This window comes from Synchiropus splendidus, chromosome 19, assembly GCF_027744825.2.
Source record: "Synchiropus splendidus isolate RoL2022-P1 chromosome 19, RoL_Sspl_1.0, whole genome shotgun sequence".
In the NCBI taxonomy this organism is placed as follows: domain Eukaryota; kingdom Metazoa; phylum Chordata; class Actinopteri; order Syngnathiformes; family Callionymidae; genus Synchiropus; species Synchiropus splendidus.
The window spans coordinates 1,476,825-1,548,913 of record NC_071352.1 but is presented as its reverse complement, the minus strand read 5'-3'; positions in this window follow the sequence as shown (position 1 = coordinate 1,548,913).

The window sequence follows — 72,089 nt, the reverse complement described above, 5'->3', positions numbered from 1 at the left end:
CTACTAGAAAGACCTTTTCTGCTATAGCGGCAGGTGAAAATTTCATGTTCTGAAGCTTCCCTGGAAAGTTATGGCACAAGGCAGAAAACACGCTTTCAGCCTGAGATAAGGTGGGGCCCGGAACGCCAAACAAAAAAATGTTGATAACTTTCAAAAAACACTTCAGACAGCTTAGATTTGATGTGCAACTACTAGAAAGACCATTTCTGCTATAGTGGGAGGTGTAAATTTCATGTTCTGAAACTTCCCTGTAAAGTTATGGCACAATGCAGAAAACGCGTTTTCAGCATGAGACAAGGTCAATTCCGGAACGCCAAACATAAAAATATGATAACTTTGGAAAAACACTTCAGACAGCTTAGATTTGATGTGCAACTGCTAGAAAGACCCTTTCTGCTGTCGTGGGAGGTTAAATTTTCGTGTTCTGAAGCTTCCCTGCAAAGTTATGGCACAATGCGTAAAACGCGTTTTCAGCCAGAGATAAGGTCGATTCCGGAACGCCAAACATAAAAATGTTGATAACTTTGGAAAAACACTTCAGACAGCTTAGATTTGATGTGCAACTACAAGAAAGACCCCTTCTGCTATAGTGGGATGTGAAAATTTCATGTTCTGAAGCTTCCCTGCAAAGTTATGGCACAATGCAGAAAACGCGTTTTCAGACTGAGATAAGGTGGGTTCCAGAACGCCAAACATAAAAAAGTAGATAACTTTGGAAAAACACTTCAGACAGCTTAGATTTGATGTGCAACTACTAGAAAGACCCTTTCTGCTCCAGTGGGAGGTGAAAATTTCATGTTCTGAAGCTTCCCTGCAAAGTTATGGCTCAATGCAGAAAAGGCGTTTTCAGCCTGAGATAAGGTTGATTCCGGAACGCCAAACATAAAAATGTTGATAACTTTGGAAAAACACTTCAAACAGCTGAGATTTGATGTGCAACTACTAGAAAGACCCTTTCTGCTATAGTGGGAGGTGAAAATTTCATGTTCTGAAGCTTCCCTGCAAAGTGATGGCACAATTCAGAAAACGCGTTTTCAGCCTGAGATAAGGTGGTTTCCGAAACGCCAAACATAAAAATGTTGATAACTTTGGAAAAACACTTCAGACAGCTTAGATTTGATGTCCAATTATTAGAAAGACCCTTTCTGCTATAGTGGGATGTGAAAATTTCATGTTCTGAAGCTTCCCTGCAAAGTTATGGTACAATGCGTAAAACGCATTTTCAGCCTGAGATAAGGTCGATTCCGGAACGCCAAACATAAAAATGTTGATAACTTTGGAAAAACACTTCAGACAGCTTTGATTAGATCTGCAACGACTAGAAAGACCCTTTCTGCTATAGTGGGAGGTGAACATTTCATGTTCTGAAGACTCCCTGCAAAGTTATGGCACAATGCAGAAAACGCGTTTTCAGCTTAAGATAAGGTGGGTTCCGGAACGCCAAACATAAAAATGTTGATAACTTTCGAAAAACACTTCAGACAGCTTAGATTTGATGTGCTAATACTAGAAAGACCCTTTCTGCTATAGTGGGACGTGAAAATTTCATGTTCTGAATCTTCTCTGCAAAGTTATGGGACAATGCAGAAAACGATTTTTCATCCTGAGTTAAGGTCGATTCCGGAACGCCAAACGTAAAAATGTTGATAACTTTGGAAAAACACTTCACACAGCTTAGATTTGATGTGCAACTACTAGAAAGACCCTTTCTGCTATAGTTGGAGGTGAAAATTTCATGTTCTGAAGTTTCCCTGCAAAGTTATGGCACAATGCAGAAAACACGTTTTCAGTCTGAGATAAGGATGATTCCGGAACGCCAAACAAAAGAATGTTGATAACTTTGGAAAAACACTTCAGACAGCTTAGATGTGCAACTACTGGAAAGACCCTTTCTGCTATAGTGGGAGGTAAAAATTTCATCTTCTGAAGCTTTCCTGCAAAGTTAGGGCAAATTGCGGAAAACGCGTTTTCAGCCTGAGATCAGGTGGGTTCCAGAACGCCAAACATAAAAATGTTGATAACTTTCGAAAAACATTTCAGACAGCTTAGATTTGTTGTGCAACTACTAGAAAGACCCTTTCTGCTATAGTGGGAGTTGAAAATTTCATGTTCTGAAGTTTCCCTGCAAAGTTATGGCACAATGCAGAAAACGGGTTTTCAGCCAGAGATAAGATCGATTCTGGAATGCCAAACATAAGAATGTTGATAACTTTGGAAAAACACTTCAGACAGCTTAGATTTGATGTGCAACTACTAGAAAGACCCTTTCTGCTATAGCGGGAGGTGAAAATTTCATGTTCTGAAGCTTGATGCAAAGTTATGCCACAATGAGTAAAACGCGTTTTCAACCTGAGATTAGGTCGATTCCGGAACGCCAAACATAAAAATGTTGATAATTTTCGAAAAGCACTTCAGACAGCTTAGATTTGATATGCAACGACTAGAAAGACCCTTTCTGCTATAGTGAGAGGTGAAAATTTCATATTCTGCAGCTTTCCTGCAAAGTGATGGCACAATGCAGAAAACGCGTTTTCAGCCTGAGATAAGGTTGATTCCGGAACGCCAAACATAAAAATGTTGATAACTTCGGAAAAACACATCAGACAGCTTAGATTTGACGTGCAACTACGAGAAAGACCCTTTCTGCTATAGTGGGAGGTGAAAACTTCATGTTCTGAAGCTTCCCTGCAAAGTTATGGCACAATTCCGAAAACGCGTTTTCAGCCTGATATTAGGTCGATTCCGAAACGCCAAACAGAAAAATGTTGATAACTTTGAAAAAACACTTCAGACAGCTTAGATTTGACGTGCAACTACGAGAAAGACCCTTTCTGCTATAGTGGGAGGAGAAAATTTCATGTTCTGAAGTCTCCCTGCAAAGTTATGGCACTATCCAGAAAACGCGTTTTCAGCCGGAGATAAGGTGGGTTCCAGAACGCCAAACATAAAAATGTTGAGAACTTTGGAAAAACACTTAAGACAGCTTAGATTTGATGTGCAACTACTAGAAAGACCCTTTCTGCTATAGTGGGAGCTGAAAATTTCATGTTCTGAAGTTTCCCTGCAAAGTTATGGCACAATGCAGAAAACGCGTTTTCAGCCTGAGATAAAGTGGGTTCCGGAACGCCAAACATGAAAATGTTGATATCTTTGGAAAAACACTTCAGACAGCTTAGATTTAATATGCAACTACTAGAAACACCGTTTCTGCTATAGTGGGAGGTGAACATTCCATGTTCTCAAGCTTCTCTGCAAAGTTATTGTACAATGCAGAAAAAGCGTTTTCAGCCTGAGATAAGGTCGATTCCGGAACGCCAAACATAAAAAAGTTGATAACTTTGGAAAAACTCTTCAGACAGCTTAGATTTCATGTGCAACTACGAGAAAGACCCTTTCTGCTGTAGTGGGAGGTGAAAATTTCATGTTCTGAGGCTTTCCTGCAAAGTTATGGCAAATTGCGTAAAACCCGTTTTCAGTTTGAGATAAGGTTGATTCCGGAACGCCAAACATAAGAATGTTGATAAATTTGGAAAAACACTTCAGACAACTTAGATTTTATGTGCAACTACTAGAAAGACCCTTTCTGCTATAGTGGAAGTTTAAAATTTCATGTTCTGAAGCTTCCTTGCAAAGTTATGGCACAATGCAGAAAACGCGTTTTCAGCCTGAGATAAGGTCGATTACTGTACGCCAAACATAAAAAGGTTGATAACTTTGGAAAAACACTTCAGACTGCTTAGATTTGATGTGCAACTACTAGAAAGACCCTTTCTGCTATAGTGGGATGTGAAAATTTCATGTTCTAAAGCTTCCCTGCAAAGTTATTGCACAATGCAGAAAACGCGTTTTCAGACTGAGATAAGGTGGGTTCCAGAACGGGAAACAGAAAAAAGTAGATAACTTTTGAAAAACATATCAGACAGCTTAGATTTGATGTGCAAGTACTAGAAAGACCCTTTCTGCTATAGTGGGAGGTTAAAATATCATATTCTGAAGCTTCCCTGCAAAGTGATGGCACAATGCAGAAAACGCGTTTTCAACCTGAGATAAGGTTGATTCTGGAACGCCAAACATAAAAATGTTGATAACTTTGGAAAAACACTTCAGACAGCTTAGATTTGATGTGTAACTACTAGAAAGACCCTTTCTGCCATAGTGGGATGTTTAAATGTCATGTTCTGAAGCTTCGCTGCAAAGTTATGGCACAATGCAGAAAAGGCGTTTTCAATAATGTGCGATCCGGAACGCCAAACATAAAAATGTTGATAACTTCGGAAAAACACTTCAGACAGCTTAGATTTGATCTGCAACTACTAGAAAGACCCTTTCTGATATAGTGGGAGGAGAAAATTTCATGTTCTGAAGTCTCCCTGCAAAGTTATGGCACAATGCAGAAAACGCGTTTTCAGCCCGAGATAAGGTGGGTTCCAGAACGCCAAACATAAAAATGTTGATAACTCAGGAAAAACTCTACAGACAGCTTAGATTTGATGTGCAACTACTAGAAATACCCTTTCTGCTATAGTGGGACGTGAAAATTTCATATTCTGAATCTTCCATGCAAAGTTATGGCACAATGCAGAAAACGCGTTTTCAGCCTCACATAAGGTCGATTCCGGAACGCCAAACATAAAAATGTTGATAACTTCCGAAAAACACTTCAGACAGCTTAGATTTGATGTGCAACTACTAGAAAGACCCTTTCTGCTATAGTGGGAGGTGGAAATTTCATGTTCTGAAGCTTCCCTGCCAAGTTATGGCACAATGGAGAAAACGCGTTTTCAGCCTGAGATAAGGTGGGTTCCGGAACGCCAAACATAAAAATGTTGATAACTTTGGAAAAACACTTCAGACAGCTTAGATTTGATGTGCAACTACAAGACAGACCCTTTCTGCAATAGTGGGAGGTTAAAATATCATATTCTGAAGCTTCCCTGCAAAGTTATGGCATAATGCAGAAAACGCGTTTTCAGCCTGAGATAAGGTGGGTTCCGGAACGCCAAACATAAAAATGTTGATAACTTTCGAAAAACACTTCAGAGAGCTTAGATTTGAAGTGCAACTACTAGAACGATCTTTTCTACTACAGCGGCAGGTGAAAATTTCATGTTCTGTGGCATCCCTGCAAAGTTATGGCACAATGCAAAAAACACGTTTTCAGACTGAGATAAGGTGGGTTCCAGAACGCCAAACATAAAAATGTTGATAACTTTGGAAAAAACATTTCAGACAGCTTAGATTTGATCTGCAACTACTTGAAAGACCCTTTCTGCTATAGTGGGAGGTGAAAATTTCATGTTCTGAAGCTTTATGCAAAGTTATGGCACAATGCGTAAAACGCGTTTTCAGCCTGAGATAAGGTCGATTCCGGAACGCCAAACATAAAAATGTTGATAACTTTGGAAAAACACTTCAGACAGCTTAGATTTGATGTGTAAGTACTAGAAAGACCCTTTCAGCTATAGTGGGAGGTGAACATTTCATGTTCTGAGGCTTCCCTGCAAAGTTATGGCACAATGCAGAAAACGCGTTTTCAGCCTGAGATAAGGTCGATTCCGGAACGCCAAACATAAAAATGTTGATAACTTTGGAAAAACACTTCAGACAGCTTAGATTTGATGTGCAACTACAAGTCAGACCCTTTCTGCAATAGTGGGAGGTTAAAATATCATATTCTGAAGCTTCCCTGCAAAGTTATGGCATAATGCAGAAAACGCGTTCTCAGCCTGAGATAAGGTGGGTTCCGGAACGCCAAACGTAAAAATGTTGATAACTTTGGAACAACACTTCAGACAGCTTAGATTTGATGTGTAACTACTAGAAAGAGCCTTTCTGCTACAGTGGGTGGGTAAAATTTCTTGTTCTGAAGATTCCCAGCAAAGTTATGGCATAAAGCAGAAAACGCGTTTCTAGCCAGAGATAAGGTGGTTTCCGGAACGCCAAACATAAAAATGTTGATAACTTTGGAAAAAACATTTCAGACAGCTTAGATTTGATGTGCAACTACTAGAAAGACCCTTTCTGCTATAGTGGGAAGTGAAAATTTCATGTTCTGAAGCTTCCCTGCAAAGTTATGGGACAATGCAGAAAACGCGTTTTCAGCCTGAGATAAGGTGGGTTCCGGAACGCCAAACATAAAAATGTTGATAACTTTGGAAAAAACATATCAGACAGCTTAGATTTGATGTGCAACTACTAGAAAGACCCTTTCTGCTATAGTGGGAGCTGAAAATTTCATGTTCTGAAGTTTCCCTGCAAAGTTATGGCACAATGCAGAAAACGCGTTTTCAGCCTGAGATAAGGTGGGTTCCGGAACGCCAAACATAAAAATGTTGATAACTTTGGAAAAACACTTCAGACAGCTTAGATTTGATGTGCAACTACAAGACAGACCCTTTCTGCAATAGTGGGAGGTTAAAATATCATATTCTGAAGCTTCCCTGCAAAGTTATGGCATAATGCAGAAAACGCGTTTTCAGCCTGAGATAAGGTGGGTTCCGGAACGCCAAACATAAAAATGTTGATAACTTTCGAAAAACACTTCAGAGAGCTTAGATTTGAAGTGCAACTACTAGAACGATCTTTTCTACTACAGCGGCAGGTGAAAATTTCATGTTCTGTGGCATCCCTGCAAAGTTATGGCACAATGCAAAAAACACGTTTTCAGACTGAGATAAGGTGGGTTCCAGAACGCCAAACATAAAAATGTTGATAACTTTGGAAAAAACATTTCAGACAGCTTAGATTTGATCTGCAACTACTTGAAAGACCCTTTCTGCTATAGTGGGAGGTGAAAATTTCATGTTCTGAAGCTTTATGCAAAGTTATGGCACAATGCGTAAAACGCGTTTTCAGCCTGAGATAAGGTCGATTCCGGAACGCCAAACATAAAAATGTTGATAACTTTGGAAAAACACTTCAGACAGCTTAGATTTGATGTGTAAGTACTAGAAAGACCCTTTCAGCTATAGTGGGAGGTGAACATTTCATGTTCTGAGGCTTCCCTGCAAAGTTATGGCACAATGCAGAAAACGCGTTTTCAGCCTGAGATAAGGTCGATTCCGGAACGCCAAACATAAAAATGTTGATAACTTTGGAAAAACACTTCAGACAGCTTAGATTTGATGTGCAACTACAAGTCAGACCCTTTCTGCAATAGTGGGAGGTTAAAATATCATATTCTGAAGCTTCCCTGCAAAGTTATGGCATAATGCAGAAAACGCGTTCTCAGCCTGAGATAAGGTGGGTTCCGGAACGCCAAACGTAAAAATGTTGATAACTTTGGAACAACACTTCAGACAGCTTAGATTTGATGTGTAACTACTAGAAAGAGCCTTTCTGCTACAGTGGGTGGGTAAAATTTCTTGTTCTGAAGATTCCCAGCAAAGTTATGGCATAAAGCAGAAAACGCGTTTCTAGCCAGAGATAAGGTGGTTTCCGGAACGCCAAACATAAAAATGTTGATAACTTTGGAAAAAACATTTCAGACAGCTTAGATTTGATGTGCAACTACTAGAAAGACCCTTTCTGCTATAGTGGGAAGTGAAAATTTCATGTTCTGAAGCTTCCCTGCAAAGTTATGGGACAATGCAGAAAACGCGTTTTCAGCCTGAGATAAGGTGGGTTCCGGAACGCCAAACATAAAAATGTTGATAACTTTGGAAAAAACATATCAGACAGCTTAGATTTGATGTGCAACTACTAGAAAGACCCTTTCTGCTATAGTGGGAGCTGAAAATTTCATGTTCTGAAGTTTCCCTGCAAAGTTATGGCACAATGCAGAAAACGCGTTTTCAGCCTGAGATAAGGTGGGATCCGGAACGCCAAACATGAAAATGTTGATAACTTTGGAAAAACACTTCAGACAGCTTCGATTTGATGAGCAACTACATGACAGACCCTTTCTGCAACAGTGCGAGGTTAAAATTTATTATTCTGAAGTTTCCTGCAAAGTTATGGCACAATGCGGAAAAAAAGGTTTTCAGCCTGAGATAAAGTCGATTCCGGAACGCCAAACATAAAAATGTTTATAACTTTGGAAAAACACTTCAGACAGCTTAGATTTCACGTGAAACTACTAGAAAGACGCTTTCTGCCATTGTGGGAGGTGAAAATTTCATGTTCTGAAGCTTCACGGCAAAGTTATGGAACAATGGGTGAAACACGTTTTCAGCCTGTGATCAGGTCGATTCAGGAACGTCAAACATAAAAAAGTTGATATCTTTTGAAATACACTTCAGACCGCTTACAATTGATGTGCAACTACAAGAAACACCCTTTCTGCTATAGTGGGAGGTGAACATTTCATGTTTTGAAGCTTCCCTGCAAAGTTATGGCACAATGCGTGAAACGCGTTTTCAGCCTGAGATAAGGTCGATTCCGGAACGCCAAACATGAAAATGTTGATAACTTTGGAAAAACACTTCAGACAGCTTAGATTTCACGTGAAACTACTAGAAAGACCCTTTCTGCTATAGTGGGAGGTGAAAATTTCATGTTCTGAAGCTTTCCTGCAAAGTTATGGCACAATGCGTAAAACGCGTTTTCAGTCTGAGATAAGGTCGATTCCGGAACGCCAAACATAAAAATGTTGATAACTTTCGAAAAACACTTCAGACAGCTTAGATTTGATGTGCAACTTGTATAAAAGGCTCCCACCATGAGTCTGTCACTTTAAGAGCCTTTTGCTCATTTGCATTTTACGTCAAGTTCCTTTTTCCCATCGTTCCTTTTCCCATCGTTCCTTTTCCCTATGTGTGGAGCTAGTGTTCGGTCGTGGTCGCTTCGGGTCCTGGCTCAGCAGCACTCAAGCGTTTGAGTGACTGAGCAGAAAAACTAATATTGATGCTGTACTGAGTGCTGCAAATAAACACCTCTGAATCAGGACCATCCTCCTCCTCTCTTCGACCTCCTCCGGTATTCTAATCGATACCCCATCTTGAACTGCTGTAGCACCTAATTGAACCCGTGCAATCACTCCTGTTTATTTGGTCCTTCGAGCCGGATACAGCGTCCAAGATAGACTCAGATGGAGAGATCCACCCTGTCGTCAGACCTCTGAAAGTCCACTGTGAGGCACAGTGGAACAACATTTCTGACAGCTTAGATTTGATGTAGAACTACTGGAAAGACCCTTTGTGCTATAGTGGGACGTGAAAATTTCATGTTCTAAAGGTTCCCTGCAAAGTTATGGCACAATGCGTAAAACGCGTTTTCAGCCTGAGATAAGGTCGATTCCTGAACGCCATACATAAAAATGTTGATAACTTTGGAAAAACATTTCAGACAGCTTAGATTTGATGTGCAACTACTAGAAAGACACTTTCTGCTGCAGTGGGAGGTGAAAATTTCATGTTCTGAAGATTCCTTGCAAAGTTATGGCACAATGCAGGAAACGCGTTTTCAGCCTGAGATAAGGTCGATTCAGGAACACCAAACATAAAAATGTTGATAGCTTTCGAGAAACACTTCAGACAGCTTAGATTATGATGTGCAACTACTAGAAAGACCCTTTCTGCTATAGTGGGAGGTGAACATTTCATGTTCTGAAGATTCCCTGCAAAGTTATGGCACAATGCGTTAAACGCGTTTTCAGCCTGAGATGAGGTTGATTTCAGAACGCCAAACATAAAAATGTTGAGAACTTTGGAAAAACACTTCAGACAGTTAAGATTTGATGTGAAACTACTAGAAAGACCCATTCTGCTATAGTGGGAGGAGAAAATTTCATGTTCTGAAGTCTCCCTGCAAAGTTATGGCACAATGCAGAAAACGCGTTTTCAGCCTGAGATAAGGTGGGTTCCAGAACGCCAAACATAAAAATGTTGATAACTTTGGAATAACACTTCAGACAGCTTAGATTTGATGTGCAACTTCTAGAAAGACCTTTTCTGCTATAGTGGGAGGTGAACATTTCATGTTCTGAAGCTTCCCTGCAAAGTTATGGCACAATGCAGAAAATACGTTTTCAGCCAGAGATAAGGTTTGTTCCGGAACGCCAAACATAAAAATGTTGATAACTTTGGAACAACACTTCAGACAGCTTAGATTTGATGTGCAACTACTAGAAAGACCCTTTCTGCTTTAGAGGGAGGTGAAAATTTCATGTTCTGAACCCTCCCTGCAAAGTTATGGCACGATGCAGAAAACGCGTTTTCAGACCGAGATAATGTCGTTTCCGGAACGCCAAACATAAAAATGTTAATAGCTTTCGAAAAACACTTCAGACAACTTAGATTTGATGGGCAACTACGAGAAAGACCCTTTCTGTTATAGTGGGAGGTGAAAATTTCATGTTCTGAAGCTTCCCTGCAAAGTTATGGCACAATGCAGAAAATGCGTTTTCAGCCCGAGATAAGGTCGTTTCCGGAACGCCAAACATAAAAATGTTAATAGCTTTCGAAAAACACTTCAGACAACTTAGATTTGATGGGCAACTACGAGAAAGACCCTTTCTGTTATAGTGGGAGTTGAAAATTTCATGTTCTGAAGCTTCTCTGCAAAGTTATGGCACAATGCAGAAAACGCGTTTTCAGCCTGAGATAAGGTGGGTCCCGGAACGCCAAACACAAAAATGTTGACAACTTTGGAAAAACACTTCAGACAGCTTAGATTTGATGTGCAACTACTAGAAAGACTCTTTCTGCTTTAGAGGGAGGTGAAAATTTCATCTTCTGAAGCTTCCCTGCAAAGTTAAGGAACAATGCAGAAACCGCGTTTTCAGCCTGAGATAAGGTGGGTTCCAGAACGCCAAACATCAAAATGTTTATAACTTTGGAAAAACGCTTCAGACAGCTTAGATTTGATGTGCAACTACTAGAAAGACCCTTTCTGCTATAGTGGGAGGTGAAAATTTCATGTTCTGAAGCTTTCCTTCAAAGTTATGGCACAATGCAAAAAACGCGTTTTCAGCCAGAGATAAGGTCGATTCCGGAACGCCAAACATAAAAATGTTGATAACTTTCGAAAAACACTTCAGACAGCTTAGATTTGATGTGCAACTATTAAAACGACCCTTTCTGCTTTAGTGGGAGGTGAACATTTCATGTTCTGAAGCTTCCCTGTAAAGTTATGCACTATGCGTAAAACGCGTTTTCAGCCAGAGATAAGGTCGATTCCGGAACGCCAAACATAAAAATGTTGATAACTTTCGAAAAACACTTCAGACAGCTCATATTTGATGTGCAACTACTAGAAACACCCTTTCTGTTGTCGTGGGAGGTGAAAATTTCATGTTCTGAAGCTTCTCTGCAAAGTTATGGCACAATGCAGAAAACGCGTTTTGAGCCTGAGATAAGGTCGATTCCGGAACGCCAAACATAAAAAAGTTGATAACTTTGGAAAAACACTTCAGATAGCTTCGATTTGATGTGCAACTACTAGAAAGACCCTTTCTGCTTTAGTGGCAGGTGAAAATTTCATGTTCTGAAGCTTCCCTGCAGAGTTATGGCACAATGCGTAAAACGCGTTTTGAGCCTGAGATAAGGTCGATTCTGGAACGCCAAACATAAAAATGTTGATAACTTTTGAAAAACACTTCAGACAGCTTAGATTTGATGTGCAACTGCTACAAACACCCTTTTTGTTGTAGTGGGAGGTGAAAATTTCATGTTCTGAAGCTTCTCTGCAAAGTTATGGCACAATGCAGAAAACACGTTTTCAGCCTGAGATGAGGTCGATTCCGGAACACCAAACATAAAAATGTTGATAACTTTTGAAAAACACTTCAGACAGCTTAGATTTGATGTGCAACTATTAGAAAGACCCTTTGTGCTATAGTGGGAGGTTAAAATTTAATGTTCAGAAGCTTCTCTGCAAACTTATGGCACAATGCAGAAAACGCATTTTGAGCATGAGATAAGGTCGATTCCGGAACGCCAAACATAAATGTGTTGATAACTTTGGAAAAACACTTCAGACAGCTTAGATTTGATGTGCAACTATTAGAAAGACCCTTTCTGATTAGTGGGAGGTTAAAATGTCATATTCTGAAGCTTACCTACAAAGTTATGGCACAATGCAGAAAACGCGTTTACAGCCTGATACAAGGTGGGTTCCGGAACGCCAAACATAAAAATGTTGATAACTTTCGAAAAACACTTCAGACAGCTTAGATTTGATGTGCAACTACTAAAAAGACCCTTTCTGCTATAGTGGGAGGTGAACATTTCATGTTCTGAAGCTTCCCTGTAAAGTTATGCACTATGCGTAAAACGCGTTTTCAGCCAGAGATAAGGTCGACACACTTCAGACAGCTTAGATATGATGTGCAACTACTAGAAAGACCCTTTTGGCTATTGTGGGAGGTGAAAATTTCATGTTCTGAAGCTTCCCTGCAAAGTTATGGCACAATGCGTAAAACGCGTTTTCAGCCTGAGATAAGGTCGATTCAGGAACACCAAACATAAAAATGTTGAAACCTTTCGAAAAACACTTCAGACAGCTTAGATTTGATGTGCAACTACTAGAAAGACCCTTTCTGCTACAGTGGGAGGTGAAAATTTCATGTTCTGAAGCTTTCCTCCCAAGTTATGGCACAATGCAGAAAACGCGCTCACAGCCTGTAATAAGGTGGGTTGCGGAACGCCAAACGTAAAAATGTTGATAACTTTGGAAAAACACTTCAGACAGCTAAGATTTGATGTGTAACTACTAGAAAGACCCTTTCTGCTATAGTGGGAGGTGAAAACTTCATGTTCTGAAGCTTCCCTGCAAAGCTATGTCACAATTCCGAAAACGCGTTTTCAGCCTGAGATAAGGTCGATTCCGGAACGCCAAACATAAAAATGTTGAAAACTTCGGAAAAACACTTCAGACAGCTTAGATTTCATTTGCAACTACGAGAAAGACCCTTTCTGCTATAGCGGTTTGTGAAAATTCGATGTTCGGAAGCTTCCCTGCAAAGTTCTGGAACAGTGCGTTAAACGCGTTTTCAGCCTGAGATAAGGTCGATTCCGGAACGCCAAACTTAAAAATGTTTTTAACTTTTGAAAAACACTTCAGACACCTTAGATTTGATGTGCAACTACTAGAAAGACCCTTTCTGCTATAGTGGCAGGTGAAAATTTCATGTTCTGAAGCTTCACTGCAAATTTATGGCACAATGCGTAAAATACGTCTTCAGCCTGAGATGAGGTTGATTTCAGAACGGCAAACATAAAAATGTTGATAACTTTGGAAAAACACTTCAGACAGCTTAGATTTGATGTGCAACTACTAGAAAGACCCTTTATGCTATTTTGGGAGATGAAAATTTCATGTTCTGAAGCTTCCCTGTAAATTTATGGCAAAATGCGTGAAACGCGTTTTCAGCCTGAGATAAGGACGATTCCGCAACGCCAACCATAAAAATGTTGATATCTTTTGAAAAACACTTCAGACAGCTGAGGTTTGATGTGCAACTACTAGAAAGACCCTTTCTGCTACAATGGCAGGTGAAAATTTCATGTTCTGAAGCTTCCCTGCAAATTTATGGCAGACTCCGAAAAAGGCTTTTTCAGCCTGAGATAAGGTCGATTCTGGAACGCCAAACATAAAAATGTTGATAACATTTGAAAAACACTTCAGACAGCTTAGATTTGATGTGCAACTACTAGAAAGACCCTTTCTGCTACAGTGGGATGTGAAAATTTCATGTACTTAAGGTTCCCTGCAAAGTTATGGCACAATGCTTAAAACGCGTTTTCAGCCTGAGATAAGGTCGATTCCGGAACGCCAAACATAAAAATGTTGATAACTTTTGAAAAACACTTCAGACAGCTTAGATTTGATGTGCAACTACTAGAAAGACCGTTTCTGCTATAGTGGGTAGTGGAAATTCCATGTTCTGAAGCTTCCCTGCAAAGTTATGGCACAATGCGTAAAACGCATTTTCAGCCTGTGATCAGGTCGATTCCGCAACGCCAAACATAAAAATGTTGATAACTTTGGAAAAACACTTCAGACAGCTTATATTTGATGTGCAACTACTAGAAAGACCCTTTCTGCTACAGTGGGATGTGAAAATTTCATGTTCTGAAACTTCCCTGCAAAGTTATGGCACAATGCGTAAAACGCGTTTTCAGCCTGAGATAAGGTCGGTTCTGGAACGCCAAACATAAAAAAGTTGATAACTTTGGAAAAACACTGCAGACAGCTTAGATTTGATGTGCAACTACTAGAAAGACCATTTCTGCTTTAGTGGGAGGTGAAAATTTCATGTTCAGAAGCTTTCCTGCAAAGTTAAGACACAATGCGTAAAACACGTTTTCAGCCTGAGATGAGGTCGATTCCGGAACGCCAAACATAAAAATGTTGATAACTTTGGAAAAACACTTCAGACAGCTTAGATTTGATGTGCAACTATTAGAAAGACCCTTTCTGATTAGTGGGAGGTTAAAATGTCATATTCTGAAGCTTACCTACAAAGTTATGGCACAATGCAGAAAAAGCGTTTACAGCCTGATACAAGGTGGGTTCCGGAACGCCAAACATAAAAATGTTGATAACTTTGGAAAAACACTTCAGACAGCTTAGATTTGATGTGCAACTACTAGAAACACCCTTTCTGATATAGTGGGAATTGAAAATTTCATGTACTGAAACTTCCCCGCAAAGTTATGGCACAATGCAGAAAACGCATTTTCAGCCTGACATAAGGCGGGTTATGGAACGCCAAACATAAAAAAGTTGATAACTTCAGAAAAACACTTCAGACAGCTTAGATTTGATGTGCAACTACTAGAAAGACCAGTTCTGCTATAGTGGGTAGTGAAAATTTCATGTTCTGAAGCTTCCCTGTAAATTTATGCCAAAATGCGTGAAACGCGTTTTCAGCCTGAGATAAGGTCGATTCCGCAACGCCAAACATAAAAATGTTAATATCTTTTGAAAAACACTTCAGACAGCTTAGGTTTGATGTGCAACTACTAGAAAGACCCTTTCTGCTACAATCGCAGGTGAAAATTTCATGTTCTGAAGCTTCCCTGCAAATTTATGGCAGACTCCGAAAAAGGCTTTTTCAGCCTGAGATAAGGTCGATTCTGGAACGCCAAACATAAAAATGTTGATAACATTTGAAAAACACTTCAGACAGCTTAGACTTGATGTGCAACTACTAGAAAGACCGTTTCTGCTACAGTGGGATGTGAAAATTTCATGTACTGAAGCTTCCCTGCAAAGTTATGGCACAATGCTTAAAACGCGTTTTCAGCCTGAGACAAGGTCGATTCCGGCACGCCAACCATAAAAATGTTGATAACTTTAGAAAAACACTTCAGACAGCTTAGATTTGATGTGCAACTACTAGAAAGACCCTTTCTGCTACAGTGGGATGTGAAAATTTCGTGTTCTGAAGTTTTCCTGCAAAGTTATGGCACAATGATTAAAACGCGTTTTCAGCCTGAGATAAGGTCGATTCCGGAACGCCAAACATAAAAATGTTGATAACATTTGAAAAACACTTCAGACAGCTTAGATTTGATGTGCAACTACTAGAAACACCCTTTCTGATATAGTGGGAATTGAAAATTTCATGTACTGAAACTTCCCCGCAAAGTTATGGCACAATGCTTAAAACGCGTTTTCAGCCTGAGATAAGGTCGATTCCGGCACGCCAACCATAAAAATGTTGATAACATTTGAAAAACACTTCAGACAGCTTAGACTTGATGTGCAACTACTAGAAAGACCCTTTCTGCTATAGTGGGAAGTGAAAATTTGATGTTCTGAAGCTTCCCTGCAAAGTTATGGCACAATGCAGAAAACTCGTTTTCAGGCTGAGATAAGGTCGATTCCGGAACGCCAAAAATAAAAACGTTGATAACTTTAGAAAAACACTTCAGACAGCTTAGATTTGATGTGCAACTACTAGAAAGACCTATTCAGCCATTGTGGGAGGTGAAAATTCGATGTTCTGAAGCTTCCCTGCAAAGTTATGCCACAATGGAGAAAACGCGTTTTGTGCCTGAGATAAGGTGGGTTCCGGAACGCCAAACATAAAAATGTTGATAACTTTGGAAAAGCACTTCAGACAGCTTAGATTTGATGTGCAACTACTAGAAAGACCTTTTCTGCTATAGTGGAACTTTAAAATGTCATGTTCTGATGCATCCCTGCAAAGATATGGCACAATGCAGAAAACGGGTTTTCAGCCTGAGATAAGGTGGGTTTCGGAACGCCAAGCATAAAAATGTTGATAACTTTGGAAAAAGACTTCAAACAGCTTAGATTTGATGTGCAACTACTAGAAAGACCCTTTCTGCTATAGAGGGAGGTGAAAATTTCATGTTCGGAAGCTTCCTTACAAAGTTATGGCACAATGCAGAAAATGCGGTTTCAGCCTGAGATAAGGTGGGTTCCGGAACGCCAAACATAAAAATGTTGATAACTTTGGAAAAACACTTCAGACAGCGTCGATTTTTCTGTGCAACTACTAGAAAGACCCTTTCTGCTATAGTGGGTGGTGAACATTTCATGTTCTGTAGCTTCCCTGAGAAGTTATGGCACAATGCAGAAAACGCGTTTTCAGCCTGAGATTAGGTGGGTTCCGAAACACAAAACGTAAAAATATTGATCACTTTGGAATAACACTTGAGACAGCTTAGATTTGATGTGCAACTACTAGAAAGACCCTTTCTGCTATAGTGGGAGGTGAAAATTTGATGTTCTAAAGGTTCCCTGCAAAGTTAGGGCACAATGCGTTAAACGCGTTTTCAGCCTGAGATAAGGTCGATTCTGGAACGCCAAACATAAAAATGTTGATAACTTTGGAAAAACACTTCAGACAGCTTAGATTTGATGTGCAACTACTAGAAAGACCCTTTCTGCTATAGTGGGAGGTGAACATTTCATGTTCTGAAGCTTCCCTGAGAAGTTATGGCAGAATGCGTAAATCGCGTTTTCAGCCTGAGATAAGGTCGATTCTGGAACGCCAAACATAAAAATGTTGATAACTTTCGAAAAACATTTCAGACAGCTTGGATTTGATGTGCAACTACTAGAAAGACCCTTTCTGCTTTAGTGGGAGCTTAAAATTTCATGTTCGGAAGCTTCCATGCCAAGTTATGGCACAATGCAGACATCGCATTTTCAGCCTCAGATAAGATCGATTCTGGAACGCCAAACATAGAAATGTTGATAACTTTCGAAAAACACTTCAGACATCTTAGATTTGATGTGGAACTACTAGAAAGACCCTTTCTGCTATAGTGGGAGGTGAAAATTTCATGTTCTGAAGCTTCCTTGCAAAGTTATGGCACAATGCAGAAAATGCGTTTTCAGCCTGAGATAAGGTCGATTCCGGAACGCCAAACATTAAAATGTTGATAACTTTGGAACAACACTTCAGACAGCTTAGATTTGATGTGCAACTACTAGAAAGACCCTTTCTGCTACAGTGGGAGGTTAAAATTCCATGTTCTGAAGCTTCCCTGCCAAGTTATGGCACAATGCAGAAAACGCGTTTTCAGCCTCAGATAAGGTGGGTTCCGGAACGCCAAACATAAAAATGTTGATAACTTTGGAAAAACACTTCAGACAGCTTATATTTGAAGTGAAACTACTAAAAAGACGCTTTCTGCTATAGTGGGAGCTGAAAATTTCATGTTCTGAAGCTTCCCTGCAAAGTTATGGCACAAAGCAGAAAACGCGTTTTCAGCCTGAGATGAGGCTGATTTCAGAACACCAAACATAAAAATGTTGATAACTTTGGAACAACACTTCAGACAGCTTAGATTTGATGTGCAACTACTACAAAGACTGTTTCTGTTTTAGAGGAAGGTCAAAATTTCATGTTCTGAAGCTTCCCTGCAAAGTTATGGCACAATGCAAAAAACGCGTTTTCAGCCTGAGATAAGGTGGGTTCCAGAACGCCAAACATAAAAATGTTGATAACTTTCGAAAAACACTTCAGACTGCTTAGATTTGATGTGCAACTACTAGAAAAACCCTTTCTGCTATAGTGGGAGGTGAAATTTTCATTTTCTGGAACTTCCCTGCAAAGTTATGGCACAATGCGTAAAACGCGTTTTCAGCCTGAGATAAGGTCGATTCCGAAATGCCAAACGTAAAAATGTTGATAACTTTCGAAAAACACTTCATACAGCTTAGATTTGATGTGCAACTACTAGAAATACCCTTTCTGCTATAGTGTTAGATCAAAATTTCATGTTCTGAAGCTTCCCTGGAAAGTTATGGGACAATGCAGAAAACAATTTTTCATCCTGAGATACGGTCGATTCTGTAACGCCAAACATTAAAATGTTGATAACTTTGGAAAAACTCTTCAGACAGCTTAGATTTGATGTGCAACAACTAGAAAGACCCTTTCTGCTATAGTGGGAGGTCGAAATTTCATGTTCTGAAGCTTCCCTGCAAAGTTATGGGACAATGCAGAAAATTATTTTTCAGCCTGAGACAAGGTTGATTCCGGAACGCCAAACATAAAAATGTTGATAACTTTGGAAAAACACTTCAAACAGCTTAGATTTGATGTGCAACGACTAGAAAGACACTTTCTGCAATAGGGGGAGGTTAAAATTTCATGTTCTGAAGCTTCCCTGCAAAGTTATGGCACAATGCAGAAAACGCGTTTTCAGCCTGAGATAAGGTCGATTCCAGAACGCCAAACATAAAAATGTTGATAACTTTGGAAAAACACTTCAGACATCTTAGATTTGACGTGCAACGACTAGAAAGACACTTTCTGCAATAGGGGGAGGTTAAAATTTCATGTTCTGAAGCTTCCCTGCAAAGTTAAGGAACAATGCAGAAAACGCGTTTTCAGCCTGAGACAATGTGGGTTCCGGAACGCCAAACTTAAAAATGTTGATAACTTTGGAAAAACACTTCAGACAGCTTAGATTTAATGTGCAACGACTAGAAAGACCCTTTCTGCTACAGTGGGAGGTTAAAATTTCATGTTCTGAAGCTTCCCTGCAAAGTTATGGCACAATGCAGAAAACGCGTTTTCAGCCCGAGATAAAGTCGTTTCCGGAACGCTAACCTAAAAAATGTTGATAGCTTTTGAAAAATACTTCAGACAACTTAGATTTGATGTGCAACTACTAGAAAGACCCTGTCTGTTATAGTGGGAGTTGAAAATTTCATGTTCTATAGCTTCCCTGCAAAGTTAAGGAACAATGCAGAAAACGCGTTTTCAGCCTGAGATAAGGTGGGTTCCGGAACGCCAAACATAAAAATGTTTATAACTTTGGAAAAACACTTCAGACAGCTTAGATTTGATGTGCAACGACTTGAAAGACCCTTTCTGCTATAGTGGGAGGTTAAAATTTCATGTTCTGAAGCTTCACTGCAAAGTTACGGCACAATGCAGAAAACGCGTTTTCAGCCTGAAAAAAGGTGGGTTCCGGAACGCCAAACATAAAAATGTTGATAACTTTAGAAAAACACTTCAGACAGCTTAGATTTGATGTGCAACTACAAGAAAGACCCTTTATGCTATTGTGGGAGGTTAAAATTTCATGTTCAAAAGATTCCCAGCAAAGTTAAGGCACAATGCAGAAAACACGTTTTCAGCCTGAGATGAGGTGGGTTCCGGAACGCCAAACATAAAAATGTTGAAAACTTTGGAAAAACACTTCAGACAGCTTAGATTTGACGTGCAACTACTAGAAAGACCATTTCTGCTATAGTGGGAGGTGAAAATTTCATGTTCTGAGGGTTTCCTGCAAAGTTATGGCAAATTGCGTAAAACGCGTTTTCAGCTTGAGATAAGGTTGATTCCGGAACGCCAAACATAAGAATGTTAATAACTTTGGAAAAACACTTCAGACAGCTTAGATTTGATGTGCAACTACTAGAAAGACCCTTTCTGCTACAGTGGGAGGTGAAAATTTCATGTTCTGAAGCATCCCTGCAAAGTTAAGCCACAATGCAGGAAACGCATTTTCAGCTTGAGATAAGGTCGATTCCAGAACGGCAAACATAAAAATGTTGATAACTTTGGAAAAACATTTCAGACAGCTTAGATTTGATCTGCAACTACTAGAAAGACCCTTTCTGCTATAGTGGGAGCTTAAAATTTCATGTTCGGAAGCTTCCATGCCAAGTTATGGCACAATGCAGACATCGCATTTTCAGCCTCAGATAAGATCGATTCTGGAACGCCAAACATAGAAATGTTGATAACTTTCGAAAAACACTTCAGACATCTTAGATTTGATGTGGAACTACTAGAAAGACCCTTTCTGCTATAGTGGGAGGTGAAAATTTCATGTTCTGAAGCTTCCTTGCAAAGTTATGGCACAATGCAGAAAATGCGTTTTCAGCCTGAGATAAGGTCGATTCCGGAACGCCAAACATTAAAATGTTGATAACTTTGGAACAACACTTCAGACAGCTTAGATTTGATGTGCAACTACTAGAAAGACCCTTTCTGCTACAGTGGGAGGTTAAAATTCCATGTTCTGAAGCTTCCCTGCCAAGTTATGGCACAATGCAGAAAACGCGTTTTCAGCCTCAGATAAGGTGGGTTCCGGAACGCCAAACATAAAAATTTTGATAACTTTGGAAAAACACTTCAGACTGCTTAGATTTGATGTGCAACTACTAGAAAAACCCTTTCTGCTATAGTGGGAGGTGAAATTTTCATTTTCTGGAACTTCCCTGCAAAGTTATGGCACAATGCGTAAAACGCGTTTTCAGCCTGAGATAAGGTCGATTCCGAAATGCCAAACGTAAAAATGTTGATAACTTTCGAAAAACACTTCATACAGCTTAGATTTGATGTGCAACTACTAGAAATACCCTTTCTGCTATAGTGTTAGATCAAAATTTCATGTTCTGAAGCTTCCCTGGAAAGTTATGGGACAATGCAGAAAACAATTTTTCATCCTGAGATACGGTCGATTCTGTAACGCCAAACATTAAAATGTTGATAACTTTGGAAAAACTCTTCAGACAGCTTAGATTTGATGTGCAACAACTAGAAAGACCCTTTCTGCTATAGTGGGAGGTCGAAATTTCATGTTCTGAAGCTTCCCTGCAAAGTTATGGGACAATGCAGAAAATTATTTTTCAGCCTGAGACAAGGTTGATTCCGGAACGCCAAACATAAAAATGTTGATAACTTTGGAAAAACACTTCAAACAGCTTAGATTTGATGTGCAACGACTAGAAAGACACTTTCTGCAATAGGGGGAGGTTAAAATTTCATGTTCTGAAGCTTCCCTGCAAAGTTATGGCACAATGCAGAAAACGCGTTTTCAGCCTGAGATAAGGTCGATTCCAGAACGCCAAACATAAAAATGTTGATAACTTTGGAAAAACACTTCAGACATCTTAGATTTGACGTGCAACGACTAGAAAGACACTTTCTGCAATAGGGGGAGGTTAAAATTTCATGTTCTGAAGCTTCCCTGCAAAGTTAAGGAACAATGCAGAAAACGCGTTTTCAGCCTGAGACAATGTGGGTTCCGGAACGCCAAACTTAAAAATGTTGATAACTTTGGAAAAACACTTCAGACAGCTTAGATTTAATGTGCAACGACTAGAAAGACCCTTTCTGCTACAGTGGGAGGTTAAAATTTCATGTTCTGAAGCTTCCCTGCAAAGTTATGGCACAATGCAGAAAACGCGTTTTCAGCCCGAGATAAAGTCGTTTCCGGAACGCTAACCTAAAAAATGTTGATAGCTTTTGAAAAATACTTCAGACAACTTAGATTTGATGTGCAACTACTAGAAAGACCCTGTCTGTTATAGTGGGAGTTGAAAATTTCATGTTCTATAGCTTCCCTGCAAAGTTAAGGAACAATGCAGAAAACGCGTTTTCAGCCTGAGATAAGGTGGGTTCCGGAACGCCAAACATAAAAATGTTTATAACTTTGGAAAAACACTTCAGACAGCTTAGATTTGATGTGCAACGACTTGAAAGACCCTTTCTGCTATAGTGGGAGGTTAAAATTTCATGTTCTGAAGCTTCACTGCAAAGTTACGGCACAATGCAGAAAACGCGTTTTCAGCCTGAAAAAAGGTGGGTTCCGGAACGCCAAACATAAAAATGTTGATAACTTTAGAAAAACACTTCAGACAGCTTAGATTTGATGTGCAACTACAAGAAAGACCCTTTATGCTATTGTGGGAGGTTAAAATTTCATGTTCAAAAGATTCCCAGCAAAGTTAAGGCACAATGCAGAAAATGCGTTTTCAGCCTGAGATGAGGTGGGTTCCGGAACGCCAAACATAAAAATGTTAATAACTTTGGAAAAACACTTGAGACAGCTTAGATTTGATGTGCAACGATTAGAAAGACCCTTTCTGCTATAGTGGGAGGTGAAAATTTCATGTTCTGAAACTTCCTTGCAAAGTTATGGCACAATGCAGAAAACGCGTTTTCAGCCTGAGATATGGTCGATTCCGGAACGCCAAACATAAAAATTTTGAAAACTTTGGAAAAACACTTCAGACAGATTAGATTTGATGTGCAACTACTGGAAAGACCCTTTCTGCAACAGTGGGAGGTTAAAATTTCTTATTCTGTAGTTTCCTGCAAAGTTATGGCACAATGCGGAAAAAAAGGTTTTCAGCCTGAGATAAAGTCGATTCCGGAACGCGAAACATAAAAATGTTGATAACTTTGGAAAAACACTTCAGACAGCTTAGATTTGATGTGCAACTACTAGAAAGACCCTTTCTGCTATAGTGGGAGGTGAAAATTTCATTTTCTGAAGCTTCCCTGCAAAGTTATGGCACAATGCAGAAAACACGTTTTCAGCCTGAGATGAGGTGGGTTCCGGAACGCCAAACATAAAAATGTTGAAAACTTTGGAAAAACACTTCAGACAGCTTAGATTTGACGTGCAACTACTAGAAAGACCATTTCTGCTATAGTGGGAGGTGAAAATTTCATGTTCTGAAGCTTCCCTGCAAAGTTATGGCACAAAGCAGAAAACACGTTTTCAGCCTGAGATGAGGTGGGTTCCAGAACGGCAAACATAAAAATGTTGATAGCTTTGGAAAAACATTTCAGACAGCTTAGATTTGATCTGCAACTACTAGAAAGACCCTTTCTGCTATAGTGGGAGGTGAAAATTTCATGTTCTGAGGGTTTCCTGCAAAGTTATGGCAAATTGCGTAAAACGCGTTTTCAGCTTGAGATAAGGTTGATTCCGGAACGCCAAACATAAGAATGTTAATAACTTTGGAAAAACACTTCAGACAGCTTAGATTTGATGTGCAACTACTAGAAAGACCCTTTCTGCTACAGTGGGAGGTGAAAATTTCATGTTCTGAAGCATCCCTGCAAAGTTAAGCCACAATGCAGGAAACGCATTTTCAGCTTGAGATAAGGTCGATTCCAGAACGGCAAACATAAAAATGTTGATAACTTTGGAAAAACATTTCAGACAGCTTAGATTTGATCTGCAACTACTAGAAAGACCCTTTCTGCTATAGTGGGACGTGAAAATTTCATGTTCTGAAGCTTTATGCAAAGTTATGGCACAATGCAGATAAGGCGTTTTAGCCTGAGATAAGGTGGGTTCCAGAACGCCAAACATAAAAATGTTGAGAACTTTGGAAAAACACTTCAGACAGCTTAGATTTGATGTGCAACTACTAGAAAGACCCTTTCTGCTATAGTGGGATGTTTAAATGTCATGTTCTGAAGCTTCCCTGCAAAGTGATGGCACAATGCAGAAAACGCGTTTTCAGCCTGAGATAAGGTTGATTCCGGAACGCCAAACATAAGGATGTTGATAACTTTGGGAAAACACTTCAGACAGCTTAGATTTGACGAGCAACTACGAGAAAGACCCTTTCTGCTATAGCGGGAGGTGAAAACTTCATGTTCTGAAGCTTCCCTGCAAAGTTATGGCACAAAGCAGAAAACGCGTTTTCAGCCTGAGATGAGGTGGGTTCCAGAACGCCAAACATAAAAATGTTGATAACTTTGGAAAAACATTTCAGACAGCTTAGATTTGATCTGCAACTACTAGAAAGACCCTTTCTGCTATAGTGGGAGGTGAAAATTTCATGTTCTGAAGCTTCCCTGCAAAGTTATGGCACAATGCAGAAAACCCGTTTTCAGCCTGAGATAAGGTTGATTCCGGAACGCCAAACATAAAAATGTTGATAACTTTGGAAAAACACTTCAAACAGCTCAGATTAGATGTGCAACTACTAGAAAGACCCTTTCTGCTATAGTGGGAGGTGAAAATTTCATGTTCTGAAGCATCACTGCAAAGTTAAGCCACAATGCAGGAAACGCATTTTCAGCCTGAGATAAGGTCGATTCCGGAACGCCAAACATAAAAATATTGATAACTTTGGAAAAACACTTCAGACAACTTAGATTTGATGTGCAACTATTAGAAAGACCCTTTCTGCGATAGTGGAAGGTGAAAATTTCATGTTCTGAGGGTTTCCTGCAAAGTTATGGCAAATTGCGTAAAACGCGTTTTCAGCTTGAGATAAGGTTGATTCCGGAACGCCAAACATAAGAATGTTAATAACTTTGGAAAAACACTTCAGACAGCTTAGATTTGATGTGCAACTACTAGAAAGGCCCTTTCTGCTACTGTGGGAGGTGAAAATTTCATGTTCTGAAGCATCCCTGCAAAGTTAAGCCACAATGCAGGAAACGCATTTTCAGCCTGAGATAAGGTCGATTCCGGAACGCCAAACATAAGAATGTTGATAACTTGGAAAAACACTTCAGACAACTTAGATTTGATGTGCAACTACTAGAAAGACCCTTTCTGCTCTAGTGGGAGGTGAAAATTTCATGTTCTAAAGCTTCCCTGCAAAGTTATGGCACAATGCGTAAAACGCGTTTTCAGCCTGAGATAAGGTTAATTTCCGGAACGCCAAACATAAAAATGTTGATAACTTCGGAAAACCACATCAGTCAGCTTAGATTTGACGTGCAACTACGAGAATGACCCTTTCTGCTATAGTGGGATGTGAAAATGTAATGTTCTGAAGCTTCTCTGCAAAGTTATGGCACAATGCGTAAAACGCGTTCTCAGCCTGAGATAAGGTCGATTCCGGAACGCCAAACATAAAAATGTTGATAACTTTGGAAAAACACTTCAGACAGCTTAGGTTTGACGAGCAACTACTAGAAAGACCCTTTCTGCTATAGTGGGAGGTGAAAACTTCATGTTCTGAAGCTTCCCTGCAAAATTATGTCACAATGAAGAAAACGCGTTTTCAGCCTGAGATTAGGTCGATTCCAAAACACCAAACTGAAAAATGTTGATAACTTCGGGAAAACACTTCAGACAGCTTAGATGTGATGTGCAACTACTAGAAAGATCCTTTCTGATATAGTGGGAGGTGAAAATTTCATGTTCTGAAGCTTCCCTGCAAAGTTAAGGCACAGTGCAGAATACGCGTTTTCAACCTGAGATATGGTCGATTCCGGAACGCCAAACATAAAAATGTTGATAAGAACCAGAATGCGATGTTTGGAAGAACATTTCAGTCAGCTTAGATTTGATCTGCAAGTACTAGAAAGACCCTTTCTGCTATAGTGGGAGGTGAAAATTTCATATTCTGCAGCTTTCCTGCAAAGTTATGGCACAATGCAGAAAACGCGTTTTCAGCCTGAGATAAGGTCGATTCCGGAACGCCAAACATAAAAATGTAGATAACTTTGGAAAAACACTTCAGACAGCTTAGATTTGATGTGCAACAACTAGAAAAACCCTTTCTGCTATAGTGGGATGTTTAAATGTCATGTTCTGAAGCTTCCCTGCAAAGTTATGGCAGAATGCGTAAATCGTGTTTTCAGCCTGAGATAAGGTCGATTCCGGAACGCCAAACATAAAAGTGTTGATAACTTTGGAAAAACACTTCAGACAGCTTCGATTTGATGTGCAACTACTAGAAAGACCCTTTCTGCTATAGTGGGAAATGAACATTTCATGATCTGAAGGTTCCCTGCAAAGTTATGGCACAATGCAGAAAACGCGTTTTCAGCCTGAGAAAAGGTCGATTCAGGAACACCAAACATAAAAATGTTGAAAACTTTCGAAAAACACTTCAAACAGCTTAGATTTGATGTGCAGCTACTAGAAAGACCCTTTCTGCTATAGTGGGAGGTGAAAATTTCATGTTCTGAAGCTTTCCTGCAAAGTTATGGCACAATGCAGAAAACACGTTTTCATCCTGAGATGAGGTCGATTCCGGAACGCCAAACATAAAAATGTGGACAACTTTGGAAAAACACTTCAGACAGCTTAGATTTGAAGTGCAACAACGTGAAAGACCCTTTCTGCTATAGTGGGAGGTGAAAATTTCATGTTCTGAAGCGTCCCTGTGATGTTATGGCACAATGCACAAAAACTCTTTTTCAGCCTGAGATAAGGTGGGTTTCGGATCGCCAAACATAAAAGTGTTGAAAACTTTGGTAAAACACTTCAGACAGCTTAGATTTTATGTGCAACTACTAGAAAGACCTTTTCTGCTATAGTGGAAGTTTAAAATGTCATGTTCTGATGCTCCCCTGAAAAGTTATGGCACAATGTAGAAAACGCGTGTTTAGCCTGAGATAAGGTCGATTCCGGAACGCCAAACATAAAAATGTTGATAACTTTGGAAAAACACTTCAAACAGCTTAGATTTGATGTGCAACTACTAGAAAGACCCTTTCTGCTATAGTGGCAGGTGAAAATTTCATGTTCTGAAGCTTCTCTTCAAAGTTATGGCACAATGCAGAAAACGCGTTTTCAGCCTGACATAAGGTGGGTTTCGGAACGCCAAGCACAAAAATGCTTATAACTTTGGAAAAACACTTCAGACAGCTTAGATTAGACGTGCAACTACTAGAAAGACCCGTTCTGCTATTGTGGGATATGAAAATTTCATGTTCTGACGCTATACTGCAAAGTTATGGCACAATGCAGAAAATGCGTTTACAGCCTGAGATAAGGTGGGTTCCGGAATGCCAAACATAAGAATGTTGATAACTTTGGAAAAACACTTCAGACAGCTTAGATTTGATGTGCAACTACAAGAAAGACCCTTTCTGCTACAGTGGGAGGTGAAAATTTCATGTTCTGAAGATTCCCTGAAAAGTTATGGCACAATGCAGAAAACGCGTTTTCAGCATGAGATAAGGTCGATTCCGGAACGCCAAACATTAAAATGTTTATAACTATGGAAAAACACTTCAGACAGCTTAGATTTGATGTGCAACTACTAGAAAGACACTTTCTGCTATAGTGGGATGTGAAAATGTCATGTTCTGAAGCTTCCCTGCAAAGTTATGCCACAAAGTAGAAAACTCGTTTTCAGCCTGAGATAAGGTCGATTCCGGAACGCCAAACATAAAAATGTTGATAACTTTGGAAAAACACTTCAAACAGCTTAGATTTGATGTGCAACTACTAGAAAGACCGTTTCTGCTAAAGTGGGATGTGAAAATGTCATGTTCTGAAGCTTCCCTGCAAAGTTATGCCACAAAGCCGAAAACGCGTTTTCTCATAAGGTGCGATCCGGAACGCTAAACATAAAAATGTTGATAACTTTGGAAAAACACTTCAAACAGCTTAGATTTGATGTGCAACTACTAGAAAGACCCTTTCTGCTATATTGGGAGTTGAAAATTTCATGTTTGGAAGCTTCCATGCAAAGTTATGGCACAATGCAGACAACGATTTTTCATCCTGAGATAAGGTCGATTCCGGAACGCCAAACATAAAAATGTTGATAACTTTCGAAAGACCCTTCAGTCAGCTTAGATTTGATGTGCATCTACTAGAAAGACCCTTTCTGCTATATTGGGAGTTGAAAATTTCATGTTCTGAAGATTCCCTGCAAAGTTATGGCACGATGTAGAAAATGCGTTTTCAGCCTGAGATAAGGTCGATTCCGGAACGCCAAACATAAAAATGTTGATAACTTTGGAAAAACACTTCAGACAGCTTAGATTTGATGTGCAACTACTAGAAAGACCCTTTCTGCTATATTGGGAGTTGAAAATTTCATGTTCTGAAGCTTTCCTGCAAAGTTATGGCACAATGCGTATAACGCGTTTTCAGCCTGAGATGAGGTTGATTTCAGAACGCCAAACATAAAAATGTTGATAACTCAGGAAAAACTCTACAGACAGCTTAGATTTGATGTGCAACTACTAGAAAGACCCTTTCTGCTATAGTGGGAGGTCAAAATTCCATGTTCTGAAGCTCCCCAGAAAAGTAAAGGCACAATGCAGAAAACGCATTTTCAGCCAGAGATAAGGTGGGTTCCGGAACGCCAAACATAAAAATGTTGATAACTTTGGAAAAACACTTCAGACAGCTTAGATTTGATGTGGAACTACTAGAAAGACCCATTCTGCTACAGTGGGAGGTGAACATTTAATGTTCTGAAGCTTCCCTGCAAAGTTTTGGCACAATGCAGAAAACGCATTTTCATGCTGAGATAAGGTCGATTCCGGAACGCCAAACATAAAAATGTTGATAACTCAGGAAAAACTCTACAGACAGCTTAGATTTGATGTGCAACTACTAGATATACCCTTTCTGCTGAAGTGGGAGGTGAAATTTTCATGTTCTAAAGCTTCCCTGCAAAGTTATGGCACAATGCAGAAAACGCGTTTTAAGCGTGAGATAAGGTCGATTCAGGAACGCCAAACATAAAAATGTTGCTAACTTTGGAAAAACACTTCAGACAGCTTAGATTTGATGTGCAACTACTAGAAAGACCATTTCTGCGATTGTGGGAGGTGAAAATTTCATGTTCTGAAGCTTCCCTGCAAAGTTATGGAACAATGCGTTAAACGCGTTTTCAGCCTGAGATAAGGTCGATTCAGGAACGCCAAACATTAAAAATATGATAACTTTTGAAATACACTTCAGACAGCTTAGATTTGATGTGCAAGTACTAGAAAGACCCTTTCTGCTATAGTGGGGGGTGAAAATTTCATGTTCTGAAACTTCCCTGCAAAGTTATGGGACAATGCAGAGAACGCGTTTTCAGCCTCACATAAGGTCAATTCCGGAATGCCAAACATAAAAATGTTGATAACTTCGGAAAAACACTTCAGACAGCTTAGATTTGATGTGTAAGTACTAGAAAAACCCTTTCAGCTATAGTGGGAGGTGAACATTTCATGTTCTGAGGGTTCCCTGCAAAGATATGGCACAATGCAGATAACGCGTTTTCAGCCTGAGATAAGGTCGATTCCAGAACGTCAACCATAAAAATGTTGATAACTTTGGAAAGCCACTTCAGACAGCTTAGATTTGATATGCAACTACTAGAAAGACCCTTTCTGCTATTGTGGGAGGTGAAAATTTCATGTTCTAAAGCTTTATGCAAAGTTATGGCACAATGCTGAAAACGCGTTTTCAGCCTGAGATAAGGTGGGTTCCGGAACGCCAAACATAAAAATGCTGATGACTTTCGAAAAACACTTCAGAGAGCTTAGATTTGAAGTGCAACTACTAGAATGACCCTTTCTACTATAGCGGGAGGTGAAAATTTCATGTTCTGAGGCTTCCCTGCAAAGTTACGGCACAATACAGAAAACACATTTTCAGACTGAGATAAGGTGGGTTCCAGAACGCCAAACATAAAAATGTTGATAACTTTGGAAAAACATTTCAGACAGCTTAGGTTTGATCTGCAACTCCTAGAAAGACCCTTTCTGCTATAGTGGGAGGTGAAAATTTCATGTTCTGAAGCTTTATGCAAAGTTATGGCACAATGCAGAAAACACATTTTCAGCCTGATTTCAGGTGGGTTCAGGAATGAGAAACATAAAAAAGTTGATAACTTTAGAAAAACACTTCAGACAGCTTAGATTTGATGTGCAACTCACAGAAAGACCCTTTCTGATATAGTGGGTGGTGAAAATTCGATGTTCTGAATCTTCTCTGCAAAGTTATGGCACAATGCAGAAAACGCATTTTCAGCCTGAGATAAGGTTGATTCCGGAACGCCAAACATAAAAATGTTGATAACTTTGGAACAACACTTCAGACAGCTTAGATTTGATGTGCAACTACTACAAAGACTGTTTCTGTTTTAGAGGAAGGTCAAAATGTCATGTTCTGAAGCTTCCCTGCAAAGTTATGGCACAATGCAGAAAAGGCGTTTTCAGTAAGGCGCGATCCGGAACGCCAAACATAAAAATGTTGATAACTTGGGAAAAACACTTCAGACAGCTTAGATTTGTTGTGCAAGTACTAGAAAGACCCTTTCTGCTGTAGTGGGAGGTGAAAATTTCATGTTCTGAAGCTTCCCTGCAAAGTTCTGGCACAATGCAGAAAACGCATTTTCATCCTGAGATTAGGTCGATTCCAGAACGCCAAACATAAAACTGTTGATAACTTTGGAAAAACACTTCAGACAGCTTAGATTTGATGTGCAACTGCTAGAAAGACCCTTTCTGCTATAGTGGGAGGTGAAAATTTCATGTTCTGAAGCTTCCTTGCAAAGTTGTCGCACAATGCAGAAAATCAGTTTTCAGCCTGAGATAAGGTTGATTCCGGAATGCCAAACATAAAAATGTTGATAACTTTGGAAAAACACTTCAGACAGCTTAGATTTGATGTGCAACTACTAGAAAGAGCCTTTCTGCTATAGTGGGAGGTGAAAATTTCATGTTCTGAAGCTTCCTTGCAAAGTTATGGCACAATGCAGAAAATGCGTTTTCAGCCTGAGATAAGGTTGATTCCGGAACGCTAAACATAAAAATGTTCATAACTTTGGAAAAACACTTCAGACAGCTTACATTTGATGTGCAACTACTAGAAAAACCCTTTCTGCTATAGTGGGAGGTGAACATTTCATGTTCTGAAGCTTCCTTGCAAAGTTATGGCACAATGCGTAAAATGCGTTTTCAGCCTGAGATAAGGTCGATTCCGGAACGCCAAACATAATAATGTTGATAACTTTGGAAAAACACTTCAGACAGCTTAGATTTGATGTGCAACTACGAGAAAGACCCTTTATGCTGTAGTGGGAGGTGAACATTTCATGTTCTGAAGCTTCCCTGCAAAGTAATGGCACAATGCAGAAAACGCATTTTGAGATTGAGAAAAGGTCGATTCCCGAACGCCATACATAAAAGTGTTGATAACTTTGGAAAAACACTTCAGACAGCTTAGATTTGATGTGCAACTACTAGAAAGACCATTTCTGCTATAGTGGGAGGTTAAAATGTCATGTTCTGAAGCTTCCCAGCAAAGTTATGGCACAATGCCGAAAACGCGTTTTCAGCCTGAGATAAGGTCGATTCCGGAACGCCATACATAAAAGTGTATATAACTTTGGAAAAACACTTCAGACGGCTTAGATATGATGTGCAACTAGGAGAAAGGCCATTTCTGTTATTGTGGGAAGTTAAAATTTCATGTTCTGAAGCTTCCCTGCAAAGTTATGGCACAATGCAGAAAACGCATTTTGAGACTGACATAAGGTCGATTCCGGAACGCCAAACATAAAAATGTTGATAACTTTGGAAAAACACTTCAGACAGCTTAGATTTGACGTGCAACTACCAGAAAGACCCTTTCTGCTATAGTGGGAGGTCAAAATTTCATGTTCTGAAGCTTGGCTGGAAAGTTATGGGACAATGCAGAAAACGCATTTTCATCCTGAGATTAGGTCGATTCCAGAACGCCAAACATAAAACTGTTGATAACTTTGGAAAAACACTTCAGACAGCTTAGATTTGATGTGCAACTGCTAGAAAGACCCTTTCTGCTATAGTGGGAGGTGAAAATTTCATGTTCTGAAGCTTCCTTGCAAAGTTGTCGCACAATGCAGAAAATCAGTTTTCAGCCTGAGATAAGGTTGATTCCGGAATGCCAAACATAAAAATGTTGATAACTTTGGAAAAACACTTCAGACAGCTTAGATTTGATGTGCAACTACTAGAAAGAGCCTTTCTGCTATAGTGGGAGGTGAAAATTTCATGTTCTGAAGCTTCCTTGCAAAGTTATGGCACAATGCAGAAAATGCGTTTTCAGCCTGAGATAAGGTTGATTCCGGAACGCTAAACATAAAAATGTTCATAACTTTGGAAAAACACTTCAGACAGCTTACATTTGATGTGCAACTACTAGAAAAACCCTTTCTGCTATAGTGGGAGGTGAACATTTCATGTTCTGAAGCTTCCTTGCAAAGTTATGGCACAATGCGTAAAATGCGTTTTCAGCCTGAGATAAGGTCGATTCCGGAACGCCAAACATAATAATGTTGATAACTTTGGAAAAACACTTCAGACAGCTTAGATTTGATGTGCAACTACGAGAAAGACCCTTTATGCTGTAGTGGGAGGTGAACATTTCATGTTCTGAAGCTTCCCTGCAAAGTAATGGCACAATGCAGAAAACGCATTTTGAGATTGAGAAAAGGTCGATTCCCGAACGCCATACATAAAAGTGTTGATAACTTTGGAAAAACACTTCAGACAGCTTAGATTTGATGTGCAACTACTAGAAAGACCATTTCTGCTATAGTGGGAGGTTAAAATGTCATGTTCTGAAGCTTCCCAGCAAAGTTATGGCACAATGCCGAAAACGCGTTTTCAGCCTGAGATAAGGTCGATTCCGGAACGCCATACATAAAAGTGTATATAACTTTGGAAAAACACTTCAGACGGCTTAGATATGATGTGCAACTAGGAGAAAGGCCATTTCTGTTATTGTGGGAAGTTAAAATTTCATGTTCTGAAGCTTCCCTGCAAAGTTATGGCACAATGCAGAAAACGCATTTTGAGACTGACATAAGGTCGATTCCGGAACGCCAAACATAAAAATGTTGATAACTTTGGAAAAACACTTCAGACAGCTTAGATTTGACGTGCAACTACCAGAAAGACCTTTTTTGCTGTTGTGGGATCTGAAAATTTGATGTTCGGAAGCTTCCCTGCAAAGTGATGGCACAACGCAGAAAATACGTTTCCAGCCTGAGATTAGGTGGGTTCCAGAACGCCAAACATAAAATTCTTGATAACTTTGGAAAAAACATTTCAGACAGCTTAGACTTGATGTACAACTACTAGAAAGACCCTTTCTGCTATAAATGGAGTTGAAAATGTCATGTTCTGAAGCTTACCTGCAAAGTTTTGGCACAATGCAGAAAACGCGTTTTCAGCCTGAGATTAGTTGGGTTCCGGAACGCCAAACATAAAAATGTTGATAACTTTGGAAAAACACTTCAGACAGCTTATATTTGATGTGCAACTACTAGAAATACAATTTCTGCTATAGTGGTAGGTGAAACTTTCATGTTCTGAAGCTTCCCTGCAAAGTGAAGGAACAATGCAGAAAACGCGTTTTCAGCCTGACATAAGGTGGGTTCCGGAACGCCAAACATAAAAATGTTGATAACTTTGGAAAAACACTTCAGACAGCTTAGATTTGATGTACAACTACTAGAAAGACCCTTTCTGCTACAGTGGGAGGTTAAAATTTCATGTTCTGAAGCTTCCCTGCAAAGTTATGGCACTATGCAGAAAACGCGTTTTCAGCCTGAGATAAGGTGAGTTCCGGAACGCCAAACATAAAAATGTTGATAAGTTTGGAATAACACTTCAGACAGCTTGTATTTGATGTGCAAATACTAGAAAGACAATTTCTGCTTTAGTGGGAGGTGAAACTTTCATGTTCTGAAGCTTCCCTACAAAGTTATGGCACAATGCAGAAAACGCGTTTTCAGCCAGAGATAAGGTGGGTTCCGGAACGGCAAACATAAAAATGTTGATAACTTTGGAAAAACACTTCAGACAGGTGAGATTTGATGTGCAACTACTAGAAAGATCCTTTCTGCTACAGTGTGAGGTTAAAATTTCATGTTCTGAAGCTTCCCTGCAAAGTAATGGCACAATGCAGAAAACGCGTTTTCAACCTGAGATAAGGTGGGTTCCGGAACGCCAAACATAAAATTCTTGATAACTTTGGAAAAAACATTTCAGACAGCTTAGATTTGATGTGCAACTACTAGAAAAACCCTTTCTGCTATAGTGGGACGTGAAAATGTCGTGTTCAGTAGCTTCCCTGCAAAGTTATGGCACAATGCAGAAAACGCGTTTTCAGCCTGAGATAAAGTGGATTCTGGAACGCCAAACATAAAAATGTTGATAACTTTGGAAAACCACTTCAGACAGCTTAGATTTGAAGTGCAACTACTAGAAAGACCCTTTCTGCTACAGTGGGTGGTTAAAATTTCATGTTCTGAAGCTTCCCTGCAAAGTTATGGCGCAATGCAGAAAACGCGTTTTCAACCTGAGATAAGGTGGGTTCCGGAACGCCAAACATAAAAATGTTGATAACTTTGGAATAACACTTCAGACAGCTTAGATTTGATGTGCAACGACTAGAAAAACCCTTTCTGCTGTAGGGGGAGGTTAAAATTTCATGTTCTGAAGCTTCACTGCAAAGTCATGGCACAATGCAGAAAACGCGTATTCAACCCGAGATAAGGTTGTTTCCGAAACGCCAACCTAAAACATGTTGATACCTTTCGAAAAACACTTCAGACAACTTAGATCTGATCTGCAACTACTAGAAAGACCGTCTGTTATAGTGGGAGTTGAAAATTTCATGTTCTGAAGCTTTCCTGCAAAGTTAAGGAACAATGCAGAAAACGCGTTTTCAGCCTGACATAAGGTGGGTTACGGAACGCCAAACACAAAAATGTTTATGACTTTGGAAAAACACTTCAGACAGCTTAGATTTGATGTGCAACTACTAGAAAGACCGTTTCTGCTACAGTGGGAGGTTAAAATTTCATGTTCTGAAGCTTCCCTGCAAAGTTATAGCACAATGCAGAAAACGCGTTTCCAGCCTGAGATACGGTGGGTTCCGGAACGCAAAACTTAAAAATGTTGATAACTTTGGAAAAACACTTCAGACAGCTTAGATTTGATGAGCAACTACTAGAAAGACCCTTTCTGGTATAGAGGGAGGTGAAAATTTCATGTTCGGAAACTTCCCTGAGAAGTTATGGCACAATGCAGAAAACGCGTTTTCAGCCTGAGATATGGTGGGTTCCGGAACGCCAAACGTAAAAATGTTGATAACTTTGGAAAAACACTTCAGACAGCTTAGATTTGATGTGCAACTACTAGAAGGACCCTTTCTGTTATAGTGGGAGGTGAAAATTCCATGTTCTGAAGCTCCCCAGAAAAGTAAAGGCACAATGCAGAAAACGCGTTTTCAGCCAGAGATAAGGTCGTTTCCGGAACGCCAAACATAAAAATGTTGATAACTTTCGAAAAACACTTCAGACATCTTAGATTTGATGTGCAACTACTAGAAAGACCCTTTCTGCTATAGTGGGAGGTGAAAATTTCATGTTCTGAAGCTTCCCTGCAAAGTTGTGGCACAATGCAGAAAACGCGTTTTCAGCCAGAGATAAGGTCGTTTCCGGAACGCCAAACATAAAAATGTTGATAACTTTCGAAAAACACTTCAGACATCTTAGATTTGATGTGCAACTACTAGAAAGACCCTTTCTGCTATAGTGGGATGTGAAAATTTCATGTTCTGAAGCTTCCCTGCAAAGTTATGTCACAATGCAGAAAACGCGTTTTCAGCATGAGACAAGGTCAATTCTGGAACGCCAAACATAGAAATATGTAAACTTTGGAAAAACACTTCAGACAGCTTAGATTTGATGTGCAACTACTAGAAAGACCCTTTCTGCTATTGTGGGAGGTGAAAATTTCATGTTCTGATGTATCCCTGCAAATTTATGGCACAATTCCGAAAACGCGTTTTCAGCCTGAGATAAGGTTGATTCCGGAACTTCAAACATAAAAATGTTGACAACTTTGGAAAGCCACTTCAGACAGCTTAGATTTGATGTGCAACTACTAGAAAGACCTTTTCTGCTATAGCGGCAGGTGAAAATTTCATGTTCTGAAGCTTCCCTGGAAAGTTATGGCACAAGGCAGAAAACACGCTTTCAGCCTGAGATAAGGTGGGGCCCGGAACGCCAAACAAAAAAATGTTGATAACTTTCAAAAAACACTTCAGACAGCTTAGATTTGATGTGCAACTACTAGAAAGACCATTTCTGCTATAGTGGGAGGTGTAAATTTCATGTTCTGAAACTTCCCTGTAAAGTTATGGCACAATGCAGAAAACGCGTTTTCAGCATGAGACAAGGTCAATTCCGGAACGCCAAACATAAAAATATGATAACTTTGGAAAAACACTTCAGACAGCTTAGATTTGATGTGCAACTGCTAGAAAGACCCTTTCTGCTGTCGTGGGAGGTTAAATTTTCGTGTTCTGAAGCTTCCCTGCAAAGTTATGGCACAATGCGTAAAACGCGTTTTCAGCCAGAGATAAGGTCGATTCCGGAACGCCAAACATAAAAATGTTGATAACTTTGGAAAAACACTTCAGACAGCTTAGATTTGATGTGCAACTACAAGAAAGACCCCTTCTGCTATAGTGGGATGTGAAAATTTCATGTTCTGAAGCTTCCCTGCAAAGTTATGGCACAATGCAGAAAACGCGTTTTCAGACTGAGATAAGGTGGGTTCCAGAACGCCAAACATAAAAAAGTAGATAACTTTGGAAAAACACTTCAGACAGCTTAGATTTGATGTGCAACTACTAGAAAGACCCTTTCTGCTCCAGTGGGAGGTGAAAATTTCATGTTCTGAAGCTTCCCTGCAAAGTTATGGCTCAATGCAGAAAAGGCGTTTTCAGCCTGAGATAAGGTTGATTCCGGAACGCCAAACATAAAAATGTTGATAACTTTGGAAAAACACTTCAAACAGCTGAGATTTGATGTGCAACTACTAGAAAGACCCTTTCTGCTATAGTGGGAGGTGAAAATTTCATGTTCTGAAGCTTCCCTGCAAAGTGATGGCACAATTCAGAAAACGCGTTTTCAGCCTGAGATAAGGTGGTTTCCGAAACGCCAAACATAAAAATGTTGATAACTTTGGAAAAACACTTCAGACAGCTTAGATTTGATGTCCAATTATTAGAAAGACCCTTTCTGCTATAGTGGGATGTGAAAATTTCATGTTCTGAAGCTTCCCTGCAAAGTTATGGTACAATGCGTAAAACGCATTTTCAGCCTGAGATAAGGTCGATTCCGGAACGCCAAACATAAAAATGTTGATAACTTTGGAAAAACACTTCAGACAGCTTTGATTAGATCTGCAACGACTAGAAAGACCCTTTCTGCTATAGTGGGAGGTGAACATTTCATGTTCTGAAGCTTCCCTGCAAAGTTATGGCACAATGCAGAAAACGCGTTTTCAGCTTAAGATAAGGTGGGTTCCGGAACGCCAAACATAAAAATGTTGATAACTTTCGAAAAACACTTCAGACAGCTTAGATTTGATGTGCTAATACTAGAAAGACCCTTTCTGCTATAGTGGGACGTGAAAATTTCATGTTCTGAATCTTCTCTGCAAAGTTATGGGACAATGCAGAAAACGATTTTTCATCCTGAGTTAAGGTCGATTCCGGAACGCCAAACGTAAAAATGTTGATAACTTTGGAAAAACACTTCACACAGCTTAGATTTGATGTGCAACTACTAGAAAGACCCTTTCTGCTATAGTTGGAGGTGAAAATTTCATGTTCTGAAGTTTCCCTGCAAAGTTATGGCACAATGCAGAAAACACGTTTTCAGTCTGAGATAAGGATGATTCCGGAACGCCAAACAAAAGAATGTTGATAACTTTGGAAAAACACTTCAGACAGCTTAGATGTGCAACTACTGGAAAGACCCTTTCTGCTATAGTGGGAGGTAAAAATTTCATCTTCTGAAGCTTTCCTGCAAAGTTAGGGCAAATTGCGGAAAACGCGTTTTCAGCCTGAGATCAGGTGGGTTCCAGAACGCCAAACATAAAAATGTTGATAACTTTCGAAAAACACTTCAGACAGCTTAGATTTGTTGTGCAACTACTAGAAAGACCCTTTCTGCTATAGTGGGAGTTGAAAATTTCATGTTCTGAAGTTTCCCTGCAAAGTTATGGCACAATGCAGAAAACGGGTTTTCAGCCAGAGATAAGATCGATTCTGGAATGCCAAACATAAGAATGTTGATAACTTTGGAAAAACACTTCAGACAGCTTAGATTTGATGTGCAACTACTAGAAAGACCCTTTCTGCTATAGCGGGAGGTGAAAATTTCATGTTCTGAAGCTTGATGCAAAGTTATGCCACAATGAGTAAAACGCGTTTTCAACCTGAGATTAGGTCGATTCCGGAACGCCAAACATAAAAATGTTGATAATTTTCGAAAAGCACTTCAGACAGCTTAGATTTGATATGCAACGACTAGAAAGACCCTTTCTGCTATAGTGAGAGGTGAAAATTTCATATTCTGCAGCTTTCCTGCAAAGTGATGGCACAATGCAGAAAACGCGTTTTCAGCCTGAGATAAGGTTGATTCCGGAACGCCAAACATAAAAATGTTGATAACTTCGGAAAAACACATCAGACAGCTTAGATTTGACGTGCAACTACGAGAAAGACCCTTTCTGCTATAGTGGGAGGTGAAAACTTCATGTTCTGAAGCTTCCCTGCAAAGTTATGGCACAATTCCGAAAACGCGTTTTCAGCCTGATATTAGGTCGATTCCGAAACGCCAAACAGAAAAATGTTGATAACTTTGAAAAAACACTTCAGACAGCTTAGATTTGACGTGCAACTACGAGAAAGACCCTTTCTGCTATAGTGGGAGGAGAAAATTTCATGTTCTGAAGTCTCCCTGCAAAGTTATGGCACTATCCAGAAAACGCGTTTTCAGCCGGAGATAAGGTGGGTTCCAGAACGCCAAACATAAAAATGTTGAGAACTTTGGAAAAACACTTAAGACAGCTTAGATTTGATGTGCAACTACTAGAAAGACCCTTTCTGCTATAGTGGGAGCTGAAAATTTCATGTTCTGAAGTTTCCCTGCAAAGTTATGGCACAATGCAGAAAACGCGTTTTCAGCCTGAGATAAAGTGGGTTCCGGAACGCCAAACATGAAAATGTTGATAACTTTGGAAAAACACTTCAGACAGCTTAGATTTAATATGCAACTACTAGAAACACCGTTTCTGCTATAGTGGGAGGTGAACATTCCATGTTCTCAAGCTTCTCTGCAAAGTTATTGTACAATGCAGAAAAAGCGTTTTCAGCCTGAGATAAGGTCGATTCCGGAACGCCAAACATAAAAAAGTTGATAACTTTGGAAAAACTCTTCAGACAGCTTAGATTTCATGTGCAACTACGAGAAAGACCCTTTCTGCTGTAGTGGGAGGTGAAAATTTCATGTTCTGAGGCTTTCCTGCAAAGTTATGGCAAATTGCGTAAAACCCGTTTTCAGTTTGAGATAAGGTTGATTCCGGAACGCCAAACATAAGAATGTTGATAAATTTGGAAAAACACTTCAGACAACTTAGATTTTATGTGCAACTACTAGAAAGACCCTTTCTGCTATAGTGGAAGTTTAAAATTTCATGTTCTGAAGCTTCCTTGCAAAGTTATGGCACAATGCAGAAAACGCGTTTTCAGCCTGAGATAAGGTCGATTACTGTACGCCAAACATAAAAAGGTTGATAACTTTGGAAAAACACTTCAGACTGCTTAGATTTGATGTGCAACTACTAGAAAGACCCTTTCTGCTATAGTGGGATGTGAAAATTTCATGTTCTAAAGCTTCCCTGCAAAGTTATTGCACAATGCAGAAAACGCGTTTTCAGACTGAGATAAGGTGGGTTCCAGAACGGCAAACAGAAAAAAGTAGATAACTTTTGAAAAACATATCAGACAGCTTAGATTTGATGTGCAACTACTAGAAAGACCCTTTCTGCTATAGTGGGAGGTGGAAATTTCATGTTCTGAAGCTTCCCTGCCAAGTTATGGCACAATTCCGAAAACGCGTTTTCAGCCTGAGATAAGGTCGATTCCGGAACGCCAAACATATAAAAGTTGATAACTTTTGAAATACACTTCAGACAGCTTAGATTTGATGTGCAAGTACTAGAAAGACCCTTTCTGCTATAGTGGGAGGTTAAAATATCATATTCTGAAGCTTCCCTGCAAAGTGATGGCACAATGCAGAAAACGCGTTTTCAACCTGAGATAAGGTTGATTCTGGAACGCCAAACATAAAAATGTTGATAACTTTGGAAAAACACTTCAGACAGCTTAGATTTGATGTGTAACTACTAGAAAGACCCTTTCTGCCATAGTGGGATGTTTAAATGTCATGTTCTGAAGCTTCGCTGCAAAGTTATGGCACAATGCAGAAAAGGCGTTTTCAATAATGTGCGATCCGGAACGCCAAACATAAAAATGTTGATAACTTCGGAAAAACACTTCAGACAGCTTAGATTTGATCTGCAACTACTAGAAAGACCCTTTCTGATATAGTGGGAGGAGAAAATTTCATGTTCTGAAGTCTCCCTGCAAAGTTATGGCACAATGCAGAAAACGCGTTTTCAGCCCGAGATAAGGTGGGTTCCAGAACGCCAAACATAAAAATGTTGATAACTCAGGAAAAACTCTACAGACAGCTTAGATTTGATGTGCAACTACTAGAAATACCCTTTCTGCTATAGTGGGACGTGAAAATTTCATATTCTGAATCTTCCCTGAAAAGTTTTGGCACAATACAGAAAACGCGTTTTCTTCTGGAGATGAGGTCGATTTCTGAACGCCAAACAGAAAAAAGTAGATAACTTTGGAAAAACATATCAGACAGCTTAGATTTGATGTGCAACTACTAGAAAGACCCTTTCTGCTATAGTTGGAGGTGGAAATTTCATGTTCTGAAGCTTCCCTGCCAAGTTATGGCACAATGGAGAAAACGCGTTTTCAGCCTGAGATAAGGTGGGTTCCGGAACGCCAAACATAAAAATGTTGATAACTTTGGAAAAACACTTCAGACAGCTTAGATTTGATGTGCAACTACAAGACAGACCCTTTCTGCAATAGTGGGAGGTTAAAATATCATATTCTGAAGCTTCCCTGCAAAGTTATGGCATAATGCAGAAAACGCGTTTTCAGCCTGAGATAAGGTGGGTTCCGGAACGCCAAACATAAAAATGTTGATAACTTTCGAAAAACACTTCAGAGAGCTTAGATTTGAAGTGCAACTACTAGAACGATCTTTTCTACTACAGCGGCAGGTGAAAATTTCATGTTCTGTGGCATCCCTGCAAAGTTATGGCACAATGCAAAAAACACGTTTTCAGACTGAGATAAGGTGGGTTCCAGAACGCCAAACATAAAAATGTTGATAACTTTGGAAAAAACATTTCAGACAGCTTAGATTTGATCTGCAACTACTTGAAAGACCCTTTCTGCTATAGTGGGAGGTGAAAATTTCATGTTCTGAAGCTTTATGCAAAGTTATGGCACAATGCGTAAAACGCGTTTTCAGCCTGAGATAAGGTCGATTCCGGAACGCCAAACATAAAAATGTTGATAACTTTGGAAAAACACTTCAGACAGCTTAGATTTGATGTGTAAGTACTAGAAAGACCCTTTCAGCTATAGTGGGAGGTGAACATTTCATGTTCTGAGGCTTCCCTGCAAAGTTATGGCACAATGCAGAAAACGCGTTTTCAGCCTGAGATAAGGTCGATTCCGGAACGCCAAACATAAAAATGTTGATAACTTTGGAAAAACACTTCAGACAGCTTAGATTTGATGTGCAACTACAAGTCAGACCCTTTCTGCAATAGTGGGAGGTTAAAATATCATATTCTGAAGCTTCCCTGCAAAGTTATGGCATAATGCAGAAAACGCGTTCTCAGCCTGAGATAAGGTGGGTTCCGGAACGCCAAACGTAAAAATGTTGATAACTTTGGAACAACACTTCAGACAGCTTAGATTTGATGTGTAACTACTAGAAAGAGCCTTTCTGCTACAGTGGGTGGGTAAAATTTCTTGTTCTGAAGATTCCCAGCAAAGTTATGGCATAAAGCAGAAAACGCGTTTCTAGCCAGAGATAAGGTGGTTTCCGGAACGCCAAACATAAAAATGTTGATAACTTTGGAAAAAACATTTCAGACAGCTTAGATTTGATGTGCAACTACTAGAAAGACCCTTTCTGCTATAGTGGGAAGTGAAAATTTCATGTTCTGAAGCTTCCCTGCAAAGTTATGGGACAATGCAGAAAACGCGTTTTCAGCCTGAGATAAGGTGGGTTCCGGAACGCCAAACATAAAAATGTTGATAACTTTGGAAAAAACATATCAGACAGCTTAGATTTGATGTGCAACTACTAGAAAGACCCTTTCTGCTATAGTGGGAGCTGAAAATTTCATGTTCTGAAGTTTCCCTGCAAAGTTATGGCACAATGCAGAAAACGCGTTTTCAGCCTGAGATAAGGTGGGATCCGGAACGCCAAACATGAAAATGTTGATAACTTTGGAAAAACACTTCAGACAGCTTCGATTTGATGAGCAACTACATGACAGACCCTTTCTGCAACAGTGCGAGGTTAAAATTTATTATTCTGAAGTTTCCTGCAAAGTTATGGCACAATGCGGAAAAAAAGGTTTTCAGCCTGAGATAAAGTCTATTCCGGAACGCCAAACATAAAAATGTTTATAACTTTGGAAAAACACTTCAGACAGCTTAGATTTCACGTGAAACTACTAGAAAGACGCTTTCTGCCATTGTGGGAGGTGAAAATTTCATGTTCTGAAGCTTCACGGCAAAGTTATGGAACAATGGGTGAAACACGTTTTCAGCCTGTGATCAGGTCGATTCAGGAACGTCAAACATAAAAAAGTTGATATCTTTTGAAATACACTTCAGACCGCTTACAATTGATGTGCAACTACAAGAAACACCCTTTCTGCTATAGTGGGAGGTGAACATTTCATGTTTTGAAGCTTCCCTGCAAAGTTATGGCACAATGCGTGAAACGCGTTTTCAGCCTGAGATAAGGTCGATTCCGGAACGCCAAACATGAAAATGTTGATAACTTTGGAAAAACACTTCAGACAGCTTAGATTTCACGTGAAACTACTAGAAAGACCCTTTCTGCTATAGTGGGAGGTGAAAATTTCATGTTCTGAAGCTTTCCTGCAAAGTTATGGCACAATGCGTAAAACGCGTTTTCAGTCTGAGATAAGGTCGATTCCGGAACGCCAAACATAAAAATGTTGATAACTTTCGAAAAACACTTCAGACAGCTTAGATTTGATGTGCAACTTGTATAAAAGGCTCCCACCATGAGTCTGTCACTTTAAGAGCCTTTTGCTCATTTGCATTTTACGTCAAGTTCCTTTTTCCCATCGTTCCTTTTCCCATCGTTCCTTTTCCCTATGTGTGGAGCTAGTGTTCGGTCGTGGTCGCTTCGGGTCCTGGCTCAGCAGCACTCAAGCGTTTGAGTGACTGAGCAGAAAAACTAATATTGATGCTGTACTGAGTGCTGCAAATAAACACCTCTGAATCAGGACCATCCTCCTCCTCTCTTCGACCTCCTCCGGTATTCTAATCGATACCCCATCTTGAACTGCTGTAGCACCTAATTGAACCCGTGCAATCACTCCTGTTTATTTGGTCCTTCGAGCCGGATACAGCGTCCAAGATAGACTCAGATGGAGAGATCCACCCTGTCGTCAGACCTCTGAAAGTCCACTGTGAGGCACAGTGGAACAACATTTCTGACAGCTTAGATTTGATGTAGAACTACTGGAAAGACCCTTTGTGCTATAGTGGGACGTGAAAATTTCATGTTCTAAAGGTTCCCTGCAAAGTTATGGCACAATGCGTAAAACGCGTTTTCAGCCTGAGATAAGGTCGATTCCTGAACGCCATACATAAAAATGTTGATAACTTTGGAAAAACATTTCAGACAGCTTAGATTTGATGTGCAACTACTAGAAAGACACTTTCTGCTGCAGTGGGAGGTGAAAATTTCATGTTCTGAAGATTCCTTGCAAAGTTATGGCACAATGCAGGAAACGCGTTTTCAGCCTGAGATAAGGTCGATTCAGGAACACCAAACATAAAAATGTTGATAGCTTTCGAGAAACACTTCAGACAGCTTAGATTATGATGTGCAACTACTAGAAAGACCCTTTCTGCTATAGTGGGAGGTGAACATTTCATGTTCTGAAGCTTCCCTGCAAAGTTATGGCACAATGCGTTAAAAGCGTTTTCAGCCTGAGATGAGGTTGATTTCAGAACGCCAAACATAAAAATGTTGATAACTCAGGAAAAACTCTACAGACAGCTTAGATTTGATGTGCAACTACTAGAAATACCCTTTCTGCTCTAGTGGGAGGTGAAAATTTCATGTTCTGAAGCTTCCCTGCAAAGTTATTGCACATTGCAGAAAACGCGTTTTCAGCCTGAGATCAGGTGGGTTCCGGAACGCCAAACATAAAAATGTTCATAACTTTGGAAAAACACTTTCGACAGCTTAGATTTGATGTGCAACTACTAGAAAGACCCTTTCTGCTATAGTGGGAGGTTAAAATTTCAATTTCTGAAGATTCCCTGCAAAGTTATGGCACAATGCGTTAAACGCGTTTTCAGCCTGAGATGAGGTTGATTTCAGAACGCCAAACATAAAAATGTTGAGAACTTTGGAAAAACACTTCAGACAGTTAAGATTTGATGTGAAACTACTAGAAAGACCCATTCTGCTATAGTGGGAGGAGAAAATTTCATGTTCTGAAGTCTCCCTGCAAAGTTATGGCACAATGCAGAAAACGCGTTTTCAGCCTGAGATAAGGTGGGTTCCAGAACGCCAAACATAAAAATGTTGATAACTTTGGAATAACACTTCAGACAGCTTAGATTTGATGTGCAACTTCTAGAAAGACCTTTTCTGCTATAGTGGGAGGTGAACATTTCATGTTCTGAAGCTTCCCTGCAAAGTTATGGCACAATGCAGAAAATACGTTTTCAGCCAGAGATAAGGTTTGTTCCGGAACGCCAAACATAAAAATGTTGATAACTTTGGAACAACACTTCAGACAGCTTAGATTTGATGTGCAACTACTAGAAAGACCCTTTCTGCTTTAGAGGGAGGTGAAAATTTCATGTTCTGAACCCTCCCTGCAAAGTTATGGCACGATGCAGAAAACGCGTTTTCAGACCGAGATAATGTCGTTTCCGGAACGCCAAACATAAAAATGTTAATAGCTTTCGAAAAACACTTCAGACAACTTAGATTTGATGGGCAACTACGAGAAAGACCCTTTCTGTTATAGTGGGAGGTGAAAATTTCATGTTCTGAAGCTTCCCTGCAAAGTTATGGCACAATGCAGAAAATGCGTTTTCAGCCCGAGATAAGGTCGTTTCCGGAACGCCAAACATAAAAATGTTAATAGCTTTCGAAAAACACTTCAGACAACTTAGATTTGATGGGCAACTACGAGAAAGACCCTTTCTGTTATAGTGGGAGTTGAAAATTTCATGTTCTGAAGCTTCTCTGCAAAGTTATGGCACAATGCAGAAAACGCGTTTTCAGCCTGAGATAAGGTGGGTCCCGGAACGCCAAACACAAAAATGTTGACAACTTTGGAAAAACACTTCAGACAGCTTAGATTTGATGTGCAACTACTAGAAAGACTCTTTCTGCTTTAGAGGGAGGTGAAAATTTCATCTTCTGAAGCTTCCCTGCAAAGTTAAGGAACAATGCAGAAACCGCGTTTTCAGCCTGAGATAAGGTGGGTTCCAGAACGCCAAACATCAAAATGTTTATAACTTTGGAAAAACGCTTCAGACAGCTTAGATTTGATGTGCAACTACTAGAAAGACCCTTTCTGCTATAGTGGGAGGTGAAAATTTCATGTTCTGAAGCTTTCCTTCAAAGTTATGGCACAATGCAAAAAACGCGTTTTCAGCCAGAGATAAGGTCGATTCCGGAACGCCAAACATAAAAATGTTGATAACTTTCGAAAAACACTTCAGACAGCTTAGATTTGATGTGCAACTATTAAAACGACCCTTTCTGCTTTAGTGGGAGGTGAACATTTCATGTTCTGAAGCTTCCCTGTAAAGTTATGCACTATGCGTAAAACGCGTTTTCAGCCAGAGATAAGGTCGATTCCGGAACGCCAAACATAAAAATGTTGATAACTTTCGAAAAACACTTCAGACAGCTCATATTTGATGTGCAACTACTAGAAACACCCTTTCTGTTGTCGTGGGAGGTGAAAATTTCATGTTCTGAAGCTTCTCTGCAAAGTTATGGCACAATGCAGAAAACGCGTTTTGAGCCTGAGATAAGGTCGATTCCGGAACGCCAAACATAAAAAAGTTGATAACTTTGGAAAAACACTTCAGATAGCTTCGATTTGATGTGCAACTACTAGAAAGACCCTTTCTGCTTTAGTGGCAGGTGAAAATTTCATGTTCTGAAGCTTCCCTGCAGAGTTATGGCACAATGCGTAAAACGCGTTTTGAGCCTGAGATAAGGTCGATTCTGGAACGCCAAACATAAAAATGTTGATAACTTTTGAAAAACACTTCAGACAGCTTAGATTTGATGTGCAACTGCTACAAACACCCTTTTTGTTGTAGTGGGAGGTGAAAATTTCATGTTCTGAAGCTTCTCTGCAAAGTTATGGCACAATGCAGAAAACGCGTTTTCAGCCTGAGATGAGGTCGATTCCGGAACACCAAACATAAAAATGTTGATAACTTTTGAAAAACACTTCAGACAGCTTAGATTTGATGTGCAACTATTAGAAAGACCCTTTGTGCTATAGTGGGAGGTTAAAATTTAATGTTCAGAAGCTTCTCTGCAAACTTATGGCACAATGCAGAAAACGCATTTTGAGCATGAGATAAGGTCGATTCCGGAACGCCAAACATAAATGTGTTGATAACTTTGGAAAAACACTTCAGACAGCTTAGATTTGATGTGCAACTATTAGAAAGACCCTTTCTGATTAGTGGGAGGTTAAAATGTCATATTCTGAAGCTTACCTACAAAGTTATGGCACAATGCAGAAAACGCGTTTACAGCCTGATACAAGGTGGGTTCCGGAACGCCAAACATAAAAATGTTGATAACTTTCGAAAAACACTTCAGACAGCTTAGATTTGATGTGCAACTACTAAAAAGACCCTTTCTGCTATAGTGGGAGGTGAACATTTCATGTTCTGAAGCTTCCCTGTAAAGTTATGCACTATGCGTAAAACGCGTTTTCAGCCAGAGATAAGGTCGACACACTTCAGACAGCTTAGATATGATGTGCAACTACTAGAAAGACCCTTTTGGCTATTGTGGGAGGTGAAAATTTCATGTTCTGAAGCTTCCCTGCAAAGTTATGGCACAATGCGTAAAACGCGTTTTCAGCCTGAGATAAGGTCGATTCAGGAACACCAAACATAAAAATGTTGAAACCTTTCGAAAAACACTTCAGACAGCTTAGATTTGATGTGCAACTACTAGAAAGACCCTTTCTGCTACAGTGGGAGGTGAAAATTTCATGTTCTGAAGCTTTCCTCCCAAGTTATGGCACAATGCAGAAAACGCGCTCACAGCCTGTAATAAGGTGGGTTGCGGAACGCCAAACGTAAAAATGTTGATAACTTTGGAAAAACACTTCAGACAGCTAAGATTTGATGTGTAACTACTAGAAAGACCCTTTCTGCTATAGTGGGAGGTGAAAACTTCATGTTCTGAAGCTTCCCTGCAAAGCTATGTCACAATTCCGAAAACGCGTTTTCAGCCTGAGATAAGGTCGATTCCGGAACGCCAAACATAAAAATGTTGAAAACTTCGGAAAAACACTTCAGACAGCTTAGATTTCATTTGCAACTACGAGAAAGACCCTTTCTGCTATAGCGGTTTGTGAAAATTCGATGTTCGGAAGCTTCCCTGCAAAGTTCTGGAACAGTGCGTTAAACGCGTTTTCAGCCTGAGATAAGGTCGATTCCGGAACGCCAAACATAAAAATGTTTAAAACTTTGGAAAAACACTTCAGAAAGATTAGATTTGATGTGCAACTACTAGAAAGACCCTTTCTGCTATAGTGGGAGGTGAAAATTTCATGTTCTGAAGCGTCCTTGTGATGTTATGGCACAATGCACAAAAACTCTTTTTCAGCCTGTGATAAGGTGGGTTTCGGAATGCCAAACATAAAAGTGTTCAAAACTTTGGTAAAACACTTCAGACAGCTTAGATTTGATGTGCAACTACTAGAAATACCTTTTCTGCTATAGTGGAAGTTTAAAATGTCATGTTCTGATGCTCCCCTGAAAAGCACAAAAAAAAAAGCACAATGCAGACAATGCGTTTTCAGCCTGAGATAAGGTCGATTCCGGAACGGCAAACTTAAAAATGTTGATAACTTTGGAAAAACACTTCAGACAGCTTAGATTTGATGTGCAACTACTAGAAAGACCATTTCTGCTCTAGTGGCAGGTGAAAATTTCATGTTCTGAAGATTCCCTGCAAATTTATGGCATAATGCAAAAAACGCGTTTTCAGCCTGAGATAAGGTCGATTCCGGAACGCCAAACTTAAAAATGTTTTTAACTTTTGAAAAACACTTCAGACAGCTTAGATTTGATGTGCAACTACTAGAAAGACCCTTTCTGCTATAGTGGCAGGTGAAAATTTCATGTTCTGAAGCTTCACTGCAAATTTATGGCACAATGCGTAAAATACGTCTTCAGCCTGAGATGAGGTTGATTTCAGAACGGCAAACATAAAAATGTTGATAACTTTGGAAAAACACTTCAGACAGCTTAGATTTGATGTGCAACTACTAGAAAGACCCTTTATGCTATTTTGGGAGATGAAAATTTCATGTTCTGAAGCTTCCCTGTAAATTTATGGCAAAATGCGTGAAACGCGTTTTCAGCCTGAGATAAGGACGATTCCGCAACGCCAACCATAAAAATGTTGATATCTTTTGAAAAACACTTCAGACAGCTGAGGTTTGATGTGCAACTACTAGAAAGACCCTTTCTGCTACAATGGCAGGTGAAAATTTCATGTTCTGAAGCTTCCCTGCAAATTTATGGCAGACTCCGAAAAAGGCTTTTTCAGCCTGAGATAAGGTCGATTCTGGAACGCCAAACATAAAAATGTTGATAACATTTGAAAAACACTTCAGACAGCTTAGATTTGATGTGCAACTACTAGAAAGACCCTTTCTGCTACAGTGGGATGTGAAAATTTCATGTACTTAAGGTTCCCTGCAAAGTTATGGCACAATGCTTAAAACGCGTTTTCAGCCTGAGATAAGGTCGATTCCGGAACGCCAAACATAAAAATGTTGATAACTTTTGAAAAACACTTCAGACAGCTTAGATTTGATGTGCAACTACTAGAAAGACCGTTTCTGCTATAGTGGGTAGTGGAAATTCCATGTTCTGAAGCTTCCCTGCAAAGTTATGGCACAATGCGTAAAACGCATTTTCAGCCTGTGATCAGGTCGATTCCGCAACGCCAAACATAAAAATGTTGATAACTTTGGAAAAACACTTCAGACAGCTTATATTTGATGTGCAACTACTAGAAAGACCCTTTCTGCTACAGTGGGATGTGAAAATTTCATGTTCTGAAACTTCCCTGCAAAGTTATGGCACAATGCGTAAAACGCGTTTTCAGCCTGAGATAAGGTCGGTTCTGGAACGCCAAACATAAAAAAGTTGATAACTTTGGAAAAACACTGCAGACAGCTTAGATTTGATGTGCAACTACTAGAAAGACCATTTCTGCTTTAGTGGGAGGTGAAAATTTCATGTTCAGAAGCTTTCCTGCAAAGTTAAGACACAATGCGTAAAACACGTTTTCAGCCTGAGATGAGGTCGATTCCGGAACGCCAAACATAAAAATGTTGATAACTTTGGAAAAACACTTCAGACAGCTTAGATTTGATGTGCAACTATTAGAAAGACCCTTTCTGATTAGTGGGAGGTTAAAATGTCATATTCTGAAGCTTACCTACAAAGTTATGGCACAATGCAGAAAAAGCGTTTACAGCCTGATACAAGGTGGGTTCCGGAACGCCAAACATAAAAATGTTGATAACTTTGGAAAAACACTTCAGACAGCTTAGATTTGATGTGCAACTACTAGAAACACCCTTTCTGATATAGTGGGAATTGAAAATTTCATGTACTGAAACTTCCCCGCAAAGTTATGGCACAATGCAGAAAACGCATTTTCAGCCTGACATAAGGCGGGTTATGGAACGCCAAACATAAAAAAGTTGATAACTTCAGAAAAACACTTCAGACAGCTTAGATTTGATGTGCAACTACTAGAAAGACCAGTTCTGCTATAGTGGGTAGTGAAAATTTCATGTTCTGAAGCTTCCCTGTAAATTTATGCCAAAATGCGTGAAACGCGTTTTCAGCCTGAGATAAGGTCGATTCCGCAACGCCAAACATAAAAATGTTAATATCTTTTGAAAAACACTTCAGACAGCTTAGGTTTGATGTGCAACTACTAGAAAGACCCTTTCTGCTACAATCGCAGGTGAAAATTTCATGTTCTGAAGCTTCCCTGCAAATTTATGGCAGACTCCGAAAAAGGCTTTTTCAGCCTGAGATAAGGTCGATTCTGGAACGCCAAACATAAAAATGTTGATAACATTTGAAAAACACTTCAGACAGCTTAGACTTGATGTGCAACTACTAGAAAGACCGTTTCTGCTACAGTGGGATGTGAAAATTTCATGTACTGAAGCTTCCCTGCAAAGTTATGGCACAATGCTTAAAACGCGTTTTCAGCCTGAGACAAGGTCGATTCCGGCACGCCAACCATAAAAATGTTGATAACTTTAGAAAAACACTTCAGACAGCTTAGATTTGATGTGCAACTACTAGAAAGACCCTTTCTGCTACAGTGGGATGTGAAAATTTCGTGTTCTGAAGTTTTCCTGCAAAGTTATGGCACAATGATTAAAACGCGTTTTCAGCCTGAGATAAGGTCGATTCCGGAACGCCAAACATAAAAATGTTGATAACATTTGAAAAACACTTCAGACAGCTTAGATTTGATGTGCAACTACTAGAAACACCCTTTCTGATATAGTGGGAATTGAAAATTTCATGTACTGAAACTTCCCCGCAAAGTTATGGCACAATGCTTAAAACGCGTTTTCAGCCTGAGATAAGGTCGATTCCGGCACGCCAACCATAAAAATGTTGATAACATTTGAAAAACACTTCAGACAGCTTAGACTTGATGTGCAACTACTAGAAAGACCCTTTCTGCTATAGTGGGAAGTGAAAATTTGATGTTCTGAAGCTTCCCTGCAAAGTTATGGCACAATGCAGAAAACTCGTTTTCAGGCTGAGATAAGGTCGATTCCGGAACGCCAAAAATAAAAACGTTGATAACTTTAGAAAAACACTTCAGACAGCTTAGATTTGATGTGCAACTACTAGAAAGACCTATTCAGCCATTGTGGGAGGTGAAAATTCGATGTTCTGAAGCTTCCCTGCAAAGTTATGCCACAATGGAGAAAACGCGTTTTGTGCCTGAGATAAGGTGGGTTCCGGAACGCCAAACATAAAAATGTTGATAACTTTGGAAAAACACTTCAGACAGCGTCGATTTTTCTGTGCAACTACTAGAAAGACCCTTTCTGCTATAGTGGAACTTTAAAATGTCATGTTCTGATGCATCCCTGCAAAGATATGGCACAATGCAGAAAACGGGTTTTCAGCCTGAGATAAGGTGGGTTTCGGAACGCCAAGCATAAAAATGTTGATAACTTTGGAAAAAGACTTCAAACAGCTTAGATTTGATGTGCAACTACTAGAAAGACCCTTTCTGCTATAGAGGGAGGTGAAAATTTCATGTTCGGAAGCTTCCTTACAAAGTTATGGCACAATGCAGAAAATGCGGTTTCAGCCTGAGATAAGGTGGGTTCCGGAACGCCAAACATAAAAATGTTGATAACTTTGGAAAAACACTTCAGACAGCGTCGATTTTTCTGTGCAACTACTAGAAAGACCCTTTCTGCTATAGTGGGTGGTGAACATTTCATGTTCTGTAGCTTCCCTGAGAAGTTATGGCACAATGCAGAAAACGCGTTTTCAGCCTGAGATAAGGTCGATTCTGGAACGCCAAACATAAAAATGTTGATAACTTTGGAAAAACACTTCAGACAGCTTAGATTTGATGTGCAACTACTAGAAAGACCCTTTCTGCTATAGTGGGAGGTGAACATTTCATGTTCTGAAGCTTCCCTGAGAAGTTATGGCAGAATGCGTAAATCGCGTTTTCAGCCTGAGATAAGGTCGATTCTGGAACGCCAAACATAAAAATGTTGATAACTTTCGAAAAACATTTCAGACAGCTTGGATTTGATGTGCAACTACTAGAAAGACCCTTTCTGCTATAGTGGGAGCTTAAAATTTCATGTTCGGAAGCTTCCATGCCAAGTTATGGCACAATGCAGACATCGCATTTTCAGCCTCAGATAAGATCGATTCTGGAACGCCAAACATAGAAATGTTGATAACTTTCGAAAAACACTTCAGACATCTTAGATTTGATGTGGAACTACTAGAAAGACCCTTTCTGCTATAGTGGGAGGTGAAAATTTCATGTTCTGAAGCTTCCTTGCAAAGTTATGGCACAATGCAGAAAATGCGTTTTCAGCCTGAGATAAGGTCGATTCCGGAACGCCAAACATTAAAATGTTGATAACTTTGGAACAACACTTCAGACAGCTTAGATTTGATGTGCAACTACTAGAAAGACCCTTTCTGCTACAGTGGGAGGTTAAAATTCCATGTTCTGAAGCTTCCCTGCCAAGTTATGGCACAATGCAGAAAACGCGTTTTCAGCCTCAGATAAGGTGGGTTCCGGAACGCCAAACATAAAAATGTTGATAACTTTGGAAAAACACTTCAGACAGCTTATATTTGAAGTGAAACTACTAAAAAGACGCTTTCTGCTATAGTGGGAGCTGAAAATTTCATGTTCTGAAGCTTCCCTGCAAAGTTATGGCACAAAGCAGAAAACGCGTTTTCAGCCTGAGATGAGGCTGATTTCAGAACACCAAACATAAAAATGTTGATAACTTTGGAACAACACTTCAGACAGCTTAGATTTGATGTGCAACTACTACAAAGACTGTTTCTGTTTTAGAGGAAGGTCAAAATTTCATGTTCTGAAGCTTCCCTGCAAAGTTATGGCACAATGCAAAAAACGCGTTTTCAGCCTGAGATAAGGTGGGTTCCAGAACGCCAAACATAAAAATGTTGATAACTTTCGAAAAACACTTCAGACTGCTTAGATTTGATGTGCAACTACTAGAAAAACCCTTTCTGCTATAGTGGGAGGTGAAATTTTCATTTTCTGGAACTTCCCTGCAAAGTTATGGCACAATGCGTAAAACGCGTTTTCAGCCTGAGATAAGGTCGATTCCGAAATGCCAAACGTAAAAATGTTGATAACTTTCGAAAAACACTTCATACAGCTTAGATTTGATGTGCAACTACTAGAAATACCCTTTCTGCTATAGTGTTAGATCAAAATTTCATGTTCTGAAGCTTCCCTGGAAAGTTATGGGACAATGCAGAAAACAATTTTTCATCCTGAGATACGGTCGATTCTGTAACGCCAAACATTAAAATGTTGATAACTTTGGAAAAACTCTTCAGACAGCTTAGATTTGATGTGCAACAACTAGAAAGACCCTTTCTGCTATAGTGGGAGGTCGAAATTTCATGTTCTGAAGCTTCCCTGCAAAGTTATGGGACAATGCAGAAAATTATTTTTCAGCCTGAGACAAGGTTGATTCCGGAACGCCAAACATAAAAATGTTGATAACTTTGGAAAAACACTTCAAACAGCTTAGATTTGATGTGCAACGACTAGAAAGACACTTTCTGCAATAGGGGGAGGTTAAAATTTCATGTTCTGAAGCTTCCCTGCAAAGTTATGGCACAATGCAGAAAACGCGTTTTCAGCCTGAGATAAGGTCGATTCCAGAACGCCAAACATAAAAATGTTGATAACTTTGGAAAAACACTTCAGACATCTTAGATTTGACGTGCAACGACTAGAAAGACACTTTCTGCAATAGGGGGAGGTTAAAATTTCATGTTCTGAAGCTTCCCTGCAAAGTTAAGGAACAATGCAGAAAACGCGTTTTCAGCCTGAGACAATGTGGGTTCCGGAACGCCAAACTTAAAAATGTTGATAACTTTGGAAAAACACTTCAGACAGCTTAGATTTAATGTGCAACGACTAGAAAGACCCTTTCTGCTACAGTGGGAGGTTAAAATTTCATGTTCTGAAGCTTCCCTGCAAAGTTATGGCACAATGCAGAAAACGCGTTTTCAGCCCGAGATAAAGTCGTTTCCGGAACGCTAACCTAAAAAATGTTGATAGCTTTTGAAAAATACTTCAGACAACTTAGATTTGATGTGCAACTACTAGAAAGACCCTGTCTGTTATAGTGGGAGTTGAAAATTTCATGTTCTATAGCTTCCCTGCAAAGTTAAGGAACAATGCAGAAAACGCGTTTTCAGCCTGAGATAAGGTGGGTTCCGGAACGCCAAACATAAAAATGTTTATAACTTTGGAAAAACACTTCAGACAGCTTAGATTTGACGTGCAACGACTTGAAAGACCCTTTCTGCTATAGTGGGAGGTTAAAATTTCATGTTCTGAAGCTTCACTGCAAAGTTACGGCACAATGCAGAAAACGCGTTTTCAGCCTGAAAAAAGGTGGGTTCCGGAACGCCAAACATAAAAATGTTGATAACTTTAGAAAAACACTTCAGACAGCTTAGATTTGATGTGCAACTACAAGAAAGACCCTTTATGCTATTGTGGGAGGTTAAAATTTCATGTTCAAAAGATTCCCAGCAAAGTTAAGGCACAATGCAGAAAATGCGTTTTCAGCCTGAGATGAGGTGGGTTCCGGAACGCCAAACATAAAAATTTTGAAAACTTTGGAAAAACACTTCAGACAGATTAGATTTGATGTGCAACTACTGGAAAGACCCTTTCTGCAACAGTGGGAGGTTAAAATTTCTTATTCTGTAGTTTCCTGCAAAGTTATGGCACAATGCGGAAAAAAAGGTTTTCAGCCTGAGATAAAGTCGATTCCGGAACGCGAAACATAAAAATGTTGATAACTTTGGAAAAACACTTCAGACAGCTTAGATTTCACGTGAAACTACTAGAAAGACCCTTTCTGCTATAGTGGGAGGTGAAAATTTCATGTTCTTAAGCTTTATGCATAGTTGTGGCACAATGCTTAAAACGCGTTTTCAGCCTGAGATAAGGTGGGTTCCGAAACGCAAAACGTAAAAATGTTGATCACTTTGGGAAAACACTTCAGACAGCTTAGATTTGATGTGCAACTACTAGAAAGACCCTTTCTGCTATAGTGGGAGGTGAAATTTTCATTTTCTGAAGCTTCCCTGCAAAGTTATGGCACAATGCAGAAAACACGTTTTCAGCCTGAGATGAGGTGGGTTCCGGAACGCCAAACATAAAAATGTTGAAAACTTTGGAAAAACACTTCAGACCGCTTAGATTTGACGTGCAACTACTAGAAAGACCATTTCTGCTATAGTGGGAGGTGAAAATTTCATGTTCTGAGGGTTTCCTGCAAAGTTATGGCAAATTGCGTAAAACGCGTTTTCAGCTTGAGATAAGGTTGATTCCGGAACGCCAAACATAAGAATGTTAATAACTTTGGAAAAACACTTCAGACAGCTTAGATTTGATGTGCAACTACTAGAAAGACCCTTTCTGCTATAGTGGGAGCTTAAAATTTCATGTTCGGAAGCTTCCATGCCAAGTTATGGCACAATGCAGACATCGCATTTTCAGCCTCAGATAAGATCGATTCTGGAACGCCAAACATAGAAATGTTGATAACTTTCGAAAAACACTTCAGACATCTTAGATTTGATGTGGAACTACTAGAAAGACCCTTTCTGCTATAGTGGGAGGTGAAAATTTCATGTTCTGAAGCTTCCTTGCAAAGTTATGGCACAATGCAGAAAATGCGTTTTCAGCCTGAGATAAGGTCGATTCCGGAACGCCAAACATTAAAATGTTGATAACTTTGGAACAACACTTCAGACAGCTTAGATTTGATGTGCAACTACTAGAAAGACCCTTTCTGCTACAGTGGGAGGTTAAAATTCCATGTTCTGAAGCTTCCCTGCCAAGTTATGGCACAATGCAGAAAACGCGTTTTCAGCCTCAGATAAGGTGGGTTCCGGAACGCCAAACATAAAAATTTTGATAACTTTGGAAAAACACTTCAGACTGCTTAGATTTGATGTGCAACTACTAGAAAAACCCTTTCTGCTATAGTGGGAGGTGAAATTTTCATTTTCTGGAACTTCCCTGCAAAGTTATGGCACAATGCGTAAAACGCGTTTTCAGCCTGAGATAAGGTCGATTCCGAAATGCCAAACGTAAAAATGTTGATAACTTTCGAAAAACACTTCATACAGCTTAGATTTGATGTGCAACTACTAGAAATACCCTTTCTGCTATAGTGTTAGATCAAAATTTCATGTTCTGAAGCTTCCCTGGAAAGTTATGGGACAATGCAGAAAACAATTTTTCATCCTGAGATACGGTCGATTCTGTAACGCCAAACATTAAAATGTTGATAACTTTGGAAAAACTCTTCAGACAGCTTAGATTTGATGTGCAACAACTAGAAAGACCCTTTCTGCTATAGTGGGAGGTCGAAATTTCATGTTCTGAAGCTTCCCTGCAAAGTTATGGGACAATGCAGAAAATTATTTTTCAGCCTGAGACAAGGTTGATTCCGGAACGCCAAACATAAAAATGTTGATAACTTTGGAAAAACACTTCAAACAGCTTAGATTTGATGTGCAACGACTAGAAAGACACTTTCTGCAATAGGGGGAGGTTAAAATTTCATGTTCTGAAGCTTCCCTGCAAAGTTATGGCACAATGCAGAAAACGCGTTTTCAGCCTGAGATAAGGTCGATTCCAGAACGCCAAACATAAAAATGTTGATAACTTTGGAAAAACACTTCAGACATCTTAGATTTGACGTGCAACGACTAGAAAGACACTTTCTGCAGTAGGGGGAGGTTAAAATTTCATGTTCTGAAGCTTCCCTGCAAAGTTAAGGAACAATGCAGAAAACGCGTTTTCAGCCTGAGACAATGTGGGTTCCGGAACGCCAAACTTAAAAATGTTGATAACTTTGGAAAAACACTTCAGACAGCTTAGATTTAATGTGCAACGACTAGAAAGACCCTTTCTGCTACAGTGGGAGGTTAAAATTTCATGTTCTGAAGCTTCCCTGCAAAGTTATGGCACAATGCAGAAAACGCGTTTTCAGCCCGAGATAAAGTCGTTTCCGGAACGCTAACCTAAAAAATGTTGATAGCTTTTGAAAAATACTTCAGACAACTTAGATTTGATGTGCAACTACTAGAAAGACCCTGTCTGTTATAGTGGGAGTTGAAAATTTCATGTTCTATAGCTTCCCTGCAAAGTTAAGGAACAATGCAGAAAACGCGTTTTCAGCCTGAGATAAGGTGGGTTCCGGAACGCCAAACATAAAAATGTTTATAACTTTGGAAAAACACTTCAGACAGCTTAGATTTGATGTGCAACGACTTGAAAGACCCTTTCTGCTATAGTGGGAGGTTAAAATTTCATGTTCTGAAGCTTCACTGCAAAGTTACGGCACAATGCAGAAAACGCGTTTTCAGCCTGAAAAAAGGTGGGTTCCGGAACGCCAAACATAAAAATGTTGATAACTTTAGAAAAACACTTCAGACAGCTTAGATTTGATGTGCAACTACAAGAAAGACCCTTTATGCTATTGTGGGAGGTTAAAATTTCATGTTCAAAAGATTCCCAGCAAAGTTAAGGCACAATGCAGAAAATGCGTTTTCAGCCTGAGATGAGGTGGGTTCCGGAACGCCAAACATAAAAATGTTAATAACTTTGGAAAAACACTTGAGACAGCTTAGATTTGATGTGCAACGATTAGAAAGACCCTTTCTGCTATAGTGGGAGGTGAAAATTTCATGTTCTGAAACTTCCTTGCAAAGTTATGGCACAATGCAGAAAACGCGTTTTCAGCCTGAGATATGGTCGATTCCGGAACGCCAAACATAAAAATTTTGAAAACTTTGGAAAAACACTTCAGACAGATTAGATTTGATGTGCAACTACTGGAAAGACCCTTTCTGCAACAGTGGGAGGTTAAAATTTCTTATTCTGTAGTTTCCTGCAAAGTTATGGCACAATGCGGAAAAAAAGGTTTTCAGCCTGAGATAAAGTCGATTCCGGAACGCGAAACATAAAAATGTTGATGACTTTCGAAAAACACTTCAGACAGCTTAGATTTGACGTGCAACTACTAGAAAGACCATTTCTGCTATAGTGGGAGGTGAAAATTTCATGTTCTGAAGCTTCCCTGCAAAGTTATGGCACAAAGCAGAAAACACGTTTTCAGCCTGAGATGAGGTGGGTTCCAGAACGGCAAACATAAAAATGTTGATAGCTTTGGAAAAACATTTCAGACAGCTTAGATTTGATCTGCAACTACTAGAAAGACCCTTTCTGCTATAGTGGGAGGTGAAAATTTCATGTTCTGAGGGTTTCCTGCAAAGTTATGGCAAATTGCGTAAAACGCGTTTTCAGCTTGAGATAAGGTTGATTCCGGAACGCCAAACATAAGAATGTTAATAACTTTGGAAAAACACTTCAGACAGCTTAGATTTGATGTGCAACTACTAGAAAGACCCTTTCTGCTACAGTGGGAGGTGAAAATTTCATGTTCTGAAGCATCCCTGCAAAGTTAAGCCACAATGCAGGAAACGCATTTTCAGCTTGAGATAAGGTCGATTCCAGAACGGCAAACATAAAAATGTTGATAACTTTGGAAAAACATTTCAGACAGCTTAGATTTGATCTGCAACTACTAGAAAGACCCTTTCTGCTATAGTGGGACGTGAAAATTTCATGTTCTGAAGCTTTATGCAAAGTTATGGCACAATGCAGATAAGGCGTTTTAGCCTGAGATAAGGTGGGTTCCAGAACGCCAAACATAAAAATGTTGAGAACTTTGGAAAAACACTTCAGACAGCTTAGATTTGATGTGCAACTACTAGAAAGACCCTTTCTGCTATAGTGGGATGTTTAAATGTCATGTTCTGAAGCTTCCCTGCAAAGTGATGGCACAATGCAGAAAACGCGTTTTCAGCCTGAGATAAGGTTGATTCCGGAACGCCAAACATAAGGATGTTGATAACTTTGGGAAAACACTTCAGACAGCTTAGATTTGACGAGCAACTACGAGAAAGACCCTTTCTGCTATAGCGGGAGGTGAAAACTTCATGTTCTGAAGCTTCCCTGCAAAGTTATGGCACAAAGCAGAAAACGCGTTTTCAGCCTGAGATGAGGTGGGTTCCAGAACGCCAAACATAAAAATGTTGATAACTTTGGAAAAACATTTCAGACAGCTTAGATTTGATCTGCAACTACTAGAAAGACCCTTTCTGCTATAGTGGGAGGTGAAAATTTCATGTTCTGAAGCTTCCCTGCAAAGTTATGGCACAATGCAGAAAACCCGTTTTCAGCCTGAGATAAGGTTGATTCCGGAACGCCAAACATAAAAATGTTGATAACTTTGGAAAAACACTTCAAACAGCTCAGATTAGATGTGCAACTACTAGAAAGACCCTTTCTGCTATAGTGGGAGGTGAAAATTTCATGTTCTGAAGCATCACTGCAAAGTTAAGCCACAATGCAGGAAACGCATTTTCAGCCTGAGATAAGGTCGATTCCGGAACGCCAAACATAAAAATATTGATAACTTTGGAAAAACACTTCAGACAACTTAGATTTGATGTGCAACTATTAGAAAGACCCTTTCTGCGATAGTGGAAGGTGAAAATTTCATGTTCTGAGGGTTTCCTGCAAAGTTATGGCAAATTGCGTAAAACGCGTTTTCAGCTTGAGATAAGGTTGATTCCGGAACGCCAAACATAAGAATGTTAATAACTTTGGAAAAACACTTCAGACAGCTTAGATTTGATGTGCAACTACTAGAAAGGCCCTTTCTGCTACTGTGGGAGGTGAAAATTTCATGTTCTGAAGCATCCCTGCAAAGTTAAGCCACAATGCAGGAAACGCATTTTCAGCCTGAGATAAGGTCGATTCCGGAACGCCAAACATAAGAATGTTGATAACTTGGAAAAACACTTCAGACAACTTAGATTTGATGTGCAACTACTAGAAAGACCCTTTCTGCTCTAGTGGGAGGTGAAAATTTCATGTTCTAAAGCTTCCCTGCAAAGTTATGGCACAATGCGTAAAACGCGTTTTCAGCCTGAGATAAGGTTAATTTCCGGAACGCCAAACATAAAAATGTTGATAACTTCGGAAAACCACATCAGTCAGCTTAGATTTGACGTGCAACTACGAGAATGACCCTTTCTGCTATAGTGGGATGTGAAAATGTAATGTTCTGAAGCTTCTCTGCAAAGTTATGGCACAATGCGTAAAACGCGTTCTCAGCCTGAGATAAGGTCGATTCCGGAACGCCAAACATAAAAATGTTGATAACTTTGGAAAAACACTTCAGACAGCTTAGGTTTGACGAGCAACTACTAGAAAGACCCTTTCTGCTATAGTGGGAGGTGAAAACTTCATGTTCTGAAGCTTCCCTGCAAAATTATGTCACAATGAAGAAAACGCGTTTTCAGCCTGAGATTAGGTCGATTCCAAAACACCAAACTGAAAAATGTTGATAACTTCGGGAAAACACTTCAGACAGCTTAGATGTGATGTGCAACTACTAGAAAGATCCTTTCTGATATAGTGGGAGGTGAAAATTTCATGTTCTGAAGCTTCCCTGCAAAGTTAAGGCACAGTGCAGAATACGCGTTTTCAACCTGAGATATGGTCGATTCCGGAACGCCAAACATAAAAATGTTGATAAGAACCAGAATGCGATGTTTGGAAGAACATTTCAGTCAGCTTAGATTTGATCTGCAAGTACTAGAAAGACCCTTTCTGCTATAGTGGGAGGTGAAAATTTCATATTCTGCAGCTTTCCTGCAAAGTTATGGCACAATGCAGAAAACGCGTTTTCAGCCTGAGATAAGGTCGATTCCGGAACGCCAAACATAAAAATGTAGATAACTTTGGAAAAACACTTCAGACAGCTTAGATTTGATGTGCAACAACTAGAAAAACCCTTTCTGCTATAGTGGGATGTTTAAATGTCATGTTCTGAAGCTTCCCTGCAAAGTTATGGCAGAATGCGTAAATCGTGTTTTCAGCCTGAGATAAGGTCGATTCCGGAACGCCAAACATAAAAGTGTTGATAACTTTGGAAAAACACTTCAGACAGCTTCGATTTGATGTGCAACTACTAGAGAGACCCTTTCTGCTATAGTGGGAAATGAACATTTCATGATCTGAAGGTTCCCTGCAAAGTTATGGCACAATGCAGAAAACGCGTTTTCAGCCTGAGAAAAGGTCGATTCAGGAACACCAAACATAAAAATGTTGAAAACTTTCGAAAAACACTTCAAACAGCTTAGATTTGATGTGCAGCTACTAGAAAGACCCTTTCTGCTATAGTGGGAGGTGAAAATTTCATGTTCTGAAGCTTTCCTGCAAAGTTATGGCACAATGCAGAAAACACGTTTTCATCCTGAGATGAGGTCGATTCCGGAACGCCAAACATAAAAATGTGGACAACTTTGGAAAAACACTTCAGACAGCTTAGATTTGAAGTGCAACAACGTGAAAGACCCTTTCTGCTATAGTGGGAGGTGAAAATTTCATGTTCTGAAGCGTCCCTGTGATGTTATGGCACAATGCACAAAAACTCTTTTTCAGCCTGAGATAAGGTGGGTTTCGGATCGCCAAACATAAAAGTGTTGAAAACTTTGGTAAAACACTTCAGACAGCTTAGATTTTATGTGCAACTACTAGAAAGACCTTTTCTGCTATAGTGGAAGTTTAAAATGTCATGTTCTGATGCTCCCCTGAAAAGTTATGGCACAATGTAGAAAACGCGTGTTTAGCCTGAGATAAGGTCGATTCCGGAACGCCAAACATAAAAATGTTGATAACTTTGGAAAAACACTTCAAACAGCTTAGATTTGATGTGCAACTACTAGAAAGACCCTTTCTGCTATAGTGGCAGGTGAAAATTTCATGTTCTGAAGCTTCTCTTCAAAGTTATGGCACAATGCAGAAAACGCGTTTTCAGCCTGACATAAGGTGGGTTTCGGAACGCCAAGCATAAAAATGCTTATAACTTTGGAAAAACACTTCAGACAGCTTAGATTAGACGTGCAACTACTAGAAAGACCCGTTCTGCTATTGTGGGATATGAAAATTTCATGTTCTGACGCTATACTGCAAAGTTATGGCACAATGCAGAAAATGCGTTTACAGCCTGAGATAAGGTGGGTTCCGGAATGCCAAACATAAGAATGTTGATAACTTTGGAAAAACACTTCAGACAGCTTAGATTTGATGTGCAACTACAAGAAAGACCCTTTCTGCTACAGTGGGAGGTGAAAATTTCATGTTCTGAAGATTCCCTGAAAAGTTATGGCACAATGCAGAAAACGCGTTTTCAGCATGAGATAAGGTCGATTCCGGAACGCCAAACATTAAAATGTTTATAACTATGGAAAAACACTTCAGACAGCTTAGATTTGATGTGCAACTACTAGAAAGACACTTTCTGCTATAGTGGGATGTGAAAATGTCATGTTCTGAAGCTTCCCTGCAAAGTTATGCCACAAAGTAGAAAACTCGTTTTCAGCCTGAGATAAGGTCGATTCCGGAACGCCAAACATAAAAATGTTGATAACTTTGGAAAAACACTTCAAACAGCTTAGATTTGATGTGCAACTACTAGAAAGACCGTTTCTGCTAAAGTGGGATGTGAAAATGTCATGTTCTGAAGCTTCCCTGCAAAGTTATGCCACAAAGCCGAAAACGCGTTTTCTCATAAGGTGCGATCCGGAACGCTAAACATAAAAATGTTGATAACTTTGGAAAAACACTTCAAACAGCTTAGATTTGATGTGCAACTACTAGAAAGACCCTTTCTGCTATATTGGGAGTTGAAAATTTCATGTTTGGAAGCTTCCATGCAAAGTTATGGCACAATGCAGACAACGATTTTTCATCCTGAGATAAGGTCGATTCCGGAACGCCAAACATAAAAATGTTGATAACTTTCGAAAGACCCTTCAGTCAGCTTAGATTTGATGTGCATCTACTAGAAAGACCCTTTCTGCTATATTGGGAGTTGAAAATTTCATGTTCTGAAGATTCCCTGCAAAGTTATGGCACGATGTAGAAAATGCGTTTTCAGCCTGAGATAAGGTCGATTCCGGAACGCCAAACATAAAAATGTTGATAACTTTGGAAAAACACTTCAGACAGCTTAGATTTGATGTGCAACTACTAGAAAGACCCTTTCTGCTATATTGGGAGTTGAAAATTTCATGTTCTGAAGCTTTCCTGCAAAGTTATGGCACAATGCGTATAACGCGTTTTCAGCCTGAGATGAGGTTGATTTCAGAACGCCAAACATAAAAATGTTGATAACTCAGGAAAAACTCTACAGACAGCTTAGATTTGATGTGCAACTACTAGAAAGACCCTTTCTGCTATAGTGGGAGGTCAAAATTCCATGTTCTGAAGCTCCCCAGAAAAGTAAAGGCACAATGCAGAAAACGCATTTTCAGCCAGAGATAAGGTGGGTTCCGGAACGCCAAACATAAAAATGTTGATAACTTTGGAAAAACACTTCAGACAGCTTAGATTTGATGTGGAACTACTAGAAAGACCCATTCTGCTACAGTGGGAGGTGAACATTTAATGTTCTGAAGCTTCCCTGCAAAGTTTTGGCACAATGCAGAAAACGCATTTTCATGCTGAGATAAGGTCGATTCCGGAACGCCAAACATAAAAATGTTGATAACTCAGGAAAAACTCTACAGACAGCTTAGATTTGATGTGCAACTACTAGATATACCCTTTCTGCTGAAGTGGGAGGTGAAATTTTCATGTTCTAAAGCTTCCCTGCAAAGTTATGGCACAATGCAGAAAACGCGTTTTAAGCGTGAGATAAGGTCGATTCAGGAACGCCAAACATAAAAATGTTGCTAACTTTGGAAAAACACTTCAGACAGCTTAGATTTGATGTGCAACTACTAGAAAGACCATTTCTGCGATTGTGGGAGGTGAAAATTTCATGTTCTGAAGCTTCCCTGCAAAGTTATGGAACAATGCGTTAAACGCGTTTTCAGCCTGAGATAAGGTCGATTCAGGAACGCCAAACATTAAAAATATGATAACTTTTGAAATACACTTCAGACAGCTTAGATTTGATGTGCAAGTACTAGAAAGACCCTTTCTGCTATAGTGGGGGGTGAAAATTTCATGTTCTGAAACTTCCCTGCAAAGTTATGGGACAATGCAGAGAACGCGTTTTCAGCCTCACATAAGGTCAATTCCGGAATGCCAAACATAAAAATGTTGATAACTTCGGAAAAACACTTCAGACAGCTTAGATTTGATGTGTAAGTACTAGAAAAACCCTTTCAGCTATAGTGGGAGGTGAACATTTCATGTTCTGAGGGTTCCCTGCAAAGATATGGCACAATGCAGATAACGCGTTTTCAGCCTGAGATAAGGTCGATTCCAGAACGTCAACCATAAAAATGTTGATAACTTTGGAAAGCCACTTCAGACAGCTTAGATTTAATCTGCAACTACTAGAAAGACCCTTTCTGCTATTGTGGGAGGTGAAAATTTCATGTTCTAAAGCTTTATGCAAAGTTATGGCACAATGCTGAAAACGCGTTTTCAGCCTGAGATAAGGTGGGTTCCGGAACGCCAAACATAAAAATGCTGATGACTTTCGAAAAACACTTCAGAGAGCTTAGATTTGAAGTGCAACTACTAGAATGACCCTTTCTACTATAGCGGGAGGTGAAAATTTCATGTTCTGAGGCTTCCCTGCAAAGTTACGGCACAATACAGAAAACACATTTTCAGACTGAGATAAGGTGGGTTCCAGAACGCCAAACATAAAAATGTTGATAACTTTGGAAAAACATTTCAGACAGCTTAGGTTTGATCTGCAACTCCTAGAAAGACCCTTTCTGCTATAGTGGGAGGTGAAAATTTCATGTTCTGAAGCTTTATGCAAAGTTATGGCACAATGCAGAAAACACATTTTCAGCCTGATTTCAGGTGGGTTCAGGAATGAGAAACATAAAAAAGTTGATAACTTTAGAAAAACACTTCAGACAGCTTAGATTTGATGTGCAACTCACAGAAAGACCCTTTCTGATATAGTGGGTGGTGAAAATTCGATGTTCTGAATCTTCTCTGCAAAGTTATGGCACAATGCAGAAAACGCATTTTCAGCCTGAGATAAGGTTGATTCCGGAACGCCAAACATAAAAATGTTGATAACTTTGGAACAACACTTCAGACAGCTTAGATTTGATGTGCAACTACTACAAAGACTGTTTCTGTTTTAGAGGAAGGTCAAAATGTCATGTTCTGAAGCTTCCCTGCAAAGTTATGGCACAATGCAGAAAAGGCGTTTTCAGTAAGGCGCGATCCGGAACGCCAAACATAAAAATGTTGATAACTTGGGAAAAACACTTCAGACAGCTTAGATTTGTTGTGCAAGTACTAGAAAGACCCTTTCTGCTATAGTGGGAGGTTAAAATTTCATGTTCGGAAGCTTTATGCAAAGTAGTGGCACAATGCGTAAAAAGCGTTATCAGCCTGAGATAAGGTCGACTCCGGAACGCCAAACATAAAAATGTTGATAAGTTTGGAAAAACACTTCAGACAGCTTAGCTTTAATGTGCAACTACTAGAAAGACCCTTTCTGCTATAGTGGGATGTGAAAATTTCATGTTCTGAAGCTTCCCTGCAAAGTTATGGCACAATGCAGAAAAAACATTATCAGCCTGAGATAAGGTCGATTCCGGAACGCCAAACATAAAAATGGTGTTAACTTTGGAAAAACACTTCAGACAGCTTAGATTTGATGTGCAACTACTAGAAAGACCCTTTCTGCTGAAGTGGGAGGTGAAAATTTCATGTTCTAAAGCTTCCCTGCAAAGTTATGGCACAATGCAGAAAACGCGTTTTAAGCGTGAGATAAGGTCGATTCAGGAACGCCAAACATAAAAATGTTGCTAACTTTGGAAAAACACTTCAGACAGCTTAGATTTGATGTGCAACTACTAGAAAGACCATTTCTGCGATTGTGGGAGGTGAAAATTTCATGTTCTGAAGCTTCCCTGCAAAGTTATGGAACAATGCGTTAAACGCGTTTTCAGCCTGAGATAAGGTCGATTCAAGAACGCCAAACATTAAAAATATGATAACTTTTGAAATACACTTCAGACAGCTTAGATTTGATGTGCAAGTACTAGAAAGACCCTTTCTGCTATAGTGGGGGGTGAAAATTTCATGTTCTGAAACTTCCCTGCAAAGTTATGGGACAATGCAGAGAACGCGTTTTCAGCCTCACATAAGGTCAATTCCGGAATGCCAAACATAAAAATGTTGATAACTTCGGAAAAACACTTCAGACAGCTTAGATTTGATGTGTAAGTACTAGAAAAACCCTTTCAGCTATAGTGGGAGGTGAACATTTCATGTTCTGAGGGTTCCCTGCAAAGATATGGCACAATGCAGATAACGCGTTTTCAGCCTGAGATAAGGTCGATTCCAGAACGTCAACCATAAAAATGTTGATAACTTTGGAAAGCCACTTCAGACAGCTTAGATTTAATCTGCAACTACTAGAAAGACCCTTTCTGCTATTGTGGGAGGTGAAAATTTCATGTTCTAAAGCTTTATGCAAAGTTATGGCACAATGCTGAAAACGCGTTTTCAGCCTGAGATAAGGTGGGTTCCGGAACGCCAAACATAAAAATGCTGATGACTTTCGAAAAACACTTCAGAGAGCTTAGATTTGAAGTGCAACTACTAGAATGACCCTTTCTACTATAGCGGGAGGTGAAAATTTCATGTTCTGAGGCTTCCCTGCAAAGTTACGGCACAATGCAGAAAACACATTTTCAGACTGAGATAAGGTGGGTTCCAGAACGCCAAACATAAAAATGTTGATAACTTTGGAAAAACATTTCAGACAGCTTAGGTTTGATCTGCAACTCCTAGAAAGACCCTTTCTGCTATAGTGGGAGGTGAAAATTTCATGTTCTGAAGCTTTATGCAAAGTTATGGCACAATGCGTAAAACGCATATTCAGCCTGAGATAAGGTCGATTCCGGAACGCCAAACATTAAAATGTTGATAACTTTGGAAAAACACTTCAGACAGCTTAGATTTGATGTGCAACTCACAGAAAGACCCTTTCTGATATAGTGGGTGGTGAAAATTCGATGTTCTGAATCTTCCCTCCAAAGTTATGGCAAAATTTGTAAAACGCATTTTCAGCCTGAGATAAGGTGGGTTCCGGAACGCCAAACATAAAAATGTTGATAACTTTGGAAAAACACTTCAGACAGCTTAGATTTGATATGCAACTACTAGAAAGACCCTTTCTGTTATAGTCGGAGGTGAAAATTTCATGTCCTGAAGCTTCTCTGCAAAGTTATGGCATAATGCAGAAAACGCATTTTCAGCCTGAGATAAGGTTGATTCCGGAACGCCAAACATAAAAATGTTGATAACTTTGGAAAAACACTTCAGACAGCTTAGATTTGATGTGCAACTAATAGAAAGACCCTTTCTGCTATAGTGGGATGTTTAAATGTCATGTTCTGAAGCTTCCCTGCAAAGTTATGGCACAATGCAGAAAAGGCGTTTTCAGCCTGAGATAAGGTTGATTCCGGAACGCCAAACATAAAAATGTTGATAACTTTGGAAAAAAACTTCAGACAGCTTAGATTTGACGAGCAACTACTAGAAAGACCCTTTCTGCTGTAGTGGGAGGTGAAAATTTCATGTTCTGAAGCTTCCCTGCAAAGTTCTGGCACAATGCAGAAAACGCGTTTTCAGCCTGAGATAAGGTTGATTCCGGAACGCCAAACATAAAAATGTTGATAACTTTGGAAAAAAACTTCAGACAGCTTAGATTTGACGAGCAACTACTAGAAAGACCCTTTCTGCTATAGTGGAAGGTGAAAATTTCATGTTCGGAAGCTTCCCTGCAAAGTTAAGGCACAGTGCAGAAAACGCGTTTTCAGCCTGAGATAGGGTCGATTCCGGAACGCCAAACATAATAATGTTGATAACTTTGGAAAAACACTTCAAACAGCTTAGACTTGATGTGCAACTACTAGAAAGACCCTTTCTGCTATAGTGGGATGTTAAAATTTCATTTTCTGAAGCTTCCTTGCAAAGTTATGGCACAATGCAGAAAACATGTTTTCAGCCTGAGATAAGGTTGATTCCTTAACGCCAAACATAAAAATGTTGTTAACTTTGGAAAAACACTTCAGACAGCTTAGATTTGATGTGCAACTACTAGAAAAACCCTTTCTGCTATAGTGGGAGGTGAAAATTTCATTTTCTGATGCTTCCCTGAGAAGTTATGGCACAATGCAGAAAACGCGTTTTCAGCCTGAGATAAGGTGGGTTCCGAAACGCCAAACGTAAAAATATTGATAACTATCGAAAAACACTTCAGACAGCTTCGATTTGATGTGAGACTACTAGAAAGACCCTTTCTGCTATAGTGGGATATGAAAATTTCATGTTCTGAAGCTTCCCTGCAAAGTTATGGCAGAATGCGTAAATCGTGTTTTCAGTCTGAGATAAGGTCGATTCCGGAACGCCAAACATAAAAGTGTTGATAACTTTGGAAAAACACTTCAAACAGCTTTGATTTGATGTGTAACTACAAGAAAGACCCTTTCTGCTGTAGTGGGTGGTGAACATTTCATGTTCTGAAGCTTCCGTGCAAAGTTATGGCACAATGCGTAAAACGTGTTTTCAGCCTGAGATAAGGTCGATTCCGGAACGCCATACATAAAAATGTTGATAACTTTGGAAAAACACTTCAGACAGCTTCGATTTGATGTGCAACTACTAGAAAGACCCATTCTGCTATAGTGGGAGATGAAAATTTCATGTTCTGAATATTCCCAGCAAAGTTATGGCATAAAGCAGAAAACGCGTTTTCAGCCAGAGACAAGGTGGGTTCCGGAAAGCCAACCGTAAAAATATTGATAACTTTGGAAAAACACATTAGACAGCTTAGATTTGTTGTGCAACTACTAGAAAGACCCTTTCTGCTCTAGTGGGAGGTTAAAATTTCATGTTCTGAAGCTTCCATGCAAAGTTATGGCACAATGCAGACAACGCGTTTTCAGCCTGAGATAAGGTTGATTCTGGAACGCCAAACATAAAAATGTTGATAACTTTCGAAAAACACTTCAGACAGCTTAGATTTGATGTGCAACTACTAGAAAGACCCTTTCTGCTATAGTGGGACGTGAAAATTTCATGTTCTGAAGCTTCCCTGCAAAGTTATGGCACAATGCAGAAAAACTGTTTTCAGCCTGAGATAAGGTGGGTTCCGGAACGCCAAACATAAAAATGTTGATAACTTTGGAAAAACACTTCAGACAGCTTAGATATGATGTGCAACTACTAGAAAGACCCTTTCGGCGACAGTGGGAGGTTAAAATTTCATGTTCTGAAGCTTCCCTGCAAAGTTATGGCACAATGCAGAAAACGCGTTTTCAGCCTGAGATAAGGGGGTTTCCGGAACGCCAAACATAAAAATTTTGATAACTTTGGAAAAACATTTCAGACAGCTTAGATTTGATGTGCAACTACTAGAAAGACCCTTTCTGCTATAGTGGGAGGTGAAAATTTCATGTTCTGAAGCTTCCCTGCAAAGTTATTGCACAATGCGTAAAACGCGTTTTCAGCCTAAGATAAGGTCGATTCCGGAACGCCAAACATAAAAATGTTGATAACTTTGGAAAAACACATCAGACAGCTTAGATTTGTTGTGCAACTACTAGAAAGACCCTTTCTGCTATAGTGGGAGGTTAAAATTTCATGTTCGGAAGCTTTGATGCAAAGTTATGGCACAATGCAGACAACGCGTTTTAAGCCTGAGATAAGGTCGATTCTGGAACGCCAAACATAAAAATGTTGCTAACTTTCGAAAAACACTTCAGACAGCTTAGATTTGATGTGCAACTACTAGAAAGACCTTTTCTGCTGTAGTGGAAGTTTAAAATGTCATGTTCTGATGCTCCCCTGCAAAGTGATGGCACAATGCAGAAAACGCGTTTTCAGCCTGAGATAAGGTTGATTCCGGAACGCCAAACATAAGAATGTTGATAACTTTGGAAAAACACTCCAGACAGCTAAGATTTGATGTGCAACTACTAGAAAGACCCTTTCTGCTATAGTGGGATGTGAAAATTTCATGTTCTGAAGCTTCCCTGCAAAGTTATATCACAATGCAGAAAACGCATTTTCAGCCTGAGATAAGGTTGATTCCGGAACGCCAAACATAAGAATGTTGATAACTTTGGAAAAACACTCCAGACAGCTAAGATTTGATGTGCAACTACTAGAAACGCCCTTTCTGCTATAGTGGGATATGAAAATTTCATGTTCTGAAGATTCCCTGCAAAGTTATGGCAGAATGTGTAAATCGCGTTTTCAGCCTGAGATAAGGTCGATTCCTGAACGCCAAACATAAAAATGTTGATAACTTTGGAAAAACACTTCAAACAGTTTAGATTTGATGTGCAACTACTAGAAAGACCCTTTCTGCTATAGTGGGAGGTGAAAATTTCATGTTCTGAAGCTTCCCTGCAAAGTTATTGCACAATGCGTAAAACGCGTTTTCAGCCTAAGATAAGGTCGATTCCGGAACGCCAAACATAAAAATGTTGATAACTTTGGAAAAACACATCAGACAGCTTAGATTTGTTGTGCAACTACTAGAAAGACCCTTTCTGCTATAGTGGGAGGTTAAAATTTCATGTTCGGAAGCTTTGATGCAAAGTTATGGCACAATGCAGACAACGCGTTTTAAGCCTGAGATAAGGTCGATTCTGGAACGCCAAACATAAAAATGTTGCTAACTTTCGAAAAACACTTCAGACAGCTTAGATTTGATGTGCAACTACTAGAAAGACCTTTTCTGCTGTAGTGGAAGTTTAAAATGTCATGTTCTGATGCTCCCCTGCAAAGTGATGGCACAATGCAGAAAACGCGTTTTCAGCCTGAGATAAGGTTGATTCCGGAACGCCAAACATAAGAATGTTGATAACTTTGGAAAAACACTCCAGACAGCTAAGATTTGATGTGCAACTACTAGAAAGACCCTTTCTGCTATAGTGGGATGTGAAAATTTCATGTTCTGAAGCTTCCCTGCAAAGTTATATCACAATGCAGAAAACGCATTTTCAGCCTGAGATAAGGTTGATTCCGGAACGCCAAACATAAGAATGTTGATAACTTTGGAAAAACACTCCAGACAGCTAAGATTTGATGTGCAACTACTAGAAACGCCCTTTCTGCTATAGTGGGATATGAAAATTTCATGTTCTGAAGATTCCCTGCAAAGTTATGGCAGAATGTGTAAATCGCGTTTTCAGCCTGAGATAAGGTCGATTCCTGAACGCCAAACATAAAAATGTTGATAACTTTGGAAAAACACTTCAAACAGTTTAGATTTGATGTGCAACTACTAGAAAGACCCTTTCTGCTATAGTGGGAGGTGAAAATTTCATGTACTGATGCTTCCCTGCAAAGTTATGGCACAATGCAGAAAACGCATTTTCAGCCTGATATAAGGTGGGTTCAGGAAGGAGAATCATAAAAATGTTGATAACTTTGGAAAAACACCAGACAGCTTAGATTTGATGTGCAACTACTAGAAAGACCTTTTCTGCAATAGTGGAAGTTTAAAATGTAATGTTCTGAAGCTCCCCTGAAAAGTTATGGCACAATGCAGAAACAACGTTTTCAGCCTGAGTTAAGGTGGGTTCCGGAACGCCAAACATAAAAATGTTGACAACTTTGGAAAAACATTTCAGACAGCTTAGATTTGATGTGCAACTACTAGAAAGACCCTTTCTGCTACAGTGGGATGTGAAAATTTCATGTTCTGAAGCTTCCCTGCAAATTTATGGCACAATGCGTAAAACGCGTTTTCAGCCTGATATAAGGTCGATTCCGGAAAGCCAACCATAAAAATGTTGATAACTTTGGAAAAACATTTCAGACAG